The sequence below is a fragment of the Triturus cristatus genome, chromosome 1_2 (genome assembly GCF_964204655.1).
Source record: "Triturus cristatus chromosome 1_2, aTriCri1.1, whole genome shotgun sequence".
Classification (NCBI taxonomy): domain Eukaryota; kingdom Metazoa; phylum Chordata; class Amphibia; order Caudata; family Salamandridae; genus Triturus; species Triturus cristatus.
In genome coordinates this window covers 568,122,021-568,194,109 of record NC_140580.1, presented here as the reverse complement: position 1 = coordinate 568,194,109, position 72,089 = coordinate 568,122,021, and the positions used below count along the sequence as shown (strand labels likewise).

The 72,089-nt window shown below is 43.7% G+C and overlaps 1 protein-coding gene across 2 annotated transcripts; it reads left to right on the top strand.

Moving 5' to 3' along the window:
* Positions 1-11,774: 11,774 nt before the first annotated feature.
* Positions 11,775-41,117, top strand: TLX1 (T cell leukemia homeobox 1). 2 transcript variants are annotated; one of them, XM_085606482.1, is made up of 3 exons: positions 11,775-12,558; positions 16,324-16,525; positions 39,333-41,117. In XM_085606482.1, exons 1-3 carry the CDS (start codon positions 12,111-12,113, stop codon positions 39,553-39,555), a joined length of 873 nt encoding a protein of 290 aa, XP_085462608.1. In that variant the 5' UTR covers positions 11,775-12,110; the 3' UTR covers positions 39,556-41,117. The 2 variants fall into 2 exon arrangements, with proteins under 2 accessions (XP_085462608.1, XP_085462607.1); XM_085606481.1 differs by having other exon boundaries at positions 16,288-16,525.
* Positions 41,118-72,089: the final 30,972 nt, after the last annotated feature.

Genomic DNA, 72,089 nt, shown 5'->3' with positions numbered 1-72,089 from the left:
AGATCCTCCTTCAAGAATTGAATTTGCCAATAAAAGAAAAAAATCCTCAATTTCACTCATAAACGTCTTAAAAAACTCAGCTGGAAGGCCGTCAGGCCCACAGGCTTTCCCAGTTTGAAGGGTTTCAATAGCTTCCCCTAACTTTTCTTTTGTAAATGGTCTTGCCATACTCCTTTTATCTAATTCTGTTAATGCAGGTAATTCATTTGCCTGAAGGAACTCCCCCAAAGATGACCTATCGATGGAGTGAAGTTGGCCATATATCCTCTCATAATGTTGAACCATGATATTTCCAAAAGCATCTATGTCCTCCAATCGAGAACCCGAAATGGGGCATTTCAGTGTGAGTATTTGATTCTTAGCAGCCCGCTCTCTTACCTGCCATGCCAAAAATCGACCAGTATAATTACTCTCCTCATAAATGTTTTGCCTGGTCTGCTGAAATAAGAACTCACTCTTAGCATAGTAATTATTAGCCAGGTCCCGTTTACCCTGATCGAGCTGTTGACGGTTTGCCACAGAAGGGCTAGAGCGGAATCTATCAAGGGACCTTTGCACTTTTTGCTCCAATAAATGTTTTTCTTCCTTCCTGGCCCTTGAATTCCCAGCGTCTTTAGCTATGGCAAGACCTCGAAAAAAAGCTTTAAATGAATCTCAAACAACATCTAATGGGGCTGAGCCAAAATTACGCTCAAAGAACTTACTAATCTCGGCTTTAGTACGAGACACCCAGTTTTCCTCTACTAAATATTGTCGATTCAACTGCCATTTTTTGGTAACTGTCTTACATTCACCCAATTCCAATTCTAAAACTATCAATGCGTGATCCGAAAGCCCGTTCTGCAGAGTTTTTTGAGAGTTAAAAACCAAACTTCTAGAAACCAAAAAAAAATCAATATGTGAAAAAGTATGAAATCTCCCTGAATAACAGGTATAAGAAGTTTTAGTGGGGAATGCCACCCGCCAAGGATCAACTATATCCAACATTGAGCTGTAACTTTGAACCACTTTAAAGGATTTTTGCTTTAATTGTTTTTTTGCCTTAGATGAAAAGTCTAATTTCGGATTAATCAACAGATTAAAATCCCCTCCCACTATTAGGTCCCCTGAAACCTGAATTAAGGATTGAAAGAATTCCTCATATGGAGTGGGATTATCCTCTACCGGGGCGTATAAACTGGCAAGAGTCAATAATCTATTACCTGAATTACAGGTGACCCAACACCACCTACCACTTTGATCGCTCGCTGAATTGACTACCTCGGCCTGGAATTTTTTTTTTTTTTTTTTTTTTTTTTTTTAAACCGTTTATTACAGAATCCAAAAGATATACAAAGATGGGCCTACAACCTTCAGGCCGGCCGCTAGCAGACAGAAAGAGCATATTATACAAACAGTAGAACACACACTGCGGCAGAAGAGAGATCACAGGAGTTGAAAGAAGCGTTGGCAGCCACACCATCCGGACCCCACACAACGGTTTCATTTTTATATAAATAACGAAGAAAACAAGTCCACAAGGCAACCCACAATCGGAAACAATAGCATGTGCTCCCCTGGGGGGGACCCTACCGGTCCACAGGAATATCAAGGGGGGGGGATAGGTCGGGACGGAGACAAAGTGAACTCAAGCCCAGAACCAGGAAGACAAGCAGGCTAAGGAGACGGGGCCGGTGACGGATCCGGCGTCAGTGGCGGGGTACAGATTCCCCCACGGTAGGCGTTCCAGGGGCCCCACACTTTCACCCATTTCCCAGGCTTACTTCTCGCAACATACACCACCTTTTCCCGAAACATACACCAATCCATGTTGTCCTTCCACGCCGAGACAGTCGGTGACCTCTGGGAACCCCACAATTGCGCAATATCACGCTTGGCCACCATATATCCCAGAGTCACCCACCGCGTCTGCGGCACTGAGTAGTCGGTTGGCTCCCACACATTCAGGAGACATCTCCTCGCCTCGGGCAGCAGCGGCACATGCGTAACTGCCTGCAAGACCTCGTGCACACCACGCCAGAATCGCGCCACCTCCGGGCATTCTCACAATATATGGAGAAAGGTCCCCAAAGAACCACACCCACGCTTACACAACCCGTCCACAGCATAGCCCATACGCATCAGACTCGGCCCCGTAACATAGACCCTATGGAGTATCTTGAGCTGGACGAAGCGAAGGCGAGCCGGTATGGCCACCTCTTTTGGGGAGGCCACCGCAGACACCCAGTCCTCGTCATCCAGCTCCAATCCATCAGCCCCCCACGCCTCACGAAGGCCAGTCAGCAGTCCCGAGCGATCATTGATGAGTTTTTTGTAAATTAATGAAATCGTGGCGTCCGGTACATGCCCATCTAGCACTCTATCCTCCAGAGGGGAGTACTCCGGGATGGAGGCAACGTCCGGGAATACGGAGCACAACGCATGACGGATCTGCATATATCGAAAGTACTCCCTGTCCTGCAACTGGAATTCCGTCTGCAGCACATCGAACGTTTTGAATCCCCCCCTCGTCCAGAGATCGCCCACCCTGCTGATGCCTATCATGTCCCACTTCTCAAAGCCCTTCGAGGTCCACAGGGAGCCCAGCCGCTCAGATGCGTATAGTGGCGTCGCCCGGGTCAAACGATCCTTCCACCCCATCGCCAAGTTAGCCGCGTGCCACACTCGCATCATGACCCGCGTGGGGCCCGTCAGACGTGCGTCGAGCGAGCTAGAATAAAGCGCCCGATTATAGTCGCCGCCCGGCAGTAACATTTTATCCATCTCAAAGGCCGGGTTTAGAGCGGGCCCGTAAAGGCCGTGATTTATCGCAGCCAGCTGGGAGGCACAGTAATATCGCTTGATGTCTGGGAGGGCAACCCCCCCGTCGTACCACGGGAGCGTCAGCTTCGCCAGGGCGATACGCGGTCTACCCTCCCAGAACAGGCGGCGCTGCAAACTCTCCACCTCGCGAAAGTAGCGCGCCGGGACAACGTCCATTGTGTTCTGTAAGGCGTACAGGAAACGTGGCAGCGACATCCTCTTAAACAATGCCGCCCGGCCGAGCGGCGAGAGCGGCAAGCGCCTCCAACGCGCGACATCATCCTTCAGGCGCTGGAGGGGGGGAAACAAGTTCTGTTTATACCGGGCCTCCGCGTCCAGGGTAATGAAGATACCCAGGTACCTAAATCCCCGCGGGGCAATCTGGATAGGACAACCCCGCGGAAGGATAGGAGCCTCCCCAGAGAGGACATACACACAAGATTTAGCCCAATTGATGACTAGGCCGGAGTTGAGGCCAAATGAGTGCAATACATCAACCAGCACTATCAGCGATTTACGCGGGGAAGCCAGGTACAAAAGAATATCATCAGCGTAAAGAGATACGCGGTCCTCATACTCGGGGGTCCATCGGAGCCACGGATAGAAGGATGCCACCGCAGCCACTCCGCCAGGGGCTCCAAGGCAAGCGCGAAGAGGAGCGGCGATAACGGGCAGCCCTGCCGCGTGCCCCTGCCCAGCTCAAACAGAGCCGACACTCTACCGTTTACAGCCACCTGCGCCAGCGGTCCGGAATACAACAATTAGACCCAACCGATGAATCCCGGGCCAAACCCAAACTTCGCCAGCGTCGCCCAAATATATGGCCACTCAAGTGTGTCAAACGCCATAGTGGCGTCCAGGGACGCCAAAATGGCCGGCTCCCGTATGAACGGGACACGCGCGAGCACCCCATGCAAGCGCCGCAGGTTGAGCGCAGTGTTGCGATGAGGGATAAAACCGGACTGATCCTGGTGAATCAGATCGCACACCACGCCAACCAGCCGATTGGCCAACACCTTGGCGAGAATTTTGGGTTCCGCATTCAGCAGCGAAATGGGCCTGTAGGACGTGACCCGGTCCCGCGGCCTCCCCTCCTTGTGAATAACCACGATAGTAGCCAGACGCTGGTCTAGCGGGAGGGAACCCGCCGAACGGGCCGCAAGAAACATAGCACGGAGATGCGGCGCCAGCGTATCCGGTCGCAGCTTGTACAATTCGATAGGAAGACCATTAGGACCCATGGCCTTGCCGGAAGCGACCAAACGTATGGCGAGGGCAATTTCCTCAGATGTTGGGGCGGCGTCCAACGACACCCTGTCCTCCTCCGAAAGGGAAGGCAGCGCGATATCCCTGAGCAGGGCATGGGAATCATCTTCCGAGCGGGAGGACACCGGGGAATACACCCCACGGAAATATTCTGCAAAGCAATCAACAATTTCTTCCGGTTCAGTGACACACACACCATCCAGTTTCTCAATCGACGGGACAACTCGACTCGCTCTCTCCTTTGTATCCAGCCACGCAATCAGTTTCCCAGCCTTATCACCCACATCATACAGTCTCCCCTGTTGCTCTCTACTGAGGCCCCTGGCCGCCTCCGTGACGAGGGCCTTATAGGCCGCCTGCTTGAGTCGGAGAACATGTAGTTTGTCATCCGTCACCCCACATTCTAGGTCACCCTCCAACTCGGTTATCTCAGTTTCAACACGGGTCACCTCCTCCCGCTCGCGCTTCCGGGAATGGGAAATAAGGGACAGGTCCTCCCCCCGGAGTACCGTCTTGAAAGCCTCCCACAGGGAGACCGCCGATGACACTGACCCCACATTATCGTCAAAATATCACTTAAGGGATTTAACCAATTCTGCGCGAATGGTGGGGTCACGCAGGTACCAGGGATTAATCGGGACCACCCTACCCTCCCCCCTCGGGAGAATGTCGAAGTGCAGCAGGAGCGGGGAGTGGTCTGAAATACCCCGCGCCAAATGGCGCACCTCCCCGATCCTCCCCGCATGCGCCGCTGGCACCAGGACATAATCTAGCCTTGAGAGACTGCCATGGGCCCCGGAATGAAAGGAATACTGTTTCTGCGTAGGGTGTTTCAAACGCCAACAATCCACCAACCCCAAAGTATCCAAGAGGCCAGATAACCACGCTTGGGCACGGGGGAGATCCCTAGGGGGGTGACGGTCCTCAGTTCCGGAAACCACCGCGTTGAAATCCCCCCCAACCACTAGAATCCCCTCCGGAAGGCCAAGGAGGAGGCGCCCCAGATCCGCAAAAGTAGTCGTCTGCAACCCTGGCGGGACATAGACAGAAACAAAAACAATCACTCTGCCCTCCATTCTACCCACCAGAACCGTATAACGTCCCCTGTCATCATGGAGCACCTCATCAACTTCCAATGGGAGCGAGGTTTTAGCCATGATGCCCACACCCCTGGAACCAGACGTGAAGCCCGAATGGGCCAGAAGGCGGTAGCCCCGTCGATTCATAGCACGAAAGGAGTTGCCAATGAGGTGCGTCTCCTGCAGAAAAACTACATCAGGTGAAATTCGTTTCAGAAACTGCAGGACCACACCCCGTTTTATCCTGTCCCCCAGTCCATTGACATTCCAGGACAAAAGACTCAGTCCCCTACCCCCCATCATAGCCGAAAGCGATCAATCGTTCCCCCGAGAGCACTTTAGGAATAGCACAACAATACTTTTGCCTTGTGGTACAAATGAACAATACCCCACCCCAACCCAACCGCCCCAACAAAACTCCCCCCTCCCTGCACCCCTGCATGAGCCCAGACAGCCCCCCCAACTTGCAGTGTGCCTGTCGCCCCTATATAAGTGGAACTAGCTAGACCCCCTAGAGGAGGAAAGAGTACCCCCTCAAGACCCCGCACAGCCTCCAAATGAGGGGAGACGAGTACAACAAACAAAAGACCCTAAGCTTGGCCGAAAGCGGCCGCGTCATCCGGAGTGAGCCCCGGCATCAGTACCTCAGACCCGGTCCAGTGGGCAATCTCCTCCCGCAGCCCCCCCCCGCCATCCCGATCATGACCCCCAGACAAAGTGTCCAGCCAGTCCCCGGCCATTTCAGGACGGTCAAAAAAGTGAGTGCGACCATCCACCTCCACCCGCAGCCTGGCCGGGAAGAGCATGGCGTATTTTAAGTTCATGCCTCGAAGCCGCCGCTTGACGCCCAGGAAACTCAGTCTCTGCTTCTGGACCGCTTGGGTGAAGTCAGGATAAAAGTTCACCTCCATGTTCTCCAGCTTAATCGGCCCTTGCAGTCTGGAAGCTTGCAAAATCGCATCCCGGTCCCGAAAGTTAAAGATACGGGCAATAAGAGGCCGCGGAGGGGCTCCAACCTTCGGTCTGCCCCCGGGAACTCTATGGGCCCTCTCCACGGCAAAGAATTTACTCAGCCCTCGAGGCTGGAGATGGGTAGTGATCAGGTCCTCCACGAAGAGATCCGCCACCGACTCCTCCCGTCCCTCGGGCACTCCGATGATGCGGATATTATTCCTCCGGGCCCGGCTCTCGGAGTCCTCCAGGCGCCGATCCATGAGCGCACTCGCCTGACGGAGCCGGTGCACCTCCGTTTGAAGGGCCGCCACCTCAGTCGTGAGGCCCGACGCGGTGTGGGCCAAAGAGTCGACCCGGTCGTTGGTCTTAGAGAGATCAGCTCTCACAAGGTTGACATCAATGAGGACCGCGTCGATTTTGTGCGCTAAAGTGTCGAACTGCTGGCCCACCGAGGCCTTCATCTGAGCAATGGCGCTCATGACGTCTTGCAAAGACAGATCCGTGGGCAAGTCCGGGGCATCCGGGGGGCACTCAGAGGACTTGTGCGATCCGCCGGGAGACCCCTTCGGGAGGGTGTAGCGGTCCATGATGTTGGCCTGATGTGCGGCGCCACGCCGGGTTGACTTGGCCTTCAGACGATCTCCATCCTGCTTTGTGGCCATCGTCGCGGGTCTCACACCCGCACCAGTCACGCAGTGAAGAGCAAGCAATCAAGGCCACGAGCTCCGGGGGGCCACCCCAGGACGGCAGAGCGGGCCACAGCAGGCAGGCAGGCAGGGTCTCCCAGCGAGACCACCCCAACACAAAGAGCGCCGTGATCCCACTTGCGAAAACGGCAAGGGGGCGCAAAAGTGAAAGTGAAAGTGTGGGGTACGCGACTCGCCAGGCCCAGCCCGCCGTTGTTGTTCACTTTGCCACTGGGTCGCCCCCAAACGCGAATCCGGGGTCAGGAGAGAAGTAGGCCGCAAACTTCAATCGGTGCTCACTCCGGCACCCGAGGTCCGAGACGAAAACGGGAAACGGGTACCACCTCGGCTCAGGCTCACCGACACAGTCCCCTCAACCGATGCAGGATGAAGACAGGATAAACGTAGGAGGTTGCAGAGGTCCTCGGGAGCCTCGCACCTACGCGGCCATCTTGGTTGCGCGCTAGGCTCCTCCTCCCTGGAATTTTTTATTAAAGAAGATTGTTGTTCCTCTGTGGGCTACAGAGGATGAAGAAAAGCCCCTATAAGTCGCCCACAATTTAAATATTGAAAAGTCGGCTATTTTCCCCGTTGGTATATGGGTCTCCTGTAACAGGATAACTGACGGGTTCTCCGTCTTAATCCACGTTTCGATGGCTCTCATTTTTCTCTTATTATTTAGGCCATTTACATTAAAGGAAACCACCATTAAAACGTCCTTATTTCCCATTTATCATGTTCCCATCTTGCCATTTACGTTTTAAAAAATATATATTAATAATAATAGAGTTCCCAGTTTAACATCCAGTGTACACCTAACGACCAGCAAAGTGACTGCCCCCCTCTTCCTTTCTAAGTAATGATAAACGGATGTATAAAAATCTAACATATGGTTTTCATTTTTTTCCCAATGCTCCCTATCCCCCTCCGTGTCTCCTCCCTTGACCCATTGTTGCCCGAGCAGATGGCCGCCCTTGCTCAGAGTCCAACAACCTTTCCCCCCCACCCACTTTTCTACAGGCACAATGACTTGGTGCCTAGTGCAGCTGATTGACCCCACCCCTTCCCCCACCTCCCCTTTCCAAAATAACACCAACAGTAATTTAACAGTTTTTACCTGCAATGAACATCTCTATAAACAAACAAATTCAATCATAGAATACACCATAAGTAAACTCTAAAGAAAGAGTTTAGACTTTCTTTAGAAGGCATTATAGTCTCAAAGGATGGTGCCCTTATGTTACTCAGGTGTGAAGATGGGGAAAAAAATACCTTTTATTTCACTTTGTGGAAAAGCACTTGTGGTGTGAAAACTCTGTCTAAGTTGTTTGTGTTATTGCGTGTTATTACCATTTCTACTGAGTACTGAGTCTCTAGCCCACACAACTTCTCAGATGAAGCCTTGGGCAGCTTTGTTTTGTTACCTTGAACAAAAGGGGAGCTAACGGGGTGACTTGGTGCTTAGTTTAAGGCCTATTAGTTGGGACACCAAAGAAAAAAGGTCCCAACTGACACACTTGGAGCCTAGTAACCCCTGAATGCCCTGGGGTGTTCCAACCAGTTCCCACATCCATAGATTCCTACGTGGTTTGTGCTGTAAACAGCTAGAATGACTGATTTGCATTAGTATGTGCTGTTAAGGGTTTGGGTCACTGACTCCAATGGGTTATGTGCAGTAGGGGGCTTGGGTCACTGCCTCCTGAGTGTTATGCACTGTGGACTGCTTAGTCACTGATTCTTATGGACCGAAGACACCATTGGGTCACTGATCCTCCCTGCTAAGCTCTCTGGTATGGTTTGTGTCACTGAGCTTCAGTCACTGATTTCTATGTGATGTAGAGGGTTTGAGTCACTAATTTCCTTATGCTGTGCGCTATGCAAGGCTTGGGTCGCTGATTTCTATTGCTGTGTGTGCTATCTAAAAATGGGTTACTCACCTTTGTGTGCTGTGCATGGCTTGTGTTACTTGGTCATTTGGGCTATACGCAGTGGAAGGCTTGGGTCAATGAGTAATGCATGCTTTGGATGGCGTGGGTCACTGGCACCTGTTGCTGTGCCATATGGTGGATCTGAGTCTATGGCTCATGTGTGCTGTGCCCTGTGAGGGCCATGAGTCACTGAATTCTGTGTTCCCTGTGGAAGGAAGAGGTCACTGACTCCTGCATGCAGTGTGGCATGCCTGGATCCCACAGTCATTTGTGCTGTGGCCAGTGAAATGTTCTGGTCACTGATTACTAGGCCTTGATCACTGATCACTGATTCCTTCTAGTCCAGTGTCCCATAGAAGGTCTGGATCACTGACTGCTATGAACTATACCCTGTGGTGTTCCTGGGTCCACGGGTGCTAAATTCGTTGGGGCAATGAGGCTCTAGCCCCAGCAACACTTCAGATGTGGCCTTGTAAACTCACTCTCAGTGTGAGCGCTACTAGGGAACAGACAAAACAAGAGTGTGGCTTTAGTTTCAGCGTGTAAATTCACAAGGTACAAATAAAGGGCACAGACTGCAAACTTGATATTGTTTTTATTTTTAGTGGCCTATTTTCATGCATTACAATTTCAGCCACCCTTGGCTTTTAGCAAAAACAACAGTTGATGGACAGAATGCAGAACAATGTCATACATTCACCCCAGTACAGAGGTCTGGGCCTAAATCCATCGTTTTTTTGCTCACCATGCCATTCCAGTTTGAACCCAGCCATATGCAAATCAGTCTTCACCCTGTGCCTCATGGGAACAGTCCAGCCCGAACTGCCAAGCCAGGTACTCCCTGGACAGGAAACAAGCATCCTAGGACCGGTTTCGCGGTTTCATCCCTCTTCAGCCAGGATAGCTTGACTCCAGTGGCATGGAGAGCACGGGACCCACGTCTGGGCATACCTGTCCCACTCGGGACTGGAGACAAGCATCCTAGGACCGGTTTCGCGGTTTCATCCCTCTTCAGTCAGGATAGCTTGATTCCCGTGGCATGGAGAGCACGGGACCCACGTCTGGGCATACCTGTCCCACTCGGGACTGGAGACAAGCATCCTAGGACCGGTTTCGGGCTTTCAGCCCTCATCAGCCAGGATAGCTTGATTCCAGTGGCATGGAGAGCAAGGGACTCACGTCTGAGCATACCCTTCCCACTCGGGGTGACAAATGCAAAAACAACAATTGATGGACAGAATGCAGAACAATGTCATACATTCACCCCAGTACAGAGATCTGGGCCTAAATCCATCGTTTTTTTGCTCACCATGCCATTCCAGTTTGAACCCAGCCATATGCAAATCAGTCTTGACCCTGTGCCTCATGGGAACAGTCCAGCCCGAACTGCCAAGCCAGGTACTCCCTGGACAGGAAACAAGCATCCTAGGACCGGTTTCGGGGTTTCATCCCTCTTCAGCCAGGATAGCTTGATTCCAGTGGCATGGAGAGCACGGGACCCACGTCTGGGCATACCTGTCCCACTCGGGACTGGAGACAAGCATCCTAGGACCGGTTTCGCGGTTTCATCCCTCTTCAGCCAGGATAGCTTGACTCCCGTGGCATGGAGAGCACGGGACCCACGTCTGGGCATACCTGTCCCACTCGGGACTGGAGACAAGCATCCTAGGACCGGTTTCGGGGTTTCACCCCTCTTCAGCCTTGGCTTTTAGGACACCAAATGCTGCATTATATAACTCATAGCTTTTCAACATTGTAAGTAGGGTCTGAAAATTCCAACATGAAAAAGGCTGGCTAAAACCTCAGGTTCGCCTGAAGGAATAATGCAAGGTATATTGTCACTTGGAACGTATTTTTTTTATTGTGCAAAGTGATCTAGAGTACTGCCACTGCTTGTTCTGTATTTTAAACCAAATGAAACTGTTCATCTACTTTACGGAAGTGCCCCTTTTCGTTTACATAGTGTATGAAAATAAGCCCTGACAATGCCATTTGCTTTGACTTTTACAAAGTGTATTTCAAATGTTTTTACAACGGTTCAATAACAGACAAGACTGTATATGGAAGCGACAACAGCAGAGCATCGGTTTTCTAACGCTACCCAAAGAATAGGCAGAGTTTGCTAGCTCTCACCCATTCTACCTGTAAATCATGTCAGTGTATGTTAAAAACTGGGCCATGGGACCTAGGCCTCACCGCTATTTTAGTTATCGTAGCACCCGTGTTTGAATCACTGACTCGTGTGCGCTCTGTGGATCGCCTGGTTCACTGACACCTACTTTCCTCTAGAAGACATGGGTCACTGACTCCTGCGTGCCCCGGATGGGCTTGTATCATTGACCACTGTGTCCTCGAACTGCTTCACTCACTGTGATTCCTGTGTACTGTTGAGAGCTATGGTCACTGATTCCTATATGCTGTTGATGGCTAGAGTCAGTGACTCTTGTGTGTTTTTGAGAGCTATGGTTACTGAGTGTACTGTTGATAACGACAGTACCTGATGCCCGTGTGCTACTGATACTTATGGTCACTGATTCCTGTGTGCTTTTGAGAACTAGGGTCACTGATTCCTGTGTGCTGTTCCTGTGTGCTGCTGAGTGCTAGAGTCACTGATTCCTGTGTGCTTTTGAGAACTAGGGTTACTGTTTCCTGTGTGCTGTTCCTGTGATCTGTTGAGTGCAGTCACTGATTCCTGTGTGCTGTTCCTGTGTGCTGTTGAGTGCAGACTGCAGAGTCACTGATTACTGTGTGCTGTTGAGAGCTAGGGACCCTAGTCTAGGGTCACTGATTCCTGTGTGCTGAGTGCACTGTCGAACGCCTGGGTCGTTGACTCAGGGGTGCTCTTTGGAGGGCCCGTGTTCTACTCGCTGTGAAGGCCCCCGCTATATAAAGCGTCCCTCTCTTTCACCGACCTCCGTCGGCTTCTGTCTTGACTTTATAAGGCCGAGTCCCGGCAGGTCTCTGGGTTTGGCTGCCAGAGACACACCCCCTTATCTCCCTCTGGCTGTCATTCAGCGAGCCTCTTCCCTCCTCCAGCCAATGGAGAGGCAGGGCCCGGGGGCAGGGGCTACATCTCGCCCGGGCCTCTCTGGCACCAGGATTGATGTTCCCGTTTGTAGAACCGGCCGGATCCGAAGACAGAGGGATCTCGCCCGGCCTGTGGTCGAGCCGCGCACCGAGGGCTTCGGCAGGGCGCGGGGAAGCTGCGGCTGGTCTGTGGCCCCCACTGAACCCCGGAGCGCAGGGAGAGGAGCTGCAGGTGGAGTCGGTGCGGTGTGGAGCCCGTCTCTGCCTCCACGCCGTGGGCTTCGGGGGCAGGCTGTGGCTGGTACCTGTAGCACTGAGCGGGCTCGGGGCTGGGGCTCCGGCTCCTCGCGGGAGGGGCGCGGACAGGCATGGATCTCATGGGCGCCCACCACATGCACCAGGGACACCCCGAGCCCATCAGTTTCGGCATCGACCAAATCCTGAACTCCCCGGACCAGGGCAGCTGCATGATCTCGGGCTCACGCCTGCAGGACTCCGACTACGGCCTGGGCTGCATAGTGAGCAGCGCCTACAACACCATGACAGGAAGCTACAACGGTGGGGGTGGTGGGGGCGCCGGCTACAGCAACAGCGCCTGCAGCATGGCCTCGCTGCCCGGATCGTACAACATGGGTCTCAGCTCGGCCGGGGTAATCCGGGTGCCGGCGCACCGGCCGCCCCTGGGCGGAGGTGGGCACCCGCCCATGTCCACCGGCATGCCCAACGTGTCCAGCGCGGGTGGCATGAGCAACCTGACGGGCCTGACCTTCCCCTGGATGGAGAGCAACCGGCGCTACACCAAGGACAGGTTCACGGGTGAGTGCCTGCGCATGGCACGGCCTGCACTGAGTGCCCGCGCCCTTGCACCGTGCCCTAACCCCACCGCTGCTCGCTGGCTCTCAGCTGCGCCCAGACCACTGCAAATAACACGGGCATCATCCGCACCCCCTCTGTGTTTACAAACCAGAAGGAGCCCACTTCAGTGGCATGGCCCAAAAGGGAAGACACATGTCCTGTGCAGATGTGAATCAGTTTGCAAGTTTGCAAAAGTTTGTGCGCGTCTGCCTGCAAAATACAAGTGCTGCATGTCCGTCTCCCTGCCTGTTGCCCCTCCGAATCAGTTTTAATGATCAGTTCATTCCAGTTCAGTTCATTATTGGTAGGGTTTGTATCTATTCTGGTATCAATCGAGTCATGGATTTTATTTATTTATGTGCGTGTGTGAGTGTGTATATATAGTATATATATGTATATATACAAATATATGTGTGCGTGTGTGTGTGTATATATATATATACAGCTGACGCGTCTGGCAGCGTTTCGGGGTAGTAAAGGGGGGGGGAACTTGCTGAATAAAGCACTCATGCTTTAAAAGAAGCATCGTTCCCGGATTTTGCTTTGGAGTGCTCTCCGCTTTACACGTTTTACGTGTTGGTTGTTTCATATATATATATATATACATATATATATATATATATATATATATATATATATATATATATATATATATATATATATATACATATATTCATGTCAGACTCATTTTTACGTTCCCATTATTGGTAGTGATATTATTATTATTACAATTGGTGGTATTATTATTGGTATTAGTAATATTAGTGGTGTTATTATTTAAGTTGATCTATCAATGAGGGCAGCCCTGGTGCGGTGCTCGCACAGCGAGGCGTGCCTCCGCACAGTGCTCCCCAGCCTTTAACACGCAGAGGTCAGCACATTAGATGCGCCTTGTCTCTGGGCAGGTTCTTCTTTTCATTTTTAACCAGCGATGCCTGTAAATAGTCAAACGCCGGTCATTGGAGTCCCTGCCCCCACCTGTCCCACGGGAGATGGGAGATCCGCATGGCAGATTCACTGCAGATAATCATACGAATAACAGGTTTGCTTAGACTTGAACAGTCCTTATAAGCAGCACACATTTCATTAAAAAAAATATTAAAATATATATTCGATTAAATAGTTAACAAAAGTCCCTTTAGAGTTAGTTCATCTCTATTATTTGCCCTAAATATTTTCTCGGTCGGGCACACGGTTATTTAATGTCACTGAAGCGGGCACTCTCTGGAGGAAAGAACTGTGATTTAATTTCGGGGTATGCATACACCACAAGAGGTCAGATCCACATTCACATATGTGGATGCACATTCCACGCGCACATGTATGAACACGTGCGCATACTGATACTATACTATAGATATATCTACACACACGACCATGCATATAAATATGCGTGCGTGTACACATAAAGACATATATGTACATTTAAATAGACGTACAGAATTCATATGATGTATTATACATGCATGCTTGTAAGTGCGCATACATTGTACAGGATTACTGCCTTGCCGTGCACATGTATAAATAGATACACGATTAAATTGACATATAGATACAATGTAGATAGAAATTATACACGTGTATGAATGTTCGTTGCAAACGTATTAAGTCACAGACAGACAGACAGACAGACAGACAGACAGACAGACAGACAGACAGACAGACAGATAGATAGATAGATAGATAGATAGATAGATAGATAGATAGATAGATAGATAGATAGATAGATAGATAGATAGATAGATAGATATGTTTACGTACAGACCCTGCACACATCTCTGCCTCCCCTCAGAGGATGACGTCGTCCCGCACACAGGCCGCGTGCAAGCCCCAGACGCTCAGCAATAATTGATATGGCACTTCTGAAGTGATACTGAGGCTAATCTGGGCAATAAATAATACATCGACAATACGTCTGTGGCGTCAACAACTGCTCAATCGATAGGTCCGCATCAGGGAGCGTGAGTGCTCTGTGCGAGACCCGTCTGGTCCGTGGGGGGGGGGGGGGGGGGGGGCTAGAGTGGGGGCCCTCCGTGGGGAGGGTGCACATACAGACTGAAGCGAGCCCGGCAGCGCGCTACAGATGTGTTAGTGTGGTGCGTAACACAGCTGGGGAGTGAAAGCGTGCACTACATGTGCGCGAGATTAGTGCACAGCACGAACGGCGTGTGTTTACACTGATGCTCCACACACTGAGGTCACAAGTGCGACACAAGGGGACATCCAGGGCACGCCCACAGGCTGTGGGCCATTGCACCGCAGGTCGGTTAAAGTGCCGCGTGCCACACGCACTCAGCGCGTCTGTCCTGAAGACAGAGAGGCGCTAAAATTGTTTAAAATCGATCGCGTTCAGAAGGCAGTCAGAGGAGTCACAGGCCTAGAGCCTGGAATAAACTCTACTACCTGGAGGCAACAGGCAGGGTGACGGGGAGGACAGATAGGGCGCGTGGGACACTCACATAGCAACGCCGAGACAGGAGAGCAAGAAAGAATGAGCTATAAAGAAAGTGAAAAGCACAGAATGAGAGATAGGACGAGAGTTAAACAAGAGAATGAGATAGGTAGGTAGGTAGGTAGGTATTTCATTTTAGGATGTGAAAGAAGTTTGCTTTCACAACCTAAAATGAAATAGGTAACATCTATCATAAGAAGCTTGAGGGATTTATCTATCTACTTTTACTTTGCACTTTATATCGTCAGTCTTCTGTAAATTGTGCATTGACTTTCACTTTCAAATGCACAGTTTTATTATGTAAATAAAACACGTAGGTAAGTTGCAACAGAGGTCCAGCTTGTTTTTTGCCATTGTATTTCCGACTCTCGGAAGCGTCTCCCGGGGCAGTGAGCGTACAGTGAAAGCCGCAGACAGCAGCTACTGAGCAGCCGGACATGGGGGCACTGAGTCCCAGAGGAGCCCGCCTCAGTCATGCGCACACAGAGCCCCGCAACAGGTACCAGCAGTGTCTCACGGTTAGTGACGCTTCTCTGCATCGAGCTTGGTTTTGTGCCCACCCGCTGCATTCATACCTCAGGCAGGCCACAAACGAATGCAATTAAAACACGTGTTTTCAAGCACTGGCACTACTTTACCGCACAAGAACAGACAGGACACATGCCGGCACGGGGCAGGGTGAGGGCGGCACGTTATCACATCATTCACACAGGGGCAACACACAGAGAAAAGCACCCCAAACAGAGAACACAGTCACTGCAGAGAGAGGTGCTGCAATGGCGGCGAGAGAGGGTGCACTTCCGGATACAAAACAAGAGAGGCAGCACCACGTTTAATAGACATGAAGGCCTGGGTGATTTCTGCCGGTCAGAGCTGTCTGTATGTACAAGTGTGTGTACGTTTTAGGGAGTCAAGTGGGGTGCCTCTTACATAAATTGGGGTGATTGCAGGTAGAAAGGCCGGTAGGATGGGAAGGAGTCGGTCGCGTCATGAATGTCAGGCTCTTCCCATGGGTTGCGCCTGACATGTGGCAGACTCTAGCCCACACCCGCCGGGCCTCCGTAGACCCCGTCCAGGCAGGGTGCCCCAGACCCTTTCGGACTCGTCAGTCTGCTAATGCCTGCTGCTGCTGCTGTCGCCCCCTGAGCCCAGCCCCCGGGCACTGTCTGTCTCTGGCCCGCTCTGTGAACCCTGCTGATCTCTCGCCTGCTTGCTTTTGCCGTCTGTCTCCCATCCAGTGGCCCTCTCACCCTTCACTGTAACACGCCGTATAGGTCACCCCTACCAGAACAGGACACCCCCGAAGAAGAAGAAGCCGCGCACCTCCTTCACCCGGCTTCAGATCTGCGAGCTGGAGAAGCGCTTCCACCGGCAGAAGTACCTGGCCTCGGCCGAGAGGGCGGCGCTCGCCAAGGCCCTCAAAATGACGGACGCGCAGGTCAAGACCTGGTTCCAGAACCGGAGGACGAAGTGGAGGTAAGGGAAGCAAGACGGGATGGGTGGAGTGGGAGAGGACTGTGCGCATGCGGTGTACTGTGGCCCTGGTATCACTGCACACGATGCACATTTCACAGCGTGTGCATGTTTTGGTGAATAATTTATGCCAGGAAATGTGCTAACCATGGGAGCAAGATGGGGTACAGCAGAAGGGACACGAGGGGACATGTCACCCTTAATTTCCATGGGAGACACAGTTTTATTTTCTGTGGGTGCGGGCTCTTAAATACTCAGAGATGGCGAGTAAGACACATGTTTACAGCTGTGTGTGTGGGTGTGATGTATATAGGGCGAGCTTCCCGTTGCTAATTCGCAACTGTTGGCGGTGCTTGGAAATTGTTGTGAGAATCCCTCAAATTAGAAGGTGAGAAGGAAGGGGCGCCCAGATGTGCTACTGCTCCTCGGCGGGGGTGGGGGGGGGGGGGGGTGCGGCTTTGATGTGTATGGTCTGTGTGCAAACACTGGAAGCGTCTTGCTGCACCATAGGTGCCACACAGTTGGACTGTATGTGACTCCAGCGGGTTCTAAATGCGTTCTGCAATGGTATCAAACATGCCAGATGTGAATTGTAAGGGTTACTTCTGAGTCCTAGGCCACATTCGAGTCCATCGCATACAATTAGCAGTGAGACTCGTGTTAACTGTACAACATAGAGTGTAAGAGAGCTGCTACATGTTCAGAGAGAATTACTGAAATGCAAACATTGTCTCGAGATAACCTTTAGTTGTTCCGAGGGCCCCGGAACAGCATTTTATGAAATGGGGCGTCATAATAGCCTTAAGTGGCCCTGGAGCGTCAGTAGGCGGGGCAATGCTGGAAACCTGCTTCAGCGTAGCCAACACACATACCAATGTGAATCCGTGCAAGGGTAGTGCAGCGGGTTAGGCGTTCGCTGCTGAGATCAGCGCATAAGTAGCAGTCACTGAGTCGAACCTATGTAGGGTCACATCATCCTTCTGAAGTTCAAACACGTGGTCCGTGTGGTTTTATATCACTAGGAAAGATCATACATTTCAGCCTATTTATGAAAAGACGTTATAAGCCACGAGGAGAGAAGTCACCACAGGAGGGCCGGCCTGCAGTGGCTTGGGCCTGCACAGGTGGCCTCGCGGGAGTTCTTAAAGGCGCCTGGCAATGAATGAGGGGGAGTTCTTTATTTCCACCTGAAGTCCCTGTGCTGTCGAGCAGCAGGGCCTTTGGTAATCCCAAGCGCCAGGGCCTTCCGTCTTGTATGTTGCTCATGCCCTGCAGACATTGTTCAGCAGCGCATGGCCTCGAGGCGCCCAGGAAGACAACACCCAGCTTGATTTTGCAGTAACGCATCTTGTGCGAAAGTGTTCTGTTAAGATCTAACACCACAGCAGTCCTTGTAGTTCAAGGGCCTGTGGCACCACAACACTGGCACTTCTATGGAAACGCCACAGGCCCACAAGCGCTCAGAAATAACCGAAAGGTTAGACGTGGCGCTAGATGAAACCTATTAATACATCCAGGGGGAGAAAACCCCTCTGTTATGTGCTTAACCTGCCCCAGAGCGTGTTCTTTAACTGTAGAGGTAACCACAGCCCTTCCTGGTGCTCGAGGCGCCTGGCACCACAGCACGCGGCCTTCTACTCTACGAGGCGCTGAGGAGATTGACCGGGACAGGCCATTTCTCAGCCATAAGGACCTGGGCAGCAGATGCATCTCCGTGAAACGAGGCATCGCACGAGGCAGACTCCGACCGTCAGGGGAAAACGATTAGAGCGCAGTAATTTGGCCAATCAAATCAATAAACTTAATGCAGATTGGTAACGGGATCCGGGAGGCGTCTGGCAGCAGCGGGAGGCCGCGCTGTGCCAGGGATGGTCTGGGCTCGGCAGAGGATGCAGGGGGGCCTCAGAACAGCAGGGAGGGGGCCAAACCACTCTGGGGGTCGAGGGAAGGCACCCAGAGGCTCGGACCAAACCTCTCTGGTGCTCGAGGGGAGGCTCCCAGAGGCCCGGACCAGGCCACTGTGATGCTCGAAGGGAGGCACCCAGATGCCCAGGCCTAGTCACTGTGGGGGCTCGCCCGCACCCAAAGGTGACTGAAACCTGGACACTGATCAAAGCACACAGAAGCGTGAAAGCACGATATTTGTGTTTACACATTTTCAAATGGACGTGATATGACCATGCATCGACAGCAACAATCCAGGGGTTTGGGGCTAAAGTATGTATAGCCCTAGTAGAACCCCGGACATGCATCAAAACACACAGGGCACAATATTAAGAATAGTAAACAAATATATATTTTCATTCTTTATAATATGTGTTCGGGATCAATGTACAACATCTCACCAGCTATAGAAATATGTGTGTTGAAACAAAATACAACACGACAGACATATAGATAGATAGACAGACAGACAGACAGACAGACAGACAGACAGACAGACTGACTGACTGAAGGGCGGATGGGTGGATAGATAGATCATTTTAGGTTGTGAAAGAAGTTTGCTTTGACAACCTAAAATGAAATAGGTACTATCTATCATAAGAACCTTGAGGGGTTTATCTAATTTCACTTTGCACTTTGTATCATCAGCTTGTCTGTAAATCGTGCATTTACTTTCACATGCACAGTTTAAACCCCATGCGTAAGGCTGACGGGAGCCCACAATTAGGGCCCTTTCTTCGGCTCTGCTCACTCTAACGCCCGTGGTGCAGGGCGGATTTGGAAGTGGCCACCAGCCCGCTGGTCTGGGCCTCCTCCCGCCGGGTCCACTGATTCCCTCGTGAGGCTGAGGGCTTTGCTTTCATTAACGCCCGGTGGCTCTCTCTCCTGCCGACGGCCCAGTGCACATCCACCGGTTCCAGAGCCGGCTGGAGTCCGGGCTTGCATAGTGCCTTTGCTGCAGAGCCTTCCGGGGCCGAAGGCACAGACACGAGGCTGCATTTCACGTCTGTGGGTTCTTTAGCCGCCAAGCGGAGCGGCGCGCTTGTACCACTCAAGGCGCTGTGGACGTCATGGCTTAGAACAGAAGCAATCATCTCTCTCGTCCACATGCCGCCGTGTGTCATTAAAGACTCTTTGAAACCTCATCTGAGGCTGCGTTTTAGTAAAACAAAAAATGTAAATATTACGAATGTGTACAGAAGAAATCAGTGTTGTACCAAGTGCCCTGAGATCATTTCAGCGCGGGGCACTCGGCGCGTAACTGGCGCAAATCATGGAATTCACCGCCAATCGGGTTCAGCTGGAGAGCCGTGTGGCCTTTGTCGAGGGGGGCAGTACTTGTGCACGAGCACTGGGCCGACAGGGTTCAACTTAAAATGCAAACTAGCTAGAAATCTGCCTTAAATGTCTATGTATGGCTTTGACACATAAGGTACTATGGTTACCTATATTGTTTGTGGTGGTGTGTGTAGACAGACAGACAGACGGACGGACGGACAGATAGATAGATAGATACGCGTCAGGTCCTTTTTGATACATATCATATATATATAGCTAACAATGAAGGACGTGGCATGTAGCGTGGGAGCCTTCTGCCGCCCCTAGCTGTTTTCAATCCTCGGAAGGGGAGCGCCAGCGCCTTCTCGGCTAATGCGTAACACCAGGAACCTCAACTGGCCAAGAACGAGCTATGAAACGCACAGTAACAGAGGCGAAAAGATCACACACCCCAGCCTACTTCTGGGACGAAATCTCGCAATCAGGGCCTCAGGGCATGCAGACTGTCACGGGGAAAATATTCACGTTTCTCTTGCTGCAGCCCTGCGAAATGAAGTGCTTGAAATGTGCGCCCAAGGAAGAAGCGCTATGTACTCACAGAAATAATAATCAAAATATTGCTTCGAATTCCATCACTACTACTGCAAAAACCACATAATTATTATTATTATTACTATTATTATTTTTCAGTTATTTTTATTTACTAGTAATAATATGTATTACTATTATTATTATTGTTATCATTATTATGCCAATACGCTGTTTTTGTGATCGCCTATATTCCCCTTACAGTTATCATTTCCGTAGTGCGGTCGGCGTTGTGTTTGCTTTTCTATCAGTTCCTAGAGACGTACGTCCGATATTGCCGCACGGTCTGTTTTCCCTGTGCGTATGTATACATTGAATTCTATGGCCCAATCTATCAAATCACACTCTGCATTCGCGGCACCGTAGATTTTCTATAATTTTTATTTACCACATCTTGCATTATCCTTAGAAATTTAAAGCTCAAGGTTTCGCAGAACGTATATTGCAAGAAGCTCGTTCACTTCACGTGCGCTAAAGCACACGAAGCGCTGCCGGAGCCATGAAGGGGGAACGGGTGGCGAGCGGCGCTACGTTACTCACCGCACACACAAACTTAATACATACGCCTCTGCACATCATATATATATATATATATATATATATATATATATATATATATATATATATATATATATATATATATATATATATATATATATTGTTCAGAAGCGTATATATCAGGGGGAACGATATATAGTATATATATATATATATAATGTTCAAAATCAGAGGCGTATATATCATGGGAAACGATATATAATAAACATATATATATATATATATATATATATACGTGGGATATATATATATATATATATTTATATATAGATATATATATATACAGGGCAAATATGCAAATATACATATAAATATATATGAACATATATATCCCGCGTAAATTCCGGGCACTTATTCTGATGCCAGTGGTTGTATGTGGCGGGCACCAGCACTCACTTTTGAGGTCGGGGACTTATTTGTCACCATGAGATCACCAAGAACTACCAGAATGTAAACATTCCTTTGACACGCGCATGCTCGTATCTGGAGTATTTCTATCGAAGATACCGGAGATAACCCCCTCCAGTGAAAAGGAAAAACACTACTCGTCGCCTCTCCGTAAATGAGCAGCAGTCGCCAGCAGGAGCGGGGTTTGCAAATATCCCGTTTCTGCCGATGGCTGCCTGGATTCTCGGACCCCTTATGAAGACCCCAGCAGAGGGCTCGAGAGGCCACCGGCGAGGGAGGGACAGAGGAGATAATGCCTACAGGTGTGTAGGGTACGTAAGGGGCAACCTTCGGGTGACTGAGAGGGCTCCGCTGACTACCACCTAAGGGCGACGCATACACGAGAGAAGGCGCTGTGATGTAGGGAAGGCGCCGAGGGGGCACGAATAGTCCCAGGAGAGGGGACCACCACCTTCACAGGCGCGGCTACCTTCCACTCCAGCCACCCTCAGAGCCAAATCAAGAGGCAGGGAGATGCTGCTATGGACTCTTAGCTCTTGTCATCCAATCTGCAGCCACCGCTGCCACCACATTACCACCCCCCCACCCCCAATCATTTAATCACATTTATGCCACCTATGGGGTGACGCGAATCATAATACACACCAATAAACGTGTTCTTTAGCTCCGCAGAACTCAGCAGACGACGCCGTGCGCTTCTTTCAGGGGCTGCGTCAGGCGCACCCCGATCTCTGACTTTTTCATTAACTTTCGAAGTAAGGCCTTTCTACGTTGTTGAACCTTTGTACATTTTTGCAGTTCTTATTAGGTTTTTTACACTCGCCTTTGACTTGTTTCTAAGCACTCAAGTGTTGCTCGGTGACCCGTGGTTCAGCGAGATACAGTGATTTGCACAGGATCGCACAGTGCGGCGAAGTGAAGAAGTCCGGATTAGTAACTCGTGTTTCTGCCTCCAAAGTGGACCTGTGGCGACTACTCATCGTTTTACCCACGAATGTCCGTGGCAGCTTCAAAACGGTAGCCCTTGCGCGCTTGTGTATACGTACAGTTTAACGTAGCACAACCTATATAGACATTCGAGATCCGACCTCTACCCAAGACATGCAGATTGTTAAAGGCGCCGCAGCCCGGAGCTTTTCATGAAGAGTCAAAGTTAGAGAAAACAAACACCCACACACTCAATTTCACTTGGTGCAATGACCGAGAACATGATACACCAAATTGCGGTGCAAAGACAGGCATCAAGGTCGGTTGCATTCCTTGTTTTCTAGTGAACAGAAGGAGCGCCTCATTAATGTACAGACTTGTGCGTCGGCGTCGAGGCGCGTCTACGTGCGTGCGTGTGCACGTCTGCGTCTATGTGTGTATGCGTGCATCCGTCTACGTGTCCGTGAGTGTTTGCATTTATCTTTGCGAGTCTGCGCGCCTCTGTACACGAGCGCCTTAAAAAGAGACACAATGAGCTCCGTCCACAAGTGTTTTGCTTGGCTGTAAAGAAAAAGAAAGAAATTTTAACGTGTGTAGAATATACATGTGTTAGGAGATAAGGTAAGGTCACGTTTCGTTGCGATGTCCTTGACAAATATTGTCACGTGTAGCTTCTCAGGCACCACCCTCCCGCTCATTGAGCGATGCAATACATATTCATAAGTAAACATTTTGCAATCTCCCGGTGCATAAATGATCGGCTATGTTGGAATCTTTGAACTGGAGCACCTGGTTTGAATTTGTCCTTCCTCTCTTAATCAATTTGCGTAATGTGAGCTGAGAACATATCTATTTGGCTCGGCTTCTTAAAAACTTGGAGCGCCTAGACGATTTAGTTTAGAGTGTGTGCTAGCAAAAAAACCCCCAAAAAACGATAATTCGACGCAGTGCTTTAAAAACTCATTTTTAGTGTATGCATTTTTTTAAAAGATAAGTTTTATGCGAGTGCATTGATATATCTAGCCAACAGATCGCACGTGTGTATTCACACATTTATTATTACACGCATTAGCGACCATGACATTATGAACTATGTTTACGTGCGTCCTTATAATTTACATAAATGCAATTAACGATTTGTACAAAAGCGTGTTTTATGACCTGACTGCGTCATTTGTTCTGCTAAATGACGGCTGGCCGATCCACGTCTTTCTAACTATGAATAATATCCCTCACTAAAATTAATAATGGGCCGCCGCTAATTGCGACGGCGGTGACTGGAATGCATTTATCTGTGAAGTCAAAACAGTATTAAATATGTATAAACAGTAGGGCTGTGGTTGAGGGAGCGCCATCCATTATTGAAACAGCCGATCATTTTTGTCCAATTCATAAATAAAAAAACAACGCGTGTACTGTGGTACTGCATTTTTAAATATGCTTTTCCGGGCTTCAGTTTTTTTTTATATATATTTGCGAAATATTTTTTAAAGTCACCAATGGAATACTATTTCCTTGTTTTCCATTTCTTTCAGAAAAACGCAGGAATGAGATATTCAAAGCTACTTGTCATCGAAATGTAGGTTTCCAAAGAACCCTTAACTGCCATTCTGTTCTCACCAGAAGAATTAAACCATTAAAAAGGGGACTGGGGGATCTGAAGAGAGCAATCTGCAAGTTAATTGTAACATTGTTTTCCGAAATATGTTATTAAAGCTTGAGATTGGCACAGTTGTGAATGGAAATGCAACCAACAGCAAGCCATTGACATTTTTTTAAACAAATATATCACTTACCTGTGTCTACACAAACGTACAAACACGGCTATCAAAGCGTGAGCAAAATGTGTTGACATTCAAATGTTACCTGTATTTATGCAATGATTGTGAGAGCGTCGAGCGTGTGTATGTAATATATATTAATGCTTACGCGTTGTCAGAATATAGGCACAACCTAAAAAATGACCTTTTTTATGTAAATTTTGAAAACTTTTGTGGGGCGCAATTTATGGCTTAAACGCGTTACTTTTCCCATGTATCCGCTGCTACAGAAAAACAAATTGGACCTGAATCTGGATTAAAAATACTGTGTGTGTGTGTGAGAGAGAGAGAGAGACACACACACACACACACACACGTTGGAAGGGGGCTCGCAACCTGAACTGATAAGGGCCAAATGCATTTGTGAAACAAAAAGACACATTTCCTAATGAGCAATGCACTGATCTAACAACGCAATTATTATCGTTGACGCTGTGTGTGTGGTGTGTGTGCGCGCGGGCGCGTGTGAGAGAGTCCCGCAGTACGGGTACAGGAATCGTACGCACATGCAGTGGGGAGTAAACCGATTCTAAGTTGAACCTTCCTCTGTTCTTTCTGCGCTCACTTCTGTTCCTATGAGTTTGCGTGAGGCCCAAATATTGTTATTTATTATATCTCAAAATGCCTGTGGTCTTATTTGCCCCTGTGTAAAACTTAAAAAATAAATACAATTAGTGCATTAATAAATAAACGCAAGGGGCCGAGTGTTGCTGTTGTGGCAGTCAGTGTGTGGTCCGAGACCCGAAGTGAGGCCACAAACTTTGCACACCCAAGATGGGTGCTATTTGAGCTGCAGGTTAGCGGACTGCAGACCGGGAGCTGAGCGGTATTTATTTTATTACTAATTTGATTAAAAACGTGTCCAAGTGGCCTCCAGGCGCTATGGAGAAAAGGGCGGATATATCCTGAAGGAAGAAAACAGCTAGACGAAGCAGCCATGGAAAGGCTTACATGCTTACACGTGTTTGGGTTTTCCAGAGATTGCAGAAATGTTATTCCCCACTTTAGCCACGGGAAATTAGTGCCCCCACTAGGGATACACGCAAAAAGGTTATTCCCCAGCTTAGCCACGGGGAATGAGTGCCCCCACTAGGGATACACCCAACATGTTATTCCCCAGTTTAGCCACGGGAATGAGTGCCCCCCTGGGCATACACCCAAAAGGTTATTCCCCAGTTTAGCCATGGGGAATCAGTGCCCCCACTGGGGATACGCTCACGGGATGGTTAACTGAAGGGACATATTGTCAGGGTGCATGGACAGCTCGTATTCCTTTGGGCCGTTATAGCGCCCAGCCATCTCCACCGACCGCCAGCGTAAACACCCCCATTACTCTGGCGCATGATAGAGATTACAAAGCCCGACCTCTGTGCTGCTATGGATTCTTTGTAATGAAGGCAGAGAGATCCGGAAGTCACACACCCAGGTTTCGGTCACAGGGCATGGTCTGGCTCTTTGGTACTGGGCCCTGGACATTTGTGGGAGCTGCCAGTGCTGGATGACGTCTACGGGGTAATGCATGGCGTCTAGACTTTGAAATGACACTCAGGGACAGGATCAGGGACAAAGCAGCGTAGTCCATCAAGCCAACCCGTTTCCAAGAACAATGGTGTGCCCTCCCTTAAAATATGTTTCCCCTAATTTAGAATGTTAAAAAAATCTTCATTAAACCGTTGGATCTAAAATGGCCGCCAGGGGTGCTGAGGGAGAAGGTGCGCCATCTTTTACCACCGGGCGAAAGTCCACTTTCCGATGCAAGCAAAGAAGAAATGCACCACTAATACCTACAGGACTACTTTTTAACACATTTATGTTTTTTTAGATTAATTGTATTACCAGAGCTCTCTAAATTCACGAACTATGTAATACAGTAGCATACATCACAAAGAACGTTCTTGTGATCAATATAGTAATTCTTTAAAAAAAAGATTCGAGTGCAAATCATTTACAACATAACCAAACACACGTACGTCCAAGTCATTTGTTCACGGATATGACTTTCACCAACGTCTGAATTTACCAATTATTCGATCACATAATTGATTACCAAAAGGCACAAATATGTACTTTATTCTCCAGAGCCGCATATATACCAGGCGTGTTCAGGAATTACAACTAGAATTGGCACACTCTGAAACATATTCACACACACAAGTGCTATGTATTGGGGTAAAACGATGTACCACACACTGAGTTCCTCCCTTTTCATTTTCTTTTACAGTACAACTTTACCAGGTAGAATTCTTTTCAGTGCATATTTTAGCAATCCAGTGCATGGTTGAGCACACTGGGGTCTTTATCAAGTCACAATATAAGTGGCTTCAGTGAGTTTGTGTTTCAAGGCATTCATTTGAGTCTGAACATAACATAGACTGACCAAAGGCACATTACAAAAAAAACACACCACACCGGCAGTAATGTCCTGAGCCCGGTAGATAAGCTATGAGCAAAAATATTTATTCATATCATACCTTTCCACACAATCTAAAAACACAGGGACCAGGGGCAACATAAAGCAAAAAGGGAAGAGGTGTAAGAAACAGTCATAAGGGAAAAACAGGGAGGCGATGCTAATGATTTTTATTACTACAAGAGCAATAATATGACGCTAATATGAATTATAGTTAAGGTTCAAAGCTTTCCATTCTTACAGATTTTCACAGATAAATACAAACAGAAAACGTCTTTCCTGTCTGTATTTATTTTTAAAAGTGAAAAAATGTGGAAAATTGTGCTTCTTGTACGTGACTCTCCAGACTGCCTTTTGTGATTTCCAGGACAACTGCTAAGCAGATAGACAGCATTAAAATTAAAAAACAGGTTACGATTTCCCTAAATACAGGTATATGTTAACAGATATTTGTAGTATAATGCCAATATTTATCCATGGGTTTAATGTTTCGCTACATTTGGCTGATTAATGTGACAGTCATCAAAGTATGAGGGCATGTCTATCAGTTAAATGTGGAAATATACAATTTTACAACTTCATTTATCCTCAAAACACAAATAAATGTGGATAAATACCAATATGATGGGCAAAAAATAAATATAGATAAATACAGATAGAAATGTTAAAAAAATAACATAAAACTGTGAGCCCTATTTATAATTAAAGCTCTGTGTTTTCTTTTTTTACTGATTTTTACTGATAAATGCAGACAGAACATAATGTGTTTCCTGTCTATATTTATTTTTAAAAGTGGAAAAATACAGAAAGTGGGATTCTAGTGAGTGACTCCTTATGCTGTCTTTCATGAATTTCAGGATAACCACTCAACAGATATACAGCATGGGGAGTTAAGAAAACAGGATGACATATTCTTAAATACAGGCATATGTTAACATATATTTGTAGTATAATGCTAATATTTACCTGCAGGCATAATGTTTTGTTATATTTGTCTTCTTAATTTGCTAAAACACGACATGCTTCTAACTATGAGTGCATGTTTATCAGTTCAATAAATGTGGAAATATACCATTTACCTTTTCATTTATTCTCAAAATGTAAAATAAATATGGATAAATACCAGTAAGAGGGCCAAGTACAAACAGAAATCATGAAAAATTAATACCATTAAACCAGGAGCCCTAATTATAATCTAAGTTGTACTACATGACACCCTAGGGGTGACCCAAGATGTGATATTACCTTTAACACCACCTCGGAGCTGGGGAACCGGGTTTGAGTCTTGGCAGGGATGCTCACCATTCTGTGATTCTGGGCAAATCACTTAATCTCCCCGTGCCTAATAAAAATTAATATGGCTGTCTGTAACGTAAGGGGTGCTCATGTAAAGCACCCTGATACCTTTGGGTCTAGTTCGCGCTATATAAAACAAAAAAAACAACAGAAAAACACCAGAGCGAATTCTATGTAGAGTGGTATCACATGCATAATAAATTCAAAACATTCAAAGAGGTTTACGGACCTTTACTTTATGCAACTCTTTATGCAAACAATCGGTTACAGACCTCCGAGCCTCCTGGATTTTCTCCTGTGCTGACTGAGTTGGGGCATTTTCATCCTTAGGCATTATTGATATTGTTTCAAGGGATCTTCATGGAACTCAAAACCCCAACATTTAAATAATGAGCCTGAAAAAAATGCATTTCACCCTCTTCAAGTTTGGTCTTGTTCTGCTTTCAGATTATCCTAGAGGCTTTGTGCAGCCTCCACTTGAGTGAAACACACAAATTGCCACGAGAACAACCAGTTTTAATAGTTGTCAGATCATTGATCCTACACGAAAGTCTCACAAAGACAAAAGCCTACCTCCTCTGGGTAGTTTCCAGATTAATGTAAAAAGCACATTCTCCAGGCTATTATATTCAACTTCTCTTCTAAGCGTTCGCACCCTTGACAATACCAGCCTTCAAGGGTGGGTCCCAGATGTTTAACCAATCTACGCATTCCACTAGCTGCCCTCTTTCTTTCATCTAGATGGATTCTAAAAACATCTGGGCATTTGGACAGATATCGCCCATGTCCTAGAACTCAGCCAGAATCCACTCTATCTCACTGTTTAGGTCTAGGCCCTTGAAAAGCACACTATTTTGGATGTGGGGCGATAGCGGGCCTGGCAGGGGGAACAGGAGCATTAGTGACCTCCATTAAGGTCATGCATAAACATTTTTAATCCAGACTCTATTGTAGTGGTAAACTTGAAGGATTCAGTTTTGAAGTGACCCACCCTGAAAACGAACTGGAAAATGTAGAGGATTCCTCCCAGACAGAGGTCACTAACGTTGCAGAGAATAACAGCAAGCTACAGTCCTATTAGAAATGCCAGACCTCTGAGATGGGGTCCGCACTTCAGTTGGGACAAATGGGAAATAATATGATACTTGTGAGGTCATTACATATGACGCTGAAGGATGTGCCTGCATTCACCATTAGACAATTCAATCTACCTGGCAACTGAATTGGACATATAGCCCTATATGGGAAAGCAGCCCAAGAAAAAGCAAGAAAAATCCAATACAGTTGGAAACATTTGTTTTCCCGCAAGGGAAAAGGGAATGGGCATTCATAAAACGTACGTAGTTTATTGGCAGTCCTCTTTCATGTAAACTAAAAAGCCTTAGTTGCAAGCAAACGAGAGTCCATTTGGCAGTAGCTTTGCAATGGTGCAACATACAGGGGAAATACATTTATCTCTGCTTTGCTGCTTGTGTAATACAGATTGAAGTTAAAACATTTTGCTCCATTTCTAATACTGAAATGTTGAGCACTAGAGATCCAGGAAGGAAGCAAGCTGATTTTGCACAGATTATGCTACTTATGAGATAGTAAAGGAACACACTAACTTTGACTCACACATATTCTAATTTTTCACATTTGAAATAAATGTGGGGAAAATGGATTGCTTCTATTTATATTTTAAAATAACAAAGGCGTGGAATCATTTTGCTCTGTGTTTTTGCCCTGATGAAAAACTTAACTCTGGAACAAAAACTGTTTGCTCCTTTTTCTTTAACATAAGTAGCAAAAAATGGAATGTATGAATTTACTCAATTTTTTTCCCCAAGGGCAACATTTCATTTTTATGGCCCATGCTTCTTTTATTTGGACTGATGCTCAAACTACCCACTGTGGAATAAATAACATAGGTTGTGAGATGTTGGCCGTCTTTGATATTTCACCCGTCAAAACACGATTTTCTTCCTGTCATGTCGTCTCCATGTTGGATTTAGGAAAGCCAACGTAATCCTTTGTAGACTCTTGTAAAGACCAGAGGGTTATGTCATTCATCACAATGAGCTAGTTTGCTCCACATCATTCCTTGCACTGAGAGAGACAAGCAGGCATAGATAATGTATAATATGAAAGTACCACAAAAATATTAATCAGCAATCTAACATAGACCGTCTAATTCAAACAAAAGCACGACATTTCAATCGCTTTTTAGATTTTGCTTAACAAAGGATCACATATCCTACTATCCTGCCTATGAATGCATAGTCACGTGACCACTTGTTGAAGACTGAAGAGGCAGCTACAAAGCTTTTTTGAATTGAGAACTAAAGTCCTCAAAATGTAGGCCGGAATCTCAAAAGGTCGCGTGTTAATTTAGAGCAGGTAATCTTACCATGGGCTCTCGAGCTGGTGTAGATAACTGGAGACAGATGTGGCACATGGCAAGATCTTCTTGTTAGTGCAGCATACACATGGAGTGAGTGTACTACCTCTTCAGTGTGCATGCGGTGCTGTAGAAACTCTTGTTACTTAGAAAGGGCGCATCATGGACATACACTATTTTGTTGTACTGAGCATCCATCTTACACATGCAGAGAAGATAAAAGGTTGTTTCCTAAATCTTTTCCCAAGTTATATCAGACTAATTCCTTCATACATGCAACACAGACATTTGCATACACACCACGAGGTACACTAAACTATGTGTAGATACATTCTGTTTACGTGTTCTAACGTGAGTAACAGAGCCAATGTTTCATGCAGTCCACATTTTTAATTACTGAATGGACGTGACCAGGACAATGGCACAGGTTGGTCAACTACATGATATGTACATTTGGAATGTACTCTGATATGAGTAACTTTCTGAATGCTTCAAAAGATTCTAACCTAACTTCCAACAAACAGTTGAGCTCCAAATGTAGTCAAATAGACTGGTGGAAGTTGTTCAGAAAGTACAGTAAAATGAACCAATTCATGTCATGATAGCAGAGTTAAAGGATAAGGGGAAAGTAAATAATAGAACTATCAAATAAAATGAAAAAAAACGAATTGGTTGTTTTCTTCTAACATTGTCCAACGGTCTGGTTAATAATATGAGTGCAGATTTCACATGTACATAAATACTGTGTACTAAGGCACACAATGTATGTACGTTAGACAAGTTAAATTGAAATGTACTAGGATTAGCATAAAACACAAGCATATCCATAAAATAGTGTTAAGTTGTACATAGGTTTCATCAGGAGTATTGTGCAGCAGACCCAAAGAGTTCATTCAATACCATGTTCAATATGAAGAAAAGTTTCAGACTTTTGTGAAAAACAGAGGAAGTTGTACGTTTGCTCAATTTTTGCTAATTTGAAAACTAAGGAGAGAAACAGAGTTTTCTTCTAATTGTTCATGGTCTTTCTCTTAGACGAGGTCTAATTACAAAAAAAAAATGTGCTGGAGTAAAAAATATGGGGGATTAATTAAGCACTTTTGCTGTTCACGTAATAAGAAATAATTTGGCTCCTACTTTCACATCAATAAAGTGTTACCATATTTCAGAGCATCTCTATTCTCTATCAGAGAAGCAGGAACACAACTTGAAAAATGCTTCTTTTTTAACCTGGTGCATTTGTTTATGTGTTAGGGAAATCATGGAAATCTTGCTGGCAATGACAACAAAAATAGTGTTAAATGGTATTGATTTATTGCCGTCACGTTTACCCTTGATTAAAAGAGGTTTGTGATTGTTGTGGTATCCTGTGAAAATATAGGCCCAGTTTAATGAAAAAATAATGACCAGAGATGAACTTAAAACTTAAGATGTATGAGGAAAGGATTCTCCTTGCAGTGGTCAAATGGAAACATGTTTTATAAGGCAATTGTCTGACATTAGGCTGAATTATCAAATGTGGTGAAGGGCTATATGTCACAATGAGAAATGTGAGCCAGGAATCACTAGACTGAGTGAGTGGTGTTCAGAATTCAGAATATCTTCAAATTGACTGCTTGAATTGGCTTCCACCATTACTCAATAAAAACAAATTAAAACAACATAGTGCTATAATTTCTGTCTTTCAAATTATTAAAGAGACTCATTTGATATTTTCCATCGTCTTATACATTTTCTTACAACATATTTCAATTCTTTTTCAAATTTCAATTTATATATTTTTAAGCATCTGAAGAATCCTGTGTACACCTTGGGAGGCTAAGAAATAAAACAACGAGTTAATTGGAACGACAGAAATATATCCTTTCTTTATGCAGCAATATATTATATTTATTGGTTTAGGCTTACTGATGTTACTTTCCTCATTCGTTTTCTACAAATCACAGAGAATGTTTACTCAAGAACTTCAGAAACTTACAATTCGGGTAATAAGAAAATCGTTAGTTGTTACAGAAAAAGTAAAAAGCAAGAGGCAGTCTATAGAATGCGATCATATGAATGCAGATGAATAAAAACTATTAAATAAAGACAGACAGCTCCAAAATATATCGAGATTATAAGTGTATGTGACTAATCCATATCTGTGGATCCCCATTATGCATACTTTAGTAGGTTTACAATGCAAACAAAATTAACTGAAGATGAAAATTCAATAATGTTTTGAAAGAAAAGTGGCTGATCATGAGAAAATAGCCACTTTTCTTGAGGCCTCTAGATTTGAACAAAATGTAAGCCTCCCAGGATCTAAGCTCTGAGATTTCCTAATCAAGTGAAATAAAATACACAAAAAAAGATTAATTGGTGGATTTGCTTCAAGCAGTGGTTCTTAACCTCTTGTCCGTGAACCCCGTGTAAAAAATGAAAACATATTAGCAGAGTAATGAAGTATATGTAAATAAAGAAGCAACATGCAAAGTAAATATCTTAAAAAAACATTCTACAAATGTGCAAGAATTTGAAATTGGAGACTGAAAATCAAGTCGATATCCATAGCAGGATTCCTGGGAACAGTCCAATTGCAGCAAACAGAACATAGTATGCATGATGAGTGGCCTCAATTGAAGTGCAGACAAAAAGAGAGTACACATTAGGATAAAAAAAGGCAAAGTGATATATATGCGAGAGTTCAGCATATTGCTTCCCATTTAAGAATTAAAAAACAAATTTAGAATTTACATAATGAAAGCTTTGAATCTGGGCTTCTTCCTGCTGATATTCGCACGGCCACCATTGTGCTTATTCACAAACCAGGCAAACCAGCGGAAGATTGCACACCGTACCGACCCATTTCTCTGATAACAGTGGAAGCCAAAATTCTGGCCAAACTGTTGGCTAATCGATTGCTCCCATATCTCAAGGATTTGATTCATCCAGACCAGTCGAGATTCATGCCGTGTCGGGATACGGCACGGAATCTGCGACATGTACACGGAGCACTGGGCCGAATAGACACCCTCGAAGAGGAAGCGATTTTACTGTCACTCGATGCCACGATGGCATTTGACACTATAGCATGGGAGTATCTGTTTGCTGTGCTGGCCCGTATGGGGCTTGGACCCAAACTGATTGGGTGGATCAGACTATTATATACGCAACCCACGGCGCACGTCTCGGTGAACAATCATCGCTCCACTTTTTTTCTCCTCTGTTGTGGCACAAGGCAGAGATGCCCGCTGTCGCCACTCCTCTTTGCCATGGTGCTGGAGCCACTTGCAGTTTGGATCAGGGGAGACCCGGGCAACAGAGGCCTCAAATGGACAAGAGACCATGAAGACCGTATATCGCTCTATGCGGACGATATTTTGCTTTTTCTTGCCCCTCCAGCGTGATCGCTGCGACGGGTGTTACACATTTTTCATATATTTGGGGCTCACTCGGGGTATCAGATAAACTGGTCCAAATCCCAGATGTATCCACTTTGGGGCTAACATCAAAAGAGTCCTCGAGGTTACGACATTCCAGTAGCGCTCCAGGGTTTCCGATATTTGGAGATTTTGATCACTCCCGACACTACACCATTTTTCGAACAAAATCTCCTGGGGCCTCTACAGCGGTTTAGGTCAGATGTCACACATTGGCAGACACTGCCCCTTACTCTCTTGGGACGTGCATCCCTATTTAAAATGCTCGCCCTACCACGCTTTCTCTATGCCCTGCAAAATGCTCCTAATCCAATTCCTAACTCTTACTTTTTGCAGCTTGAAGCGGTGGTGCGGGAATTGCTGTGGGAGAACCGACCGCCCCGGATTGCAATAAATAAACTCACCAGGGGATGGTACAACGGGGGTATAGGGTTGCCGGACATTCGCTTCTACTATCAAGCTTCGCAATTGATAGCCATTAACAGATGGGTGTTCTGACCGCATGATGATCCTAGTTTTCGCATGGACCATTGGCTAATGGGTAAGGGGGGCTACAACAGGGCCCTGTATACAAACTATCGGAAGCTACATTTGACTGGCCCCACGGCACGTACGGTGGAAGGGTGGCATGGAGTCCAGCTTAGGATGGGATGGCAGGGATGCCTGACGAAGGCTACCCCCTTGTGGGAAAGGTCATTTTGGGCCGCCTTAGTACCTGTTCGGGGTTTGATAAAAGGGACATGATTGGGATTTCTACCGTGGGGGACTTGTGGGTGAAAGGGAAGAAGGCAACATTTGCGGACCTTCAAACTAAGTACCAGTTAGCATCTTCGGAGCTTTTTCGATATCTCCAGATCAGCCATGCCATTGATTCGGCCCTCCCTAAGGATACCCCCATTCCGGATTCCTTGCCGCTAGAGGACAGACTACTGCTGGACCCAATGGACCGTAAGGCCATTTCCCTCACGCATAAGAAACTAATTAACAACCAAACTGACCCAATGCTGAAACTACGGTCGAGCTGGGAGGCTGATCTGGGGGAGATAGCCGATGAGGAGTGGAGGGAGGCGCTGGCTTCTCCACGAGAGGTGGCGAATCCGATGCGACTTCGGCTGGTCCAGCTCAAGATTCTCCACAGAGTATATTTTGATGCCAACTTGCTATTTAGGTTGGGTAGGAGGCCTGATGCACTCAGCCTCCGGCGATGTAACCAGACTGGCACATTCACACACATTCTCTGGTATTGCCACCACATACAACAATATTGGAAGGACGTCACTCAACAACTTTCCAGGGCATTTGACAAACCCATTCCACTATCTCCCACACTTTGCCTCCTTAATATCTGCGAGGCAACTGACCTCTCGCGGGCGGAGCAGTCTTGGGCCACAATGGGCTGGATTATAGCTAAACGAAATTTCACCCAGTAGTGGGGGGTGGACACGACACCACACATACATGACTGGGCAAAAGACATGGACCGTGCCATGATTGCGGAAAAAACAGTGTATAAAGGGAGAGGGTGCCCACGAAAATGGGACCATAAGTGGGGAAAGTGAAACAAATATAGGGGTGAGTTCTGCATTTCTCCTACGGTGGAACTGCGGAGGGAGAGACAATCATTGTTGGGGAGAGTGGGTGAGACGATGGAAGCCCCCACACAGGGCATCCAAAGATAATATGCAATGACATACGGACCAGTGGTTGGGTTGCTCGCAGTTTTGACCTGAGTACACGGCTGTAACCATAATGGGAATGCGATGCCTCTGAAGATGGTGGTCTTATGTACTCCTGATTATTTGAAAGTTGTGAAACAATGCAGAAATCCTGTGTAACCTTGCCAAAGATGTGTGCATATTGTCTTTTAATGCTGCAATTTGTTATCAATAAAACCAGTTTAAAAACATTTTTTTTTTTTAGAAAAGCTTCAACCTTCCCTTGAAAATTTGAAGGTTTCTATATTTGTGAATTTAATATAAAAATGTATTTGATGTATAATTGTTTCTGTAATTTTTGAGTATTGCTCTGAGATTCAAATTGCAGAGATTGCTTAGGCCAGGTTCCCAAGCTCCGAGTAATGATTTAGTGGAGGTGCCTAGATTCCAGTAATATTCCAGTAGGAGATCCCTGGATTTCAGTATTGCCTCAGTGAGGATCCACAAAAGCTAACAGGTTAAGAACCACTGGCTTAAAGCCTTTGAATAATGGTTGTTTTTGGAAATGCATTATTTTCTGAAGCTGCCTATGTCTAGCTGGTCAAGAACCCCTAGGTCTTAATTCCACCCCCTGCAGAATCAGACACATAACGTTAAAAAGCTGTGGGAGAATAGAGGCTGATAGAGACCTAGAGCTAAAACCCACAAACACAGATATAATGAGATTCACTGCAAACAGACACAACAACTTTGTAATGAACTTTAATGGCAGATAACATTATTTGAGGAAGGCAGAAGTGGTACTTAAAGTGCAATTCTCAACAAGGAAAGAACATTCATACACCTTGAAAAACACCACAGATTACCCATTGATTCTCATGTGACTGTTAATATGAAATTTGAATCCATATACGTATTATTTTGTGCTCTCCCAAAGACAGAAAACACAAATTACAAATTCGGTCTATCTTCATGTTATATCATAACTGTACAGTGTCTTAATATTAGGATATTTGGGGTTGACGTATAGCACCCTGTTACGATGTTGTAGAGGAGATTCGGAAATCTAATCCCCCGTACATATCCATTCATGTTTACTTTAAAATTTTAACACTTATATTAATGTTGCATTACACTTTCCATATGAAGTCGAAATTTAATTTCACATACAATTTTCTAAATTGTTAAAGTGCCAAATACAAAATTAACATAGCAAAACAGTATAAAAATGTTTCTGGTGACCTTAAACATGACAATTATAATGAATGGATTGTCCTTGCTTAGTTTTGCATTCTTTTATTCCATCGCTCTTTGCTGTGTTTCCTGCCGCCCCTTCTCTTGTTTCGCCTGTTTTTTGTTGTTCCGGGGGTCTCCCCTTGCCCCCTCTCAACCACGTTTGTCTGATTCCTCTTGAAAAGAATGTTGCTGTTGTTGATTTTGATTTTGGCCCCCAGTGTGTCCCTCCTCCTCCGACTGTTCTGCACTTGTTATTTCTGACTCAGAGGTATCCCAGGACTCAATCACCTTCCTCTTTGCTGTTTACAAGTCCCTGCGCTGGGCATGGTATCTTTTTGCAAAGGTCAATATTCTGCTTTGCTCATAATCACGAGCATCCCTTTCAAACTTCTGTTGTTTTCTTTGTTGAATTTTCTTTTCATAGGCATTCAGGCATTTCTTGATGATTTTCTTCTCTTCATCGTGTTTACTTTGTTCTACTATTTCCAAAATGCTGTTTTCCAGAGATTCTATATCTTTCAAGGCTTTTTCGCGGTTGCGCCAGGCAAATTTAATTAGGATCTTCGGCATTCCCTGTGAAGATCCCGCCGTGTACTCGGCCCATTCACTTAGAAGATCCGGGTCCGGATTTTCTTCTGCCGGGACCGTGTAAATGCGCAAGCCCCTTGGTATCTGTAGTGAAGGACGAGATTACCGATTGTAGGCAAAATCCTTTATTGCAAAAAGGCAGATATATATGTATATATATCAGGTGAGCGCCAGGACACACATCCACTCCATCCCTGGTCCAACCGCAACTGTCCCCGAACCAGAATGCCACTCACCTAGTGGCGTCCCAAACACGCTCGCTCTCAACCTTAAAGGTAACACCCCCACATCACTACATACCACAACACTAAGATAGGACATAACACATCCCCCCCCCTTAACAAACAAAAACGACACCAACAACCAAAACATAAAATAACAAACAAACCGACAATACAACAAAACACATAACTAAAAAAAATAAACATCTAGGACCAATCACCAAAACGTAAACCCAAACAAAACTACACAATGTATTTCTTGAGCCAACTAGGCAAAACTCTTTTCCTCTTGCTACCACCAGTACCATCCCGATTAGCGTTGACACTTCCCTGAGAATGTTCCATGATTGACTGATACACCACAGACCCTTCCCCCTCCCTAACAGAAGAAGCATCTGCAGTACCCTTACTTGTAGACTCGCCGCCCATACCATTCTGCACCACCTCACCATCATGCGAACCTTCCATAGCTAATTGAGACTGTAAACAACTATTTTCAAAATGATCTTTAATCCATTCAAAATCTCCCCTCTGATCCTGCACCTGACTTCTTCCATCCTGAATCTGATTACCAATAACCGCTATGTCTTTCAGATTCCACACTCTCCCATCTTCAGGTCTTACAGAATTCCTTAAGACTTCTACCACCAGTTTGGGCACATCAAATTTGCTTTCCCCCTTAATAACCTTGTACGGTTTCCTGACCCGCACCCAATCCCCTACTTTAATATTTACTTCCCTGGCACCATGGATCCTGTCATAGTAATCCTTTGCCCTTGAATGTACCAACTCCAACTTCTCTTTCACAACGGCAGGAGACCAATGTTGCACTTCACCTTGCACCAACCGCAACTGTCCCCGAACCCGAATGCCACTCACCTAGTGGCATTCCAAACACGCTCGCTCTCAACCTTAAAGGTAACACCCCCACATCACTACATACCACAACACTAAGATAGGACATAACAGTATCCTATTTACATCGATATAGTGCTGTAAGGAAGTGGCTTCCCACCACTTTCTAATTTCTCTTTCGCGAAGCCATTCGAGTTGCTGGTATTTACTTTTAATGTTTGTTTGTGCCGCATTGAATGTTGAACCCTCGCTCTGTGCCCTGTGTACTTCCCCCTGGCCGGGTTTTGAAAATCCCTGTTGCCACTTCGTGGCGAGCCGTCTCACTAAACATTAGATAATCTTCTTTCCGTACACTCCCAACACGCTCACACCGCGTACTTCATTCAGCAGTTGCAGCCGCTCTTCTTACCTCTGCGTTACTGTGGACTGGGTTGATTGTAGTCCAGCTACGGCGGTGGTGCTTCTCCCGGCTGTCGCGGTTGTGCGGGTTCATGAAAATTACTTGCTCCTCCTAGTTGCCTTCTTAAACTCGCACTCTTGGAGCAGGTGCCCGGTCCAGCGGTGGCCGAACCGCTTAAATCTCCTGCTCCACTGCCTCAATAATAGTAATGACCAGCACTCTCGTTGGTGTGAATCCAAATCGGGATTTATTTAACGTGCACTTTCAAAATCAAAACAGACGCGTTTCAGCATAAGCCTTCGTCAGTGTCGACAGACGCCTTCAAAGCAAACAAACATATAGTGTCATCAATTAACAAAACAAACTGATGTTATGTCCTTGTTGATAAACTCTACTAACCATTTGCACACTCAAAGATGGCGCCCAAATATAATGTCCTTCATTAGTTTTGTTAATTGATGACAATATATGCCTCTAACTGCACCAAATATTGCATAAATATATAAAAACTTCCCGTCTGCAGTTCCTGGCCCTCTAAATATCTTACTGTTAATATTCAGCCCAACATCATTACTTTTGCGAGGAGGAATGTTCATAAACAGCCCTGAACAGGCTTGAAACTAAAGGACACGTCAACTGTGTTAGGTTATTTTATGTGCCCTGTTGCCAGTGGGAATTATTTCTGAGCATGATTGCACCCTGTTATGATTTTTGGTTTTTTTGTACTTGTTTTACTGGGAATCGAAAACGGATAATGCTAGTAAAATGCTGATTTGTAAATCTTGTAAAATCCCTGACACAAACCAACTTGGTTCTACTTACAGGCGGCAAACTGCGGAAGAGAGGGAGGCGGAGAGGCAGCAGGCCAACCGGATCCTCATGCAGCTGCAGCAGGAAGCCTTTCAGAAGTCCATCAACCAGCCTTTGCAGGCAGACCCCATCTGCATCCACAACTCCTCGCTCTTTGCCCTGCAGAACCTCCAGCCCTGGTCTGACGACTCCTCCAAGATCACCAGCGTCACCTCCATAGCCTCCGCCTGCGAATGACCCTTAATGGAGACAATTGAGGCAAAAAACTATTTTAGATGGGCGCGCCATTGACTCATGCTCTCTTCCGGGCCATAGGATGAACTTGCAGACCTCCTGAGAACAGGGGCACCCAACAATGCCTTCCTTCTCTTTCTTTTCATAAAAATTGAATTCTTCCGTAAATGTCACCCTTGAGTTCCATTTCAGACATACCATATATATTTGTAAAAGATTTTGGTCTGCCATTTTCAGAAAACCAGCGGATTCGACAGACGTCAGAGAAGAGACAGCTTTGCAAGGATTCCTTTAAAGGGCCAACTGAGAAGGCTAGGAGAGCACCTTTCCCCTTCTCACTGGCCTCTCTCTCTCAGACAACTCATGCAGGGCCCGGGTTAAAAACCCAGCAGAAAACCTCGGCCCACTCCTCGGTGCCCCCACTGCCACCTTTGGCCACTTCAATCACTGAGAAGATAATGCTGGCAACGTCACTTCCGTTGAGCATCACTGCACAGAGGCGTTACTGTGAGACTGACATGCTGGCACATCACAGCACTTTGGAGCAGAGCCACCTTGACCCTGGTACCCCTGAACACATGCCTATGGTGCCTACTGGGATGGCATCGTATGTTACAGGGCAAAGAGTTTAAGGGAGGAAAGTGAACGATTATCACTGCACAACTTCTATTTAAAGACACACTTCATTTGTGCAACTAACAACAATCGATATCAGAAAAACAGCACGAACTAAACATACCAGCGTGGATATTTTGTATTAGTTTACTCCTGCAACCAAGGCATCTTTGTTGGGAATTTTTGTTCACAATTGTATTTAATTTAATTTCTTTTTAGGTAAAAAAAGATCAGTGTTGACAAAAACTGAGACTAGCGAAAGATAGTCAGTGCCATGCCACAGGACAAAAATAACGTGTCCTCCAGCTGCCATTTTAATGGCTTTACTTGCCCTTGAAGTATTTAAAGATGGATTAGATAGTATTTCTTTGTTCCCATGTTCCTTTCTTTCTTTTTTTGTTTGACCTTCTTTCTAGTTTTCGATTGTTCTATACTTCTCTTCCTTTTCTTGTTTCTTTCAATTTACAGTTTTATTATTTGCCTCCTATCCTCTCATTTTCTTTGACCTTTCCATGTGTCCTTTTCTCTCTTCATTTACTTGACAATGCTTTACTCTTTCTTTCTTTCTTTCTTTCTTTCTTTCTTTCTTTCTTTCTTTCTTTCTTTCTTTCTTTCTTTCTTTCTTTCTTTCTTTCTTCTCTATCGTTCTTTGTATTGTTCTTTCTTTCTCTCTATCCCATTTTCTGCTTTCATCGCATTGTCTACTGTTTCAATAGTCATCTAATGACTAAAAGAAACACGCAGCTCATCTTTGCTAGCTTTAGGGAGAATTAATGGCAACAATCATGTATTGAAGTTGATGTTGCAAGCACTTCCATATGAAAATCCAGGCATTTCTTTGTCAATTGTAACCTATCTTCTGTCAGCTTTAGGAATCCGTGTTGCACATTTTTCCAAGGAAATTTTTAAATGCATTATCTCTTTTTTAATTAAATTATGCACTTATAAAATGTTTCTTCATATTAATTTCATACTGTGCTTGTGAGAGAATCCGAACAGAACAGATGTGGCCATTATGTACGTACGGATCTTACGAAAACATGCCATTGCTCACTGATTTCGTTTACCAGTATTGCATCAACATTACTTCCCTTGGGGAGGACACATTTAAAAATCAAGTCAAATCAAACTTTATTCAGCTGCAATAACAACCATATAAGTGCGTATCAAACACAGTACATTAATAAAAAAGCAATCAATAAGATGAAAAAACAATTAAAGTTGCATATACAAACACAACTGCAAGATCTTAATACAAGAATAAATATCACAATAGTTACAAAGAAACATCAATAGTTCATTTATCCATGTCAATATCTCTTTCTAGTGAGGTAAGAGCATTTTAGAAAATTAATCACAGCATTACACACCCCAGCGCTCTCTAATTGCGGTAAAAAAGTGAAAGCTGCCTTGTGAGATCTAATATTGGATCTACGTAGTATCGGAATAAGGAAGTGTTTTCTGTGGATAGTATAAAGCATGCAAAATTAGATAAAGTGCACAGTGCTCTGTCTGGACATACCATCGCATGGGCATGTGGGAATAGATATAAACCATGGTCCTTGGATTTGACATGCCAGCAGGAAGTGGACAAGAATAAAATGCAACCTCGTGAGGAGAAATCTCATCCATTCAAATAAAATGAGTTGGCTGAGGTATGCACCAAAGCCAGACAGGAACCACCACTTTTGTCAGGGTCAGCTAAGTACACACTAAAAGATAGCCTGTGCTCACACTGTGGTAGCTTGGCGCAGAGCAGTAAGGCTTATCTAAAGAGGCAATGTGTAAAGTATTTGTGCAACACACATCCATAGTAAAACAATGAATACACCACAAAAAGACTCCATTTGGTTTAGAAAAATAGATATTTGTTTTTGGTTTAAAACAGGACCAGAATGATAAAAATACATTGGATACTTTTCAAGTTATACACTTTTCAAATCTAGTACTCTATACGGAGGGAAACAAGATCAAAACAGTAGCAATTGAATCAGCCTTAAAGTCCCCTATTATTACTTGAGTCACCCCTAAGGTAGGCCATAAGATTTCCTAAGGGCAGGGTGCTTTATAAGCAAAAGGTCAGACATGTACTTTTATTCTTTACATGTCCTGGTAGTGGCAAACAGCTGTGACACCCAACCCTCTCATAGGTTAGCTTTGGGAATTTCCTTATACTTTTGTAAGTGGTAATTCCTGATCAGAGAGGAGTAACTTTTTGATGTTTCATATGCTTGAAATGGTATTGATGAATTCTAATTACTGGTGGAGTTGGATTTAATTTTACTATTTTAGCTACGCACACATTTAGAAAGTGAACATTTCTCTGCATGTACTGCAGTATGCGCCTGACAGTCTGTTTCCAATACATGTCTGTGTTGGGCTGGGTGACAGCTACATTTGTGCATACCCTCTAGACAGTCACAAAACAGATCACTCAACTGCAATTGCATTCATCTGCATTCTGATGGGTCTTCCTGGGCTGTGAGGGGTGGGAGGGGTATGCCCTCCACTTGAATAGGTAGTATTCTGCTCTAAATTGGTCCCTTGATTTTGGATAAATTCTCAGATAAAGAATAATCCATCCATGTTTAAAGTGATGAAAACATGCTCATTTACAGACAACTAGAAATATAAATTGTGGGCTGAAGAAAATTAAAAATATCTGCAATTCAGAAACTTCTAAGAGATAAAGTTTGCCAATAAAGAGCAGATAACATGAAAAACCATTATGCCAAAGTAATTTACTATGCCAAGTAAAACTTACATCCGTAAAAGGTTTGTGAATTGAACCCTTAATCTATAGGCAGTCTCTGAAAGTTTGTCTTTATCAGTCAAAAAAAGAGATCTGTCAAACATGTTTAACAATCAGAGACATGTTTCACCTGTATGGGGCTCATTAGTATGATGTAACTGGCACTATCTGAGATTAATTAAGCTCTAGGGGCATTAGTACCATAACCTTAACTCACATGGTAGTTTTAAAAAATAGAAATACAAATATTATAAGAAATGCTTCCTGTAACAAAGCATTCATTTTCAGAAAAAGTTCATCATTATAAGAAAGTTAAACAGAAACATCACAAAAAATAGTTTCATAATCTTAATACAACTATCAGCTTTGCCTAGAAAATGCCCTGCGCCTGAAATAATGGGGGTGGATCAAAACAACAGCCAAGAACATTAGAAACCGCAATTCCTCCTGTGTAATACAAATGAATATTGCCCAGGTTTAATTCCCAGGAAATCATTCTCTAATTATAGACAGTGATGGCCTAGGTGAAAACAATGAGTACATTATTGTGGCCTTTAAAGGTGATATCTTGTAAGCAATGAAGCTGTTAAAGGCAAAGTAAGTCTTAAGAGATAATGCAGGCATTTCAGGTATTTATGAAGGCAAGGCGCAATCGAATTGGCTACCTATTTAATTAATTGATTTTAACGCTATATGATTTTTTCAGGAACATAAGAGATACTGAGTGAGATGATGGCTTTGAAGTAGATGAGGATGCCCACTAGGCCTGTGAGAGACACAGATTTGAAGAATGAGCATTGTGGATTGCAGCACAGAGTTGTCTGGCTTGGTATTGTTGATGTGCTGTTGAATAGTCTGTATTGCTTCATCGAAGAAGTGGTTGATACAATTTAATTGTTCCATTAAGTTTTGGATATGAGGGTCAAACGGGGTTGATGTTATGCTTGGTTGTTTTGAAGCATACTCAGTTTCTGTTGACAGCTTATTTTACGGTATATTACATGGCTTTGGCCAAGTCCACTTGTTACATGAAGGGACTTCAGTAGGGTGACATTGTCGGTTCCATTTTAATACCTTTGTCTTTTCTATCTAAAGATGAAGTATTCATTGTCAGCAAGATGTTTTGAGTACAATGCTGCTGAAAGGTTTGGCTTGCATGATGGTGTTTTAGTTGGAGTGTGGGTGTTCACATGTTTTTCCAGAATTCCGCGGAAGTTGTTTAGAAGTGCGCATATGTCTGATGTGAAACTGTCAAGGTGAAAAATGAGTATGATATTTAAATAATTTATTGAGAAGCCTTTGAAGTATCTGAAGGTTTGTTGTTCTATTTTGCGTGTACCTCAATGTGTTGGTTGGATGGAGAGTTGGGCGATGGGAATAGAAAGGTATCATTTCATCCCAGGAGTGTGGAAGTCTTGGGTTGGTGATTTCAAGAAAATTAGGTCTGGGATGTAGCCTTTGGAGTATATTACTTGGGTGACATGCTGTACTTCATTGAGTGTGTTGATGAGGTTGAGGACTGAGTTTCTTGTATTTTTTATATTTGAGTTGTCTAGGAGGTTGAAATCTCTGAGGAAGGTGATGTGGATGAATTCAGATGGATGAGGTGGTGAGGACATCTGAGATTCCAAATAAAAAGATCTTGTTCTGTCTAGAAGATCTGTAGGTGAGGTGGAAGTTAGTGGACTCAGATGCAGAGAGTGGGAAGTGGCATGTGAGGAGCTCCATGAAGTTGAGTTGTGTTTGCTTACTTATGGACTAGGATACCTCATGGATGATAATGATGCCTCCTCTCATCTTATCAGCATGGTCTGCATGCTAAAATCTGTAGCCTTTTGGAAGAATGATATCTAGGATGTACGAGGATGTGAGACATGATTCGGTGATAAAACTTGCATCCAAGTTTTGATAGGTGATGAGGTTAGAAATGTCTGAAACAAGAAGGGTTACTTGTGTTTCTGGCTACCATTTCTTATGAACAATATGGTTGTATGTTAAATGGGCCACACTCCACCCTATCCACTAATTCAGAGCTATGGGTTGAGACTTGAAGAAACTAAAACCTAAAGGTTCTTGTGAATAGTTAAAGATGGATAGGAAGAAGAAGAGAAACATACTGGAGGTTGGAGGTTTTCCTTCCCAGAGTATAGCGTGGTATGGTACCATATAAGCCATAAGGATAGCAAGTCTGCACACACAGTTTGAGTATAAAAATAGGCATGAATAAATGACAAAATGTAAAAGCTCAATGTTCACATTACTCATCAGATGTGCCAATAGGTAGCACTCATGATTAATTAAGGAAGTAACCAGAGATCGTCCCCGAGAATCTGGAGCACCAGGAGACTGTATTTGTGACAGCAACGTCTGGTTAAGTCCAGAGGTAGAAGATGCCAAGATTGACAGAGGAGTATTCTTCATAGATGATGTGGGTAAGCACAAAGAAACATGAAGGAAAGGCAGGGGAAACAAAACAAAGGTGCACACAATGCAAATACCGTGACCAAGTAGTTGCCAGACAACTTGTTTCCATTATACTACTGCTTAAACTATCCTGCATGTAGTCCTTCCATTGTTCTGATTGGCCTTTCTTCTCTGACTGACATGGAAGAACTGGCTTCTGTATCTCAGCCTCAGTCGCCATTGTCTTCCACATTCGTCAGGTCTCTGAACATGATCCTTTCTTGCGTATCCATGTTATTCTTATTTCATGTCTGGTTTTACGTTTCATGCTACCTCCTGACCTTGCTGAGTCATGACCTTATCCCTTAATTACATTGCCAAGTAGGAATGGGTACACAGAAGGCCAATACATCTTGCTTGCTTTCTGCCAGACAATTAAAATATGTGTCTCTCTCCAACAAATTCAAATTCAAATTTATTTATTCAAGTGTTCGGTCTTTTAAAAACCATTACACCAAAGTAACATGTTTTACAGCATAAAACATCCTATTAAAAATCATTTCTCATATCTCTCTCCAACGTTACTGGACACATTAAGCTGATCACATTAGTAATGGAGCCTTATTGATGGGTAACAACGGACAAGGCAAGATGTATTAAGAGAACAAACATAAACTGCAGCCTCACCACACTAAAACTTGTCTTGTTGATAGCTTATGTTTTCTTTGATCTCATTCTTTTAGGTTTAGCAAAGTATTTGAATATGTGATTACTTTATATTTATTTACATGCCATCTTTTGAATACATAGACTTCGTAAAAAAAGAAATATAAATGCTTACACTATGACTCTGTCTCAAGTCCTATACATTAACTAATGCAAAAAAACCAACATACATAAAATCTATTCGAGAGCATGTATTGGTGTTTCAAAGTCAAACCACTTACCGACCTTTTAGCATACTGAATAATCAAAAATGAGGCTGCAGTTCTTTGCATTGGGCTGGTGTTGACTGTGGCCTGCACTTACCCTCGTTTTTTGGAACCAGGACTTATCTTTCATCATCACACCTTTAGTGCAAGAGAGAGAAAATCAAAAAAGAGAAAAGGGAGAAAGATAGGAAAATAAAGCAGGATTAAAAAAAATAAACTGCAAGTGCGAGATAACGAAAAGGCAGGTTTAGGGTGGTGTGAGAAAGAGGTATGAGGTGGAATCCTGTCCAGGCAGCTGTGGTATTTAACACTCCCAGTATTCAGCAGCACCAGGAGCAGGCTACTAAGAAAAAATATTGAGCCTGTAATCACTATATTAAAGTGAATATTGAATAAAGTTAAAAGTTAACATTGAAATGCCATGGAAACATTTATAAATTAAATTGTGGCAAGAAAAGTAAGTATAATGTGGAAAAATCAGAAGTCTGCCTTTCACAGCAAGGTAAGTAAGGCCAGTCATGGAAAGCATTGCATACAACATCCTTTATAATATGCTAATGGTTGAATATGATCTTTGAGAAAAAAACTAAGTGGAAAATATCGTTTGTTAAACTAATTCCCAACCCGTTTTTACAAAATGTTCGAGATAAATAGCATCTCCTAAATAGTCTGATCCATCTTCACGAATACCTTTTGCCTTCATACAGTATTCACCAAGACGATTTGTTTCTTTGCTTTTCTCAATCTCCCCCCCCCCCCGCTGCAGTTTTCTTCCTATTTTCTTTTTACATTTTTTCATTTTTTGTTACCTTTCCCAGGGGAGGTTCCAAAACATACTACTCCCTGTTTATTTTCCTTCTTCATTATCTCCTCTTTCTGCAGTGTAACACTTTATTCACTTACGCCTTCTCTGTTTCTTTTCTTTGACTTGTTTTCTGTGTGGTTAGCCCCTGAACCTCTGTGTTTTTATTTATCATCTATTTACCACCAGTTTCCATTTGACCTCTTTACTTCAGACTCGGCCGGTCACCTTCATCCCTCCCGGAGGACCCAAACCTCTTCATCTAACTATTAAACAATTAATTACATAGATCCCATCGTCATTTCTCATTCGGAAACTGTTTAAATGGCCAATCTATTAAAGACAAGAGGAGCAAGAAAGCATAGCAGTTGGCAAAACACATTTCTCTAACAGTAACCTGCAACAGAAAAAGGCTTTCTCTTTGAACTGTCATGAGATCCAGCAAGCAAACAAGTGCTTAAGTATTAACAGTTTTCAAATTGAAATCATTTTATATAAATTAAAAAGAGCAGTTTGAGACTTTTATGATTATTTAAACTACAATGAACATATTCAGTTTCAGTCCAATTTTAAGTTTCAAATCGTGGTTGTTTAATTTTTTTTTAATAACAAACCATGGTTAACCGTTTTCCTAACATTTGCTGATTTACATCCACTTAAAATACTAAGAATTGCTGCATAAAATGAACATTTTAAAACATGATAGACAGCTGTTTTGCCCTTCTAAATCTATGGTAGCATTTTACATTTTGTGTTCTATTTAAACCCCTTACTTTTTTCACTAAACAGCTACATTTGATTTATGAATGCCTTCCGCAGAAGGTTTTTTATCTTGTCACAGGAGAAACGGTGGCGGAGCTTGAACGATGGTGACTGCCTCCCTCCTCTTATCTTGTTTGTTTCTTTCCTAAATTAAACCTGCTCTGGATATCTCAACTGTGTAAGTGTGTCTTGCTTCATTACCACCAGGAGCGCAACGACCATTGGGCTCAAAGGGCTTCAGCCCCCCCGTCGTGTGTGTCAGCGTGGGCTGAGACAGCTTCCCAGGCACACACACAGCCGCACCCAAGTACTTCACAGGTCTTTAAAAGACCATTTACTTGTTATCGAGGCTTTGTTGTTTTTTTCGCCCCTTCTTAGCACCCCTGCATCTCCACTCTGACTATCGCTGGAAGAATTAGCCCTCCCCTGAAAATTTTAGTAACCCTGTAGGAAGGTGGAATCTGACTAATGGTTGCCTCCAACTTTTTGCCTGGTATTTGAATGGTTTTTGACTAGTCTAGCTGGGATCCTGCTGTCCAGGACCCCAGCCTATCTGCTTTCTCCTTAAAACTAATGTGAGTACCCTAGGTACAAGCCAATTGGATGCTGAGGATGCCCTGACAGTCCCTTGTAGATGGTACCCTAGGTACCCAGCGCATGGGTCCCTCAGTAGGCCTACCAGGGCTGCAGCACTTATTGTGCCACCCTGGGACAGCCATACAAACTGACACCACCAGACCACTACTGTAGTCTGGGTAAGGTGGTGCTAGCACCCCTTACAGGGATATAGGTACCCTATATCCCACCCCATTACAACACATATACTCTCATAGGTCACCCCTGTAGCAGGCCTTGCTAATCCTACAAGGCAGGGTGCTGAGGTATGTGTGAGTGGGGACCCCTACATGAGTAGGGCCTCTCTGCAACCTTTGTAAAATCATTGCTGGGTTGTTTGTAGTGTAGCCATACCATATACTCTTAACCGCATTATAAGTCTATCGCGATAACGCGATAACTTGAGAATGGCTACAAAGAACCATATCGTGTTTGGTGTCAAACATGTAGGAATCATACCCGCAGTCCAGCCATGGGCATGAGGGCACGATTCCCCTCTGCTAGAGGGGCGATATGGGAAAAGCGGCAGAATTTAGACACCAATTTAAAAGTGCACACGTAGTACAAAATGGCTACTACCCGCCACCTACACGACTCTGGCTGGCTGTTGCTGGGGAAAACCCCAGCCTCGCCAGCTGGACAATAGGGCTCCTGTGGCAGGGAGGTGCTAGCATCTCCCCAGACAGGATATGTGGATTGGAACAGGGTGGATGCACCAAATGTCCTTTCAGAGTTGCACGTAGGCAGCTACAGCGCCTGCATTCTGTATACACCGCTTGGAACCGGTTCAGGAGCATCCTGCCCCTCGCCCAGGTGGGAAATACACAAAGGGGAGAGGGTGTAGCCACCCTTTCCCGCCTCACCACTCATTGGTGGACACTACTCTGGACACTCCCCTAATCTTGGGGATAAAGGTGAATAACGTGGCTCCAGAGCCTCAGATTAATCTTGGACTTTACAGACTTGACCTTCAACGAGCTGCTGCCCAGCTGACTGAAGAAATCTCCCTTGGGGTAAAGGAGTTACCCCCCTGCTTGGCAGGCACCTGAAACACTGCAAGTGACCCGGTTGGAACTTCGCTGCTCCCACGGACTTTGTCGACTTCCAGCACCCTCAAGGTGGATTTCCTAAGCATCCCAGAGGCCAGTGAGTGTGCACAGCAAACCTGAGCACCGTGGACCGCGTGGGTGCCGAGATTCCCAATACCCCAGGACACCGGCCACCTCTTGCATAGCACACGACCCTGACCAGTGGGGAAGTTGTGCTTTGGCCCATTATTGAGCCAACCACCAAGCAGCATTTGTGCCAAAGATCAGCACCCTAGCCCCCTCCGGTGGCCCGTGGGCTCCCTTTTACGCACTCCATTTTGCTGCCTTCCGCGGTCCCTTGTCTCTTGACTTGTGGGCCCGAGCGGAGGACAATCTCAACATTTAAGAGTTCCCCTGGTTGCTCCAGGCCTGCTCTACATTCTCTCCAAAGGAGACTTCTCACAGACCTCGTGGGTCTGCACCAGTAGCTGATTTGTTCAGCGATGAGCCATGAGATGCGCACATATTCAATCGACTCCTCCACTGGTGCATTCCTTTGACTCTGAAATTCGTGTGAAGCCTGCCACCGCTGCTGCTGCTTGTTTTCTTTCCACAGAGTTTGCCTCCTCCTTTTTGGTAGTGGAACCATTGCTTTATGGGCATTCCAAGATGCCATTACCACTGCACTCAGTGCTGCACTCACTTTGACATCATCGCTTTATGACTCATGTATGCTTGCAGTGGTGGCCATCTTTGATTGACTGACTCTGTGTGAAGGTCAGCCATTTTGATACAAGCAAGCAGATCACATTGTGCTTATTTTTGAATACTTTTTTGTCGGCATTTAATTACTGTACAAATCCTTATGTGCTCAGGTGAAGACCATTTACGCTTGCAGCAGATTGTATTATTTTCTGTGCCAACATGCAGGCGAATAGTTCAGAGCACCTAATGCTTTTTTGGGAGCTATTGATAGTTTAATCTGCAAACCTGAAAGGAAGAAATTGTTATTGGAGCATTCACTACATCTGGAGGGCCAAGATATTTTCAGACATTTGCCTCCATTTGTACCTGAGGATGAAGAAGAACTTTGTGAGTACTTTGAAGCAGTCAAGAGGTTGGAAAGACTTTTCTGTAAACAACCTAACTTGATGGTTAAGAGAATTCTCTTTTCTTTATAGGGAAAAATTCCCCACAGAATCAGTAGACATACATTTTGCTAGATGCCAAATGTGAATCTGAAGCTCTTACTGACCAGCTTATAATTGATCAACTGATTACAAGACCTTTCAGTAAAAAAAAATCAAGAGAGGTTACTGTGTTGCAAAAATCCTCCTCTTGAAAAAGCTGTGGATATTGCAATAGTATTCAGGATTCCAGATTATCTGTCAAAGAACTGAACAAAAACACAGATGAAAGTCTTCTGGTAATTGAAGGAAACAAGACCACTCCTAGTAAACTCATGTCTGCTGAGAAAAGTAAATACAATGGCAGTAGAAATCATTTTTGTCATTGTGGATCTAAGTTTTACATTGCTTCTTCTAAATGTTGAGTTTACAACCATTTCACTAGTATGTGTCGGATGAATTTCCTGAAAAGCACTGTACATGTAGTGTCTGATGAATCAGATCAAAAGTTAACAGACAGTATTGACAACTCACTTTTGCATATCAGGATTCATGAAAATGATGCTCCCAAATCCAAAGATCCTATTGAATAGTTTGCTATAGGAGGCTCATGTGCAGTTTTATCAACCGGTTCAGGGTCCAAGATCACCATTATTTTAAAGGACACTTTTCTTAACAAATTTGCTGACAAAAGTTTGCTTCCCCCTGACATATCCCTGAGTGGATATAATGGTGAAAAAATTGATTTGGAAGGATTATTTGATGCTATTATTGGTTCCAAGTGGAGGAAGTTATAGGTGAAAATGTATGTCTCATGGAATGGCCTTGCCATTCTTGGTTGGCATCACCAGGGATTTTTAGAGAGTGTCCTTAAGTCAGGATGCGATCAAGACATTTTGTGTAATGAAGAAAATGCTGTTCGAAGTGTGAGTGATTTGAAAGGCGTGTTGAAGACACATGATCTTGTTTTTGATGTTAAGCTTGTGAGATTGGAGGGGTTTGAGCATGTAATCAAACTGAAGGGAGAATGTGTGCACACTCAAATTGAGGTGTGTTCCTTTAAGCATCAGGGAGAGTTTGGAGAAACTTCTTTCTCAACTATGTGATTATGTTATGAAAGAACCAGTGGATCCTTCATTGTGGCTATCACCTATTCTGGTTGTGAGTAAGTAAAATGGTGAATTAAGGCTATGCAGTGATTTCAGGAGCCTGAACAAGGGTATCTGGGTTGATGGACACCCATTATCGAAAGTTGAGGAGATGATGGTCACCTTCCAGGTGCAAGTTTGTTTTCCAAGATGGATATGAGATCAGCATACTACCAACTCGCACTGGCAAAGGAATCAAGACATATAACAGCTTTTGTCACATCCTGTGGAGTTTTTTATTTTATTTTGCAGAATGTATTTTGGCCTGATGGCTGCTGTGGCAATTTTTCAACAGGTCATGGGAGAAGTTTTGGTTATCAGTAAGGATTATTAGGAACACATGATTAGTTTGAATGCTGCACTGGATGCATTGAGTAAGAAAGGTTTAAGACTGAGAAAAAATAAATGGGAGTTTTGTGTACAGGAGGGGGAATATCTTGGGAATGTTATCTCTGGGAAGGGCATTGGTCCACATCCAGGTCTGATAAAAGCCATTTAAGAGGTAGCTACCCCAGGGAATAGAGAACAACTTCAAGCCTTTTTGGGTACTACACCAAATGTATTCAACATTCTGCTACAAAAGTTGAACCTCTCAATGCCTTACTAAAGAGGAATGCAATTCTTGTGTGGTAACAACATTTGGATGAGACTTTTCTAGAAATAAAGCTAGAACTGTCCAATGATCCACTTCTCAATCCTTATCAACCAGGTAAACCTATATTGATCACAGTTGATACAAGCAGTTTGGGGCTGTTTTGTCTCAAGGTAGTAGTGAGTGTGAACGTGTTGTCACGCTAGCCTTGGACATTTTGAGACTTCAGGAGAGGCTTTATTCAGCGATAGAGCATGAAATACTTGCTTGCACTTGGTTGGTTAAACGTTTCAAAGCCCATGTTTGGGGAAAACATTTTTTGTTTAGTACTGATCATAAGCCATTAGTATCCCTCCTTAGTGGTTCCAACATTAATTTTGCAAAAGCTACTGCTAGGTTGATCAGATTAAGTGTGAAACTTAGGAGTTTCTTTTCTTGATTGAGTACATACCTGGCAGCAAGAATAGGAAGGCCAATTGTCTTTCTAGGTTTCCTTATTCAATTGACTAGACAGATGAAATCCTAGATGATCAACAAGACGTTGATTGTTTGGTTGCAAGAGTAGTGTAGAGATGACGGTAAGTGTGTTGATGAATAAAATTGGAGAAAGGCATTTGAGCACGATGTTGGTTTAGGGAAGTTTATGGAGTACAAGAAGAATGGATGGCTTAAACAAAAAATAATTCTGTGGGTTTGCAGAAATTTAGTAAGTTTCATACGGAATTGTGAGTGGAATCTGGGTTGTTATTCATGCCTTCCAAATACATTCCTTCTATTACTATCAAGGATAAGTTATTATGCATAACTCATGAACGTCATTTGGATATGACTCTTAACCAGAAGAGGTTTTGAGAAACCTATTGTTGGCCAGGCATGGATAGAGTTGTGGAGAATGTGGTGGTGAGGTTTTCCTCTTGTTCTCAAAATGACAAGAATTTAAAGTGTCTCACACCACCGATGAGTGAAGTAAGTAGTCCAACGAGAATTTGGGACCAAGTTAGTATTGATTTTTTGGGACCATCTAATATCCTTCCTAATGGTCAACATTTTGTTATTTTTCTAGTTGATCACTTGTCGAAATGGTTCGTGGGGAAGTTTGTGCAGGAGACTAGTACCAAAGGAGTTATCACTTTTCTTACAGATTATTTTGCCATAGATGGTTTCCCTCTGAAATTGTTTTAGATAACAGGGTGCAATCTGTGCACGCAGAGATGAGGGAATTTCTGCTGGGTGCAGACAAAAAGCTCAAAAGGTGCAGTCTGTACCACTTGCAAAGCAATGGTCAGGTGGAAAGAGTGAATAGATTGGTATTTAGCGCCACTAGGGTCACAGTGATTGGGGGTGTGGATGTTGGAGATGCTGTTTAGTCGATGTTATGATCATAACACAATACTTCAAATAGTGTGACAGGTGTTTTTCCTTTTGATGCTTTGAGGTGAATGAAAGCACAAGATATCAGACCTTCATAGTTAAATAAATTGTTCAAAATCGGTGACATGGTGTACTGTGGTGTGGAAGAAATACGGTCTGATATTAATGGGAGTCAGAGTAGAAGTAAAAGGAGGTTTGAAGTGGTCAAAGGATCTAAGTTTAAACTTATGGTAAAGGAAGATTGAGTACATGTCAAAATGTGAAGTATAGCATTCCTTACCAGGCTGAAGAAGTGAGTGAGGATGATTGTGCTGTGAAATTGACTAATGGTCAATCGTGGGATGTTGCCTGGCTGGTGAAATTCCAAGAAGTGTCTGAGCATGATCAAGACTTTGGTTCTTCCAGAAATTATAATGGGGCTGCACAAGAAGTGATCTTTGGCAAAAAGGACCAGGAAAATGGCAAGGTCACAGCAGATGCACAAAATCTGTGTGCTAAGCCCTTATGTAAGTCTCCGAAGAAATGTGACGACTCTGTTGTGGAGTAGTTGGTAGGGATCTATTTGTTATAAGAGGAAAATAATTGCTAGATTTGTTCTTTTCAAACATGCTTTCTGATATGTAGGATGTTCTTTCTGCTTTTGTAATTTTCTTTTTCATTTGTAAATTTTTTGTGTAGCATTTATTTAAATTATTGAAGAAAGGGAGGTGTGATATATGAATGCTAATTTATATACATATGGCGTGTTGAGCTAGAGCCTTTGTTCTGTATTGGAATTTGGAGTTTGGGTGGCTGCATGGTTCCAGACACAGAAAAAATGGTTGCAGTTCTTTTTTAATTTTTTTTTTATTAGAGCAGGAAAATAAATAAACGAGAGCAAACAGGCGGGCTAAATAACATCACAAGGTTAATAACAAAAAAACAGAAATAATGGGTAACAGCGGGAAATTCCAGGACAAATAAATTATCAAATCTAAATTAGTTAATGTCCACTATAAAAAAAAATCCATACATTATGGTACATTATGTTTAAAGTGCATACAAGACTAGCATTAGATATACCTCTAATCACTTAAAAAGTGCAATGTGCGAATGATTTTAGAAGATACAAGAGGTTTGCATAGTATCTAAAGTGCATTGTGTTAATCACAGGAATTATTAAAAAATGTCCCCTATAGAATATCCAGGTCTTGTAATCACCTTTCCTCTGCAAAGCCATTAGGAGAATTTTTTTTCCATATACCTCTGAATCTTACAATTGCCCCTACTCGTTTTGCATAGGTTTCCTCAAATCTAAAAGTCCTGGACATTTTATTAAACCAGTGCTCGGTACTGGGTTGCTTATTGGTTCTCCAGTTTTGAAGGACAAGTGACCTAGCTACTGCTATGGAGATTAATATAAAATATTGCTGGTATTTTTATAAACATTTCACCTCCCCTGAGGAACCAAATAACACTAACATAGCCGATGGCTCAATTGTCAAGGACATAATCAGAGAGATTTCGGCAAAAACGCCTTCCCAGAATTGCTGTAAATCGTCACATTCATAGAATATATGGACCCAGCTGCCATCACTTTGTTTGTTACATCGAAAACATTGGTTCAGGCATGTTTGAAACATTTTAGACAATCTCTGGGGAGTGTAATATAATAACCATCTGGATAGGAAGTTAATTTTATTGTAATTAGCACCACTAAGTGCTTTATTCGCTAGCTCGCTGAGCTGTTTCCATTCTTTAATATTGAACCTACAGCCCGTCTCTAAATACATTTTCTGTAACTCTTTCGTGAGGATCTCTTCAGAATGGGCCTTTTGATGTAACAACCAATACCAACCAATCCCCACCATTTTATTTGCCATCTGCTTGGCAATTTGACGTGCCATCTCACCCATCATTGAATAATTCGATTTAAGAAAATTAACTAACTGAAGAAAACTCAATGGGAGGGAAGTGGGCAATGTAGTAACTTGCAATCAAACAGTTTCCCAGGTAATTATTATTTCATGGTTATAAAAATCGCCAAGCTGAGCAAAACCTAGTTCTTGCCATACTTGATAAAGCCCTCTAGACAATATGAGACCTCCTGATGCACAATCCTGAATAGGGGTGTATGCATGAAATGCTGGAATAACTTGTGATTTAAAAAAAAAGCTGTGTTCTGTGTGCTAATGTCAGCATCACCTTATATCTGGTTTTGTTTCACCAGACATAAAAGAACGGGGAGACTTATACCACTTTCCTCCAGCATATGTATTAACAGAAAATTGTCAAAAACTCACTTTTCCTCACCCAGTTGGGAAAGTAAGTTAGCTAAGAAAGCCTGGTTGTAAGTTGAAAAATGTGGGAGTGCCAATCCTCCTGATGTTACATCCAATTGTAATGTAGCTATCTTAACCCAAGGGTGTTTATTATTCCATACAAACTTCCTAATTATTTGATCTAACTCCTTGAAATAATAATTCAGAATTTTCAAAGGGAGGTTGCTGAAAAGAAACGGAAACAAAGGGAGCATCGTCATTTTGACCATAGAATTCCTCCCTATTAAAGATAAGTGGAGCAGGGACCATTTATTAACCCTGGGCGTAGTGGGCATAGTGGGGCTACGTGGAGCAGCGCGTAGTGTGGCAAAATCTACGCACACTCGCGCGCTCCGCGTAGCCCCACTACACGCCGCCCGCCTCCCGCCCGCCCTCATTTGAAAATACCTTAAAGAATGTAAAAAGTAAATAAAATGACCTTACCTGCAGTGCGGCGTCCCGGGGCTCCCTCTTCTTGCTTGCCGGTAACTTCTTCACACAAATGCGCATGCGCGGGCGTCTGCTCATGCGCATTTGTGTGAAGAAGTTACCGGCAAGCAGGAAGAGGGAGCCCCAGGACGCCGCACTGCAGGTAAGGTCTTTTATTTACTTTTTATATTCTTTAAAGTATTTTAAAATGAGGGCGGATGGCGGGTGGTGGGCAGCTCCGCTTTGCAGCGGCGTGGGCGTAGCGCTGCCTGCTACGCCTACTTTGTAAACGGTGAAGCAGGCAGTGCTACATACACTCCGTGGGCGAAGCGGAGCACGACGCCCACCCTTACCATTTATCTAATAACTTTTTCACCTTCGTGAGCATGCTATTATAATTCAGGGAGAATAATTGCCCATAATAATTTGTAACGTGTATCCCCAGATATCTAACTGGATGCGATGCCTTTAACTGAATGGAAGCTGGGATATCCAAGGGCATCACATTCAATGTTAAAATTTTGGTTTTTGCTTGACTTACTTTATATCCGTCCACCTGCATAAACTTCTGAATTTCATCAAGAGCATTCTGAACATTAGGTGCTCCTGCTTTAAGATATAAAATAATGTCGCATAAAGCTTAATTTTTGCCATCCCCGCAATGGGAGGCAAAATCAATAAGCTCTTCCGAATCCTAGCAGCTAGGGGTTCAATAAACAAAGAAAACAGAAGGGGAGATAACGGGCATCCCTGGCGTGTGCCTCGCTTAATATTAACCCTGCCGGCTTCTGATCCGTTAATGATGATTTTGGCTTCCGCATACCCATATACTTCTTTTAACATATGTAAAAATTGTACCGGAAAACCAAACGTATCAAAAATAAAAAATAAGGCACTCCAGTTCCAGTCTACTAAATCAAAAGCCTTCTCGGCATTCATCATCATAATCACCGCATTAGTCTTATTCATAGAGAAATAATCAATAGCTTGTATTAGAAAGTACGTATTAGATGCCATCAATCGTCCTGGAATAAAGCCATTTTGGTCGATATGAACCAGCTGTTGTGTACAGGGAGCTATCCTTTTTGCCCAGGTTTTCATAAGCAATTTATAGTCCGTATTTAACAGACTAATAGGACGATAAGAACCGGGGTCACAGGGATCTTTGTCCTTTTTGAGAAAAACTACTAGCACTGATTCCTTAAAACGTTTGGGGACATCTATACCTTCCTTTATTTGCTTGAACAATTTTGCTAAGAAGGGCAGTAGTGCTTCTTGAAATGCCTTGTATACTTCAACCGGAATCCCATCAACTCCACTGACCTTAGCATTGGGCATACGTTTTAATACAGATAGAAAATCTGGAATTCCTATTGGGCCATTCAATGTCTCCGAGAGCTGCTGTGACAACTGAGGTAGCTCTAGTTCTTCAAAATAACTTGTAAATTCTACCTCATTTATCGCCTGCGTTTCTGCGTAAATTTGATTGAAATGTGCAAGACACACCAGCGCAATTGCCTGTTTGTCATCTTCTAACATCCCTGTTGAAGGATTTTTAATTTGGCTAATTAATTGAGCAACTTTCTGACTTTTCGTGGACCAAGCCAGAAATCTACCAATCTGCTGGCTTTCCTCATAAAGTTTTTGTTGATAGGCTTTACTTCCTGCAATTTCCTCTACCAGGAAGAAATCCTTCAATTTCTCCTTGACTCTTGCTAGCTCTTGCTGTTGTGCTGTTGGCAATGCAGCGAGAAATTTGTTGTATTTATTTATTTGTTTACTTACCTCCGTGGGGCCATATTCCATAGTTTACTTCCCCCCACTCTGCTCTACCCCCACCCGCCCCACCGCCCCGCAGCACTCCCACCACCGGCCTCTACTGATGAAATGCCAGAAACAGTTACTTTGTTCCTTGCCATTTATCTTTGGTCTCTTTTTAAAACTGCAACAAAAATTAAAGTGATAATTACTTTGATAAAGAGGACAGGCATTTGATCTAGGCTCCTTTCCATGTTACAACTTTATTCACTCCTTGTACTAAGGTCTACACTGCTGTTCTGTCAATCGTAGATAGCTTTGGCAACCTGTGTTGACATTAGGGGTGGGCAAAGCTTGCAGAGTTTGACTTTGTGGAATTCCATGTAATTACATAAAAACTCTGCGATATTCTGCGGAGTTCTGCGAGCAGGTGGAATTTGGCATGTTGTGCTGCTCACACTGATGTTTAGTGCCAGTAGCTTGTTCCACACTGTAAAATCAGTATGAACAGCACCACATAGCATGCAGGAGGGCAATGCATCTTTCTGCCACTTGAGTAGCTTGGCAGCTTTCTCAGCGCTAAAGGTCGTGACCTGCCGTGACCGCCCATGTTGAGAAAATCTTTCCGGGCGGGGTTTTAGCTCCCGGAAATCATGCTAGGGGATGAAAATTCTCGTTCGCGCTCACTAACTTAACATTGGCGAGCCGCTTACAAGAAAAAAGTGGGCAAATCTCCACGAACTCCGCCTGTACAGCAGAATTTTCCGCCCACCCCTGGTTGACATTCAGTATTTATTTCATATATATCAGTGTCAAAACTGTACTGTCCTGTTTAATTGGCTTGCCTGTTGCAATTAACTCGGCCAACATTTTCCAATCCATTTTGTGATAGATTAAGAGAGACTTTCCTCACTGTCTATGATTCTGAGGAAGAGTGGTAAGGTCATCCTCTACCTCTTCTACTACTGTGTCACTGCTTCAGTTGTGCCAAGCTATAGAACATCCCAATGCACTTTTTCTGTCTTTATTGAACTCAGCCATCTCTGGCACGTCTCACCCATAGATGCCTTGTCCAATTATTCTATCTTTGTTCCTGTTAGTACTTTATAGCATTTAAAGGCTGATTGATGGATCGGCGCTATGTGTGAGTCTATTCCATGTGAGAGCCTTACAATTAACATATTTACCCAGAGGACAAAGAAAATCTACTCATGAAAATCCACTTAAGACAGTATTCAAAGTTCAAACGATGTAGGTTTATTACATTTTGTATCACATACAGAAGGCAAAAAGCATTTGTTTGTCAAATCACATCAAAATGCTGAAAGTGCAAATATTTGTGAATATCATTGCCAGTGTAATCTAAGCCCTACTCTGGTCAATGGCCAGTGCGGAATATGGTTCAGCATCAAGCCAAATGACAATTAATGAGGACTTGTCTTAAGGACTGGTCAATAGATCAGGAGCGAAGGGACATGAAAATATTCTACGTTTAGTCTGACAAACAGACCAACATAGGCTCTCCCATCTAAGAGTAAGGAAACAACTCTTTTGAAATTTTGTAAGTATTAAAGTAAATAAGGCTTGGAAGTAATGTCTGCCTCAATGGGAATTGAAAAAAGAACAGGCTCATCTCCAAAATGGTGAGCCTTTATACATTTTCTAGAAAGAAAACTGTACAGGCACTGTGGTCTGACAAAACACATCACATGGTTAACTTAACATTTGCCCTATTTTTAATGAATAGGCTGCACTATGTCTTACTCAGAAAACAATTCTATATTGAAAATACAGACAGCACTTCATCCGGCCCAAAGGGAATGGCTTTCAATTGTAATCAGTTATAGAATCTGTCCTGTCGAGAGACATCAGGGACAGAAACCATTACATTTTATAATGATAAAATACAAGCAGACAGTTGAACTGATTGAATTTTGTGCACTTACTATTAACCGTCATGGGCACATTCTGGGCCCCGCGGTACACAGGCACACCTTCCGGGCCCACCACCAGCTAATGCTATAATTGATTAATTTGAGAGAATGCTAATTCTTCCTTTTCTTTTTTCCAATTTCCATATGCTCATTGGTTACCATCTACAAATACAGAGTTCATTCACCGCTGGTTTGCATCTCTACTGGGGAAATCTGCTCAAAAAGCCCTAGGTTTGGTGTGCCCTCACTGTTCCATTTCTGGGAAGGGTTGCCCTACCTCCAGAGATTGACCAACATTTTCTCACCTTCCTCCTGCTCTCTGGCTTGAACTCATCAAAATTCGTAGAATGCATTCTGGAAGGCTTCTAGCACTGGGTCCTGGGTTTCATTGGCTTCCTCACCCATCTACTTGATGCGCTCAAAAAAGCTAATACCTCTCCAGATGAAGACAATCTGGATTCTTGCAGAGGTATGGCCCAGCGTACCTTGGGTTCCACTGCAATACCTAATCCACTTTCTCGGCCATGTGCCACAAGAGGCTTCCTTTATGCATCAATCTCAAGATTGCAGCCTTTTCTTCAGAGGTGGTTAATAAAGATATCAATGACCTACTGTTTGGTGACAATGCTCACTCATCAATGTAGCAAATGTGCATAAACCTCAGGTATTTGCACTGGACATAGATGCATGGGGGTACTCATCTGGCCATCATTGGGCCAGTTCCTTTGCCACATCTTACACAGGTGCAGGGACAACTCCTTTGTCTCTTGTTCAATACCAACCATTTTCCTGCATGGCAGTCAAGCTTTAAACATTCTCAGACTGGGGCCTCAAGCCGTTGGCTCCCTGTTGACTTTCACATCAACCTTTTAAGTTAAAGCCACCAAAATGTTTTCCCTCTCCTGCTGTTGGTCATGTGGGGTATGTTCTTCAAACAGTCTCTGGGCACAGCATAAACATTTGGGCTAACTTTGATAGTCACAAACCCTTTCAAAAACTCTAGTGGTGGAAGCAGATTATGATTCAGGCCAAATGTTAGAACATCAACTATGTCATAAAAACTAGAAGTCAGAAATTGGCAGACACAATTCTGAAAGGCAGAGGGGAAATACAAGCTTATGGCAGACAGATTTGAAAAGAGGAAGTTATTAAGGTGGACATTTTTAGAAAGAAAGAACCAGGGAATTGTACCTGCTAGAGTAATACAGAAGTATCTTAAGGTGAATACATGTCACAAGAGAACAACCTAGAGAATATTCACCAATGGAGATAGAAGTCTAGAGGCAAAGATTGACACTAATCAGTCATTGTTTTGTGTGACAAATGTTTGGAAAAAAAGAGCTTCAAAAGGAAGTTCACAAGTGAAGTAGGAGAGGGAGCAGGGAGATCCACACAGAAACTGAAAGACAGACTAAGACAGACTAAGACTTCATCCATCACAAAAGCTTGTCCACATTGTGTGGTCAGATTAGAAAGACTCTGAAGATATTTTGCAATAAACTCAGTCAATGTACCTAAAGGTCCTCCGAAATAATTGCAAGAAGCTTTGATCAGGCACCTTGAAGCTTGATAACTTACTTTACATTAAACAGGCTGTCCTATTTGAAAATAAGAATAGCAGTATATCTTCTGTTTGGTCAGGCTCTTGATGGTAAAGGTGCAGACAAGTAACTCCAGCACAATTATTTGGAGGATTTGTTCTCCAGAACCAATTTGGGTCTTCATTGTGAGATCGCTGTTAATGGTTACTGCCAAACCTTTGGCAGAGAAGGAAGGGGTGGGAGGCTGTCCTAATTCCTTTGGCCAAAAGAGAGGACTCCAAGGGTTCAGTGATCCCCCCGTTAGGATCACTTCCGTCTTGTCTGGATTAAGTTTTAGGTGGTTGCTATTCATCCAGTCACGGATGAGTAGCATAGTAGTCTGAAATTCGTGAATGGAATCAGGGGAGTTACTGATGATAAACATGAGTTGAAAGTCGTCCGCATAGTTAAAGGTGCACACTTTCCTTTCGTTCAGGGCACGGATCAGAGGGAGGAGGTATAGGTCAAACAGGTTAGGGGAGAGTGAGGAACCCTGCGGGACACTGCAAGTGGTTCTCATCTTGGAGGCTGTAAACTGGCCAAGGCGGACCTCTTGAGATCGGTTTCCTAGAAAGGAGCGTATCCATTAGAGAGCTGAACCCTGGATTCCTGCACTTTCGACACGGTCGACCAGTATGTCGTGGTCGACCATGTCGAATGCCGCAGAGAGATCCAGCAGCACCAGAGCCTCCTTCAGAAGAGTGTCCAGTACTGTCAATATGACCGACTCTGTAGAATGTGCTGGACGAAACTCTGCTTGATGGGGGTCAAGATATTCAAACTGTTCCAGGAAGGCAGAGAGACATCTGGTCACATGGGCTTCAAGTACCTTGGCCAGGTAAGGCAACAAGGAGATTGGGCGATAATTAGTCAGAGTTTTAGGATCAGCCCCTGGCTTCTTCAGGAGGGGAATGGCAATGGGCTCCTTGAAGGTGTCTGGAACATAGCATTGGGAGAATGACTCGTTCAAGGGGGACATGGCTGGCCCAGGGAGAGCAGAGAAGGCTTCCCTTTAGATCAAGGGGGGGGGCAGCAGTCCCTGGGTGAGCCTGATTTAACTTTCGTCAACAGGCCCAGCAATACTTTATCATTTATTACTGGGATGTGTTCAATAGTGCAAGAGTCATTAGCGCGGTCGTGCATACAGGGGTGGGACATATGGGGATTATAGCCTTAATTTTGTCTATGAAGAAGTTGTTTACAGAGTCGCATTAGGTTTGAGAAGGCGTGGGTTTTAGTGTCACTCTGTCGGGATTGGACAGTTCATTAACTATCGAAAAGATTTCTTTGGACCTATTTGTGGAGGTCACAATTTTGGAGGAGAAATATGCTGCTTTTGTGGTCAGAATAGCTTTTTTGTAGTCTTTTAGTGCAGCTAAGTAGAGGCTTTTTTCCTCAGGTAGGTATTTACTTCTCCACCTCCTTTCGGATTGTCGGAGGGCTAGTTTTAAGGTTTTTAAGTCGGAGGAGAACCATCTCTGTGCCTGGTGGCATCGGGCTCGATGTATTTTCCTAAGGGGTGCATGTTTGTAACTGGCTGCTAGTAACTGAGCTGATAAGTTTTCCTCGCTGTGATTAATAGATGATTGGGCAGGCGGGACTGTGTTGGTCAATGTCTCAAGGAATTTACTTTTGTTGGTGTTATTCCAGCTCCTAGCTGCCCCTCCATCAGAAGTGGGAGTCTTGGCTCTAGTGAGATTTTTGATAATAAATGTGATCAGAAGATGGTCAGACCATGGGCATGAAACCGCCACTGGGTTAGACATAGCAAGGTTGGCTATCCATACCTGGTCGAGCGTGTGCCCTTTAATATGTGTGGCAACAGTCAACTGTTGATTAAAATTTAGCCCTGTGAGTAGGTCAGTAAATTCAGCAGGGTGAGGACCACCTGATGTGTCATTGGCCCAATAATTAAAATCATCGATCAATAACATTTTTGCGTGATTTGTTATTAGGTGGGCTACCTTTTCACCCAGAGATTGTGGGAACAATGGCATGTTCTGGGGGGCCTGTATACACAACCCATGGGGGCAGAGTCAGATTCTAATGTGATCACGAGATTGTCTACTGACGGTAGCTCAAGAGGAGTTAGTGCAGTGAATTTTAAGTTGTGGAGTATTATGGCTGCTACTCCTCCCCCCACCTTCCCCTGAGGGCGGTTGGCTTGAAGGATATAAAAGTCACTAGGTAGTGCAGTTAGGATGTCAGGGGAGGAATCATGAGATAGCCAGGTTTCTGTTAATACAAGGATGTCCGGTTGTTCAGACACCAATAATAGGTGTATGTCCAATTTGTGTTTTACCATGGAGCGGGTATTAAGATATACGACTGATAACGCCTGACATTTGTTTCTGTCCTGAATCTGGGTGTGTCCTGCAGGGTGCCCAGGGTGTGAGAGCTCTACAAAAATATTGACAACAAAATATCATAGACCAAAATATCATCAAAAACAGGTAATTTTTTAATTGACTAATTTAATTTAGATATTAAAGTTGAAAATAATATTACTATCAAAAGTAAATAAATATAGCAATTACAAAAATATCAACTAAAATGAAAAAATAAAAAGATATACTTTAAAAATTAACACTATTTAAATATTAAATAAAACTTAATTACATAAGAATGATTAATTACATTAGAATTACTACTATTAATAACAATAACAAATTAACAAACTCATATACAACAATAAATAACAAATTATATAATACACAAAAATATAAAATATTAATTATTTATTTTGATTAAAATTTTAAAAAGTATTAAAACAATAGAAAATAATAAAAGACATAATGCTATTCCTAACTAGGCTATAGTTGGGAAAGCTTTGGATTTTTCAGGAGTCAGATTTACTATTCTCATTCCAATGAAAGAAAATTAGAGAACGTATAGGAATTTGAAGGGGTCATATTTACATTTCCCACTTCAGCCTGAGCAACAGTATGGGAAATGTGTCTCTGAAGGGGTTACATTTACTACTCCCAATCCAACATAAAAAGAGCTAGGGAAAATGTTGCACTTTAAAGAGGTCAGATTTACTATGCCCACTCCAATCTAAGAGTGGTTCCCTGGTGGTGGCAGAGTGGCACCACAATGTAACATGCTGAGTGGGACTGGCGCAGTCCTGCTCAGCATATTATAAGTTCCGTCACTGCCAGTCAATTCATGGCGGGAGCCCCACCATGAAAAGGCTGGCGATGGAAGACCAAAGTGGGCCCTACAGGGCCCCCATGCCCCGCCATGGGAAAACATTCGGGGGGGCAGAACACATGCTCTCCTGTCTGGATCCCCTCACAGGTCCAGCACGGCCTGGACGTCACCGTCCATGCCATGCTGGAACTTTTTTGCTGTTCTAGTTGCAGCGCCTGTTTTCCAGGCACCACCATGGGAAAAGTGAAGGACCGTCTGCCTTACATGAGTACAACTCGTAATAAGGCGGGCGGTCCTTGTGCGGCTTTGGTGCAGCTGTGTCAGCAGAGAGACAGCTCAACTGCGACAAAGTCCTAATCAGACCCTAAGCAACAGTAGGAAAAATGTTGGACTTTGGTGGGTTTAGATTTACTATTCTCACTCCAATCTAAACAGCAGTAGAGAAAGTATTGGATTTGGAAGGGTTAAATTTACTATTCTCACTCCAATCTCATCAAGAGAAGGGAAAGTGTTGGACTTTGAACAGGTATGATTTACTATTCCCACTCCAAGCTGAGCAAAAGAAAGGAAAGTGATCGACTTTTGGGGGATTTACTATTACCACTCTAACATAAGAAAAAGTATGGAAAGTGTTGAACATTAGAGGTGTCCAATTTAGTATTTTCATACCAATGTAAGCAAAAGTAGGGACAGTGTTGGACTTTGGAAATGATAAATGTACTATTCCCATTCATTAAAAAATCATATAGACAACACAATTAATATGTTAAAATATCTTGAAACCAATACATGTCATTAAATATAAAACAAATACAAAGTTTATATTACAAATAAAATGCAAATGTGTTAAAAACATTAAAATATTTACAGTTAAAGCATTTCCCACCCTACTAGCCTAAACATGAACAGTGACAAACAATTGTAATGTAGAAAATAAATATAATGTAAAGTGCTTACTAATAATATTACATTAAAATTAAATAAAACAATTAATATTAATATAGCTACTAAATATCAAATGAATACAATTAAAAACTAAATTGATAAACTATTTAACAATTAATTGCAAATCGACAAATATTTAAAATAATTATCAAACAAATTAATAATAAGTCAAATTACATGTTAAAAAATGTCCTACCCTAATCTCCCACAAACCCAACAACCCACTAGTAAATTAACAATTTTTAATTTAATTAAATATAATTACATTTCATGTACAAATTTAGAATGTATACTAACACAAATTAAAAATACTTATTACAATACTAACAGCCTATATTACTAAAATAATAAAAACTGCAATACCCAGGGACAACAACTCTACATAGCTTTCAAATTCACAACTTGTAGGAAAAAACACACATATTTGGCCTGGATTGTTTTTCTGGTAAAGGAGTTCTGAAGGCTTACGTGTAAAATGCCTCAAACTCTGAGCTATGGCGATTCACAAGTTAAAAAGGGAAACTTAAAATGAGTATATCAGATATTATGGTGCCTCGTGGCCTTCTTAGCTTTTTTGTTCCCAAAATATGCAATAGTTTTTAATTTGAGAGAATGCTACCTTTCCCGATTATTTTTCCCATTTCCATATGTTGGTGAAGACTCATGCCGTTTCTTAGTAATCACACAGTCTCCCATAGCATATTGCAAATTATATTTTGCTGTCTATTTACCAAATGTAAGGAGCAAAGACTCAACTTATATTATGCTCTTGATCATTGTCTTAACAGCTATGTATAATTTAGAGTGGTAAAGATGTATTATTGGGCAGGTTCGTTTCAAATGTATATATTATCCTATATTTCCTGACTCAAACACAGACTCTGGATCCTTCATGTGATTTGGAAAAAAGTAATTCTCTTATTAAAGTATCTAATCAAACTTTGCTTTTACAACTTGACTATTATTGATTACTTGTTTAACATGTTTACTGCAAAGAGCGCCACATACCATGTACACAGGGTGTCCACTGAGTTAGCAAAATTATATTTAACCCAGAACATCTTAAAATTGATAAAAAAGAGATTTTATTCTCCTTGATGTGTGCGATAAATGTAAAATGTCAATAAACATATCACAAAAAAATGCTTTTGAATTTTGTTAGGATTTATACGTAAGAGAAAAATACCCCACTGTCCACCAGTTGTCTTATTGCTCAAATTTCTAAAAGCTTTTAGGGTGTTTTAGCAAAGGATTACAAACCGAGATTATACTAGATATCCAAGTATTGCATTTTCCGTGGAATCTTATATAATTTCTAACTATTCCATGATGTTTGCCATACGTCTTTTAATAATTGTACGCAAACGCCTTTAAAGAATCGTGGGTTGCTAAAGTGGCTTAGGATTTTCTGGCATTCACCTGGGTAGACTAAGGCCTCTCAAATGAAGAACATTTGGTTAATGCAGCATTCCTGGAGCAACAAGTATTCTACCTGATATAAAAACGTTTCTGCATTTCAAAAATATTATCCAATCTAACCACTTCAACATTAATTAGGATGTTGATGACATCAAACAAAGATACCCGGCTGACTTTGAAAGATAATTTGCTCTACTATTTTAGCATATCATTTCAGTTGTTTCAATAAAATGAATCGACTCATAAAGGTGGCATAGAGGGGTTAATATGCCTGCTGAAAAAGCATACTGTGCAACATGTCGATAACAGATTTATATTTGATGTAGATAGGTCAGTGGATAACTGTTTTTCACACAGGTATCTTTTTGTACTTGTAGTTCAGAAGTAGAGATCCTTTTCATATAGCCCAGGGAAAAATAAACAGGCACCATAGAGCTGCATACAAACTGCAAGCCATGGGTTTAGAATCATATCTTTTTGCCTAATGTGGCCTTATTCCAAGGTAGATAAAAGGGCTCCATTGGGTAGGAATGAAGTCTTATTAGTACGGACAATCCCAACCACCGTGTTATGTTTTAAGTCCTGACTTTTTGTTTCTCCTAACCATGCACTCTTAATACATAATGCATAGTAGATGTGACTTCTACACCTTGTAACTCTCATTGTCTTATGTAACATTTCCTGTGTATATGATTTACACTTTACACTGGGGTGACTACTAGCGCTATCATACAATTAAAAATAATAGTAAGTGCTATTTAAATGTTTTGTGCAATTGCTCATACAAACATATACATCTGACATTCTTACAGTACATGTATATCTTTTAGACAAAGAGGTATGGAGAGATAAACGAAAATAAGGCTTTGGAGGGTTTTCAGATCTGTGAATGATGGTTTGCTTTAATGGCAAAGAGAAAAAACCCCAAAAGGTAACAAAAAATACAGGGGCATATCAGCAACAGACCGCGATAAATATCGCAAAGCATGCTTAGTGCTTTCATATTTATCGCCGCCTATGGCTGGAATTTATCACCCGGATAACGCGTTATCAACACCGCGTTTCTCCAGGGCGATAAATAATCCAGCAAAAGCAGCGTTATGCGGGAATATCGCTGGGAATCCAGCGATATTCCCGCAGCGATAGGGGAAATCTTGATGACAGGGAGATGTGGATTCAGCCACTGAATCCACCTCCCGTGTCAAAGATAGGGTAGTCATGAAAAAAGCAGACATACAATACCGGCGATAACAGCGGTTAGTACTGTTTTTAATATCGCTATGGGTGTCCTGGGCCGTATTGTAAATACGGAGAAGGACAGTTAGTGATCATTTTCCATTCTTTTTCGCTGGGAACGCCTACTTTGCATCTCATTAGAGATGCAAAGCGATGCATGAACAAAACGGGAGCTGAATCAAGGAAACACGCGATAGCATGTCCTTGTAAATAATGCGATATAATTATCGCTGCTTTTTGCCCAAAAACGGACGCTTAAGCGGTGATAATTATATTGCCAGCCCTTAATGATATGCCCCACATTTCGATGGGAAAACTTCCCCAGTGTGTCTCTTCACTCAAACCATGCGGTGCTTAGGATGGTGTCCCCTCTGGAGTTTAACTAGGGTCTTTCTTCCCCCTTACCGGTCTACTGGAATGATGTCACGAGTGTACTCAGGAAAAGAAACCACATAAAAACCCCAAGTAAGTATATCTGCGTATAATAATTCCTGTATCTCTCTCAGGAACAAAGGTATCTGTTCGTGGCAATCCTTATAGCCCGTCTTCGCTTTGTGAGCATGCTTTAGATATACCGATAGTGTGCCCATACCCATCCCACCTCCTAAAGATCCTGCAACCCTCTCTCTGTTGGTTGGCTCTTGTCCGTTAATAGGGCATCAGACATTGGGGCACAATCATCCCTTAGTCTGACATTAATGGTTATGAGGTTAGGATATTCTCAGTGAGGTAGGTCGGTAAGAGAGTGAAGGGGAAATAAACAACCAAATAAAAAAAAGTAAAAAAACAGGCTCCACCACTGCCTTTCTCCCTCCCTTTTCCCAGAGCCGAGGTAAGCCTGAACTCTTCAGAGTTGTGACAGACTGATTCACGACTGCTGGTGGCATCCACCAGTCTTCCGCCCAGTCCTCTTCCTCCTCCTCTCCTTCCATCTTATCTGCTTCGCCCATGTCCTCTGTTGCTTCACCTCTGTTCTTCCTAAGTTTTCCAATGATCTGGTCTTCTCTTTGGCTTCCTCACTCCCATAGGGTCGGTCCGGGCACTCGTCACTGTGCAGGTCACATCTTGCCTTCAGTTCCTCCGGGTGTTGTTCTCACCACTACCTTGCCATTCTCCTTCCTCTCCTTTCTTTTGTATTCCATCTTTTTTCCCCTTAAAAGTTCCACCCTCTTCCTCCTGCAAGTGGTTGCCCGTTGTTACTTTTATTTCTCCTTTCTGCCTGTTGATTTCCCTTGTCTCTCTGTCTGTTTCCTTTCTCTCTTTCGAACCTTGTGTGTGTATTGGCCTGGTCTCCGCCCTTTTCACCTTTGTTGTTCTCTTTACCTTTCCAGGTGGCGTTCGGCTTGGACCTTTACTATGTCAAGACTCTGTAATAGTAGGTATTTGCAGTAATCCCTGCCTCCTCACAAGAGGTTATACAAAGTCAGAAACCTGCCTCCAAATCATAGTTTCTCTAAGTACTTGTGAAGTGATAACAAGCTGTGTGCCTTTGTTTCCCTCTATTGCAGTGGCATCAGATATTAGACTGCTGTTAGCTCCCAGCAGGACTATACACAAAAAAGAAGGGATAATGGCCAGTTAAATCAGGCCTATGTTTTGGGACCAGCTGCAGTTGAAAATTAAAAAAACCCTTTCACCGCCTGCAGGTTGCTGCACAAATATCCAGCATATTACATTGGGGCTAGATGGATCCCAGATATTATCTGCCAGGTCTGGAATCTAGTTACAGCCCCCTCATTTCCTGCACTGATTTGCAATTATCATAACAAGAAGGCACTTATTGGTTCTGTAGTAACGTGGCTAAGTTGCCATTTTGCATAGCTTTCTGGCTCACATAGTGTTTCTCATCCAATATTCGCCACATCTCTGGGCTCACTGGTGGTGCTCCACTTGGTTACTCTGTTGCTTTACCAGCAATAATACTCTGTTGCACTAGAGTGCCTTTTGTTTGATTAGGGGGGGACTGGTGGTTAGTGGCAGTTGACATTGTAATTAGATGCACATAGAGTTTTACTCACAACACAGTGAACGGCCTACCTATCATCTCCCTATTTAATATATATTTCACTTGCCATGCATCTGTGTGATGAAGTGTGGCATGTGGCATGAATGCTGGGTGCAAGTTTTGAGTGTTACATGTTTGAGTGCCTATGGGCAAATCGAATGGTATCCTTTGTGAGTATACAATGATTTCTGCATTAGACCGAGGATCCCTTTAGGAATGTTTTCTATACATGACAACCTATATGACATGTTTACACAGGAAGCCACATATCCCATCCAGGGGAATAGGGAGAATCTTCAACGACATGCTGACAGGACTGCTGTTATGGAAGACAAAAACTACACAAATTGCTTTGGCTCTCTGGAAAACTCACCCGCATGACCTCCTTCCAGATACCTTCCATGTCTACACTGTGCCCTCTTTAATGCACATCCTGGCTTCCTATTTGTTTTGCTCTGGGAACTCTGTATATTGCTGAGTCTGCACTAAGGAAGCCTGCACAGACTTCACTGCAGTATACATTATTTTGGACAGTTGGTATTACTCCCTCCAATTCAGTGTGAGAAATGCCCAAAAAGCTGGGGCTAGTTGGCTGGAGTTGTAATTTTCTTTCATCAATTCCAGACCCTTTTGATGAATGTGTGTAGTTTGCAATAAATACTGACCCTCAAGAGATAGTGAAGGTGGTTCCCTTTTAGGTTGCATTGTCTATATGACTACCAGGAAGCCCTTAACCCTATCTAGGTGATTAAGGAGAATTCACATTCACACACGACCCCTATTCTGTTAGAGGACAAAAGAATTCCCTAAGTGGATAGGCTGTCTGAGGACCCCTACTTAGCCTCATTGCCCATAGATAGATTACCTGTGGTCGGGTAAGCTACACTGAATCTTCTATGGCCGCCATTTGTCCTGCTGTAACAGCTGTATGGAAATCCCAGATAGTCTAATCATGAAGTCTGCATTTTCTTCTTTGGAAAATACATTCCTTTTACTAGTTGATGTCACCATCTTATTTCCAGAGTAGGAAATGTCTAGGAAGACACAGTCTTCACTGGTTGCTGACATAACTTGTTTCCACGTGGCTCTCTTCATAACTAGCCCTGGCTTCTTACCATTGCCTCTAGTTTGCCAAAGATCCTGGCTCTCCAGACCCAGTAGGCTATAGTCATTACACCTTCAAAAGAAGCAATGCACCACCAATACAGAGAGACCTGCGATTTAAACAAGGACTTAATATTGTTGATAATGTAATGTGACATGTCATCAGTGACTTAATTTAACTTGCCATGAGTGATATATTATGTGAGGTCATAAGCAGTGCATGACCGTGGAAACAAGTTATAGTTAGTTCACAAGTTCACTGAACTGAACTCTTTCTGTTTTGAAACTTAAGTTCTGGTGTTATTTTAACACCTAACAATAATTACACTGGCGCTTATATATTTAAAGACACACATATTATATAAATATATGTGTGTGTGTGTAAATATATATATATATATATATATATATATATATATGTCTCCAAAACATTCCCTGCGCATAAGGACGCACTCCTCCAGCCGGTGATTTCACAATCTTTATTGAGATGAAACTGGCCTTCTCCTCCGATCAATACAGTCCTTCTT

What these genes read in the sequence shown, in the direction of transcription:
- TLX1 (XM_085606481.1), top strand. Translation starts at nt 12,111, where the DNA reads ATGGATCTCATGGGCGCCCACCACATGCACCAGGGACACCCCGAGCCC. An exon ending in CACCAAGGACAGGTTCACGG is followed by an intron (nt 12,559 to 16,287) that starts GTGAGTGCCTGC and finishes TCTCCCATCCAG; the next exon opens with TGGCCCTCTCACCCTTCACT. An exon ending in AACCGGAGGACGAAGTGGAG is followed by an intron (nt 16,526 to 39,332) that starts GTAAGGGAAGCA and finishes TTCTACTTACAG; the next exon opens with GCGGCAAACTGCGGAAGAGA.